The 72,089-nt window shown below is 43.5% G+C and overlaps 1 protein-coding gene across 1 annotated transcript; it reads right to left on the minus strand.

Moving 5' to 3' along the window:
* Positions 1-11,672: 11,672 nt before the first annotated feature.
* LOC120931238 (protein shisa-like-1a) lies at positions 11,673-52,419 on the minus strand. The gene is made up of 4 exons (XM_040342481.1): positions 52,212-52,419; positions 32,139-32,310; positions 18,036-18,249; positions 11,673-12,598 (listed from the first exon to the last, which is right to left on the minus strand). The coding sequence occupies exons 2-4, from the start codon at positions 32,305-32,307 to the stop codon at positions 12,334-12,336; spliced, it is 648 nt and encodes a 215-aa protein (XP_040198415.1). The 5' UTR covers positions 32,308-32,310; positions 52,212-52,419; the 3' UTR covers positions 11,673-12,333.
* Between the last annotated feature and the right edge of the window lie 19,670 nt (positions 52,420-72,089).

The following is a 72,089-nucleotide window of genomic DNA, read 5'->3' on the forward strand; positions in this document are numbered from 1 at the left end:
CGCCGGCCTATTTACGCTACGCCGCCGCAACTTTGCTTTGAGAATACTGCACTTGCCTGTCAAAGTAGCGGCGGCGTAGCGTAACTACGATACGCCTGCTTAAAATTTCGCCGTTCTACGTGGATCTGGCCCAGTAAAATTACACAAGCTAATAGAAGTCTGTGGGACTGCAGCTAAAAATGCAAATAAAATGCAGAAAAACTGCTTATACCCCAGCACTGCAACAAACTCCAGGACACACGTGTAAACCCAAAGGCTTCAGGGTGCTGTGTAATGTAAAAGGGTCCAGAGGTGCAGTTGTGGAGAGGGGTACACAGTTGTGACATTGAAAGATGCAGGGGCCAAAGTCAGGTGTTTTTACACTTTTCACATATTTAATTGTAAAAAATGTATAAAACCATTTATCATTTTCCTTCCACTTCACAATTATGTGCCACTTTGTGTCGGTCTATCACATAAAATCCCAATAAAATACATTTACGTTTTTGGTTGTAACATGACAAAATGTCGAAAATTTCAAGGGGTGTGAATACTTTTTCAAGGATCTGTATATTACATATTTACATGTTTAATACTGCTTGAAGTTGCGGTTTGCATATAGTTACATAGTCAGGTTGAAAAAAGACACAAGTCCATCCAGTTCAACCACAAAAAAATAAACAAACAAAATAAAAAAACACAATACAATCCCATACACCCAACTCCATACCCACAGTTGATCCAGAGGAAGGCAAAAAACCCCAGCAGAGTATGATCCAATTTGCTACAGCAGGGGAAAAAATTCCTTCCTGATCCCCCGAGAGGCAATCAGATTTACCCTGGATCAACTTTACCTACAAATCTTAGTACTCAGTTATTTTATGTACATTTAGGAAAGAATCCAGGCCTTTCTTAAAGCAATCTACTGAGCTGGCCAGAACCACCTCTGGAGGGAGTCTATTCCACATTTTCACAGCTCTTACTGTGAAAAAACCTTTCCGTATTTGGAGGTGAAATCTCTTTTCCTCTAGACGTAAAAAGTGCCCCCTTGTCCTCAGTGTTGACCGTAAAGTGAATAACTCAACACCAAGTTCACTGTATGGACCTCTTATATATTTGTACATGTTGATCATATCCCCCCTTATTCTCCTCTTCTCAAGAGTGAATAAATTCAGTTCCTCTAATCTTTCCTCATAGCTGAGCTCCTCCATGCCTCTTATCAGTTTGGTTGCCCTTCTCTGCACTTTCTCCAGTTCTCCGATGTCCTTTTTGAGAACTGGTGCCCAAAACTGAACTGCATATTCCAGATGAGGTCTTACTAATGATTTGTACAGGGGCAAAATTATATCTTTGTCTCTGGAGTCCATACCTCTCTTAATACAAGAAAGGACTTTGCTCGCTTTGAAAACCGCAGCTTGGCATTGCATGCCATTATTGAGCTTATAATCAACTAAAACCCCCAGATCCTTCTCCACTACAGATCCCCCCAGTTGTACTCCCCCTAGTATGTATGATGCATGCATATTCTTAGCCCCCCAAGTGCATAACTTTACATTTATCAACATTAAACCTCATCTGCCAAGCAGTCGCCCAATTAGACAGAGCATTGAGGATGGCGTGTAAATTGGCGACATCCTGCAAGGACGTTATTCCACTGCATACCTTGGTGTCATCTGCAAAGACAGAAATTTTACTTTTGATCTCAGACCCAATATCATTTATAAATATATTGAAAAGTAAGGGTCCCAGCACTGAACCTTGGGGTACACCACTGATAACATAATATGTAATGAGATCCCACACTCCATTTTTTGTTCCTTAGTGGCATTTTCTATGGTGGTACCGGACACAAAGGTAGCAGATGACTGCAATCTGTCCACAAAATATTATGTCACATTTGGTGATACGTGCCTAAAAGCAACAGGGATCCCTACAAAAAATAAATAAAAACTGGGTCCATATTTTATATAATGTATTTTTTATTCAGTAAAGTAAAACACTATAATTTCAGCAATTAATTATTCATAGATCAAATATTCTGTCTGGCAGCACTATGCACATACCATAAGGTATGGGAACTGCCACTGTAAGCACAGTAAAGGGGAAAATAGTGATCTAACCCAAACCTAAAAAAAAATAGAAAATCAGCACCAAGACTTGGCTGCCTTAATGAAAACTCATTTATCAAGTCCAGATCTCTTCTGCCAGCAGTCAAGATAGCCAGATGGTAAGTTGAGGACTTTTAAGGTAATGCTTCTCAAAACCATACTAAATAAATACATACTTTAATTAATACACAACACATTATCGGCAGGAAATTCGTTTTTATGGTACATATCTGAAATGCACACTTCCAATTTAATTTACAATAATTATTATTAAGAGTTATTAACCAACAAATATTATATAAAAAAAAATCACAAATCTATTGTTTACAGTTTAGGTCTAAAATCATTATCAGTATCACTGTAATCAAGGCACCAGGCTTTAAGGAATGTCTTTTCGCTATTTCGGCAAACATTGGGGTAGATGTAAAGCAAACAGGCTGTTCACTTTGCAAGAGAATTTTCACTTTGCCAAGGAATTTTCCCTTAGCTTGGTGATTGAGGTGAAACTCCGCTGACTCATCCAATCATGTGCATAAATCAGTTTTTTCTCCATGCACGCGTTAAAATAACGTTATAAAAACGCCAGTAGCTTTGCATTGAGTCTTTCAACGTTTTTGCAACAGCATTTATTAGCTTTTATTTTTTAAGCTTTTTTTTCCCAATGAATCAAAAACATGAATCAACGTTGAGCGTTGATCAACGTTTATAGATTTTTAAGTGTTGTTTGTGCTCTGAAAAACATCTCCTGAATGCGATTTTAGGACGTTCAGACAACAGCCCACAAACTCCACTGCTGATAAACGTCCAAAAAACTTCCATGTGTGCATGGACACATAGGATAACATAGAGGGGAGATTATTTGCTGTCAAAAAAACGCCCAAACTCCCAAAAACTGTGTTTGAGCTTCAGTGTGCATGGAGTCTTAAGCCTCGTACACACGATCGGACTTCCATCTGGGAAATCCGTGGATTTTTGTACGAATGGCGTTGGCCGTGAACTTGTTCTGCATACAGACGGCAGAAGATTTTCTGCCAACATACATCAAACCACGTGTTTTTTCAGCTCTTTACCGCAACCCTTTGAGCCTGATGTTTAGCATTGGTTTGGAGCATGCGTGTTTGTACTTTGGATTTTAGTCCGAAGGATTTTGTACACCCGATTGGATAATCCGACGGAACACATTTGTTGTCGGACAATTTGAGCGCATGCACAGCCAACATTTGTTGTCGGAAATTCCGACAAAGATTGGCCGATGGAGCACACAGATGGTCGGATTATCTGACGAAACACGTATTGGGTATTCGTTGCAAAGTGATTTTTCACCACATTCACCAAGCTAAAGGAAAAATCCATTGCAAAGTACAAAAATCCCTTGCAAAGTGTACAGCCTATTTACATTTAGTAAATCAACCCTTTTGTGTCATATAAATGTAATAATTAGTAAAAATGTGCAGGAAGTAATCATTCATTCCTTTAAATCAATCACCTCTTTAGACATATTTTGTCAAAATGAAATAATGCTTAAATAATAAAAATAAATTGAAAGCAGCATGGTAGTTATGTGATTTTTTTTTCTTGCCACCAAGAACACCGTGTTTAATAAAGCTCAACTCCGGGCAGAAAAAAAAAAGATCCCTTACAGCGGGGTTGTGTACAGGGGAGAAGAAAAACAGTTTTCCCTACCTGATCCTCTGCTTCCCCAGCAGATAGCGCCCCCCATGGTCCAGTGGGGCACTGCCACTTGGCATCCTCGTGTCCAGAGCATGGGTTAGGATCCTACAGTGCAAACCCCTAGACATAAATGAGCAATTAACAGCTGCAGTGCGGGCACAGCCTCACTGCCAGGAATAATTTTTTATTTGCTCGTAGTAGGGTTTTAGTTTTCTCTGTATTTCTGTCTAGTTGTTCTAGGTGTTCCATTTTTCTCTCACAAATGTCCTTGTGTAATTGTCTTCCAATTCCACCCATTTTATCCCTGTGTTAATGACGCAGGTAGGGACATTAGTTTGTTAATTTCTGCTGGGACAGGGACTAATAGGGCAAGGTTCCAAAATCGCTCTGCACTGAGATGCATTGATGTGAATGGACAGCATTGAAAACAATGTGGTTTTCTTTTGTCATGTGATCCTGTGCGACTCAAGTCGCATGTGAAATCACACTAGTGTGAACCAGACCTCAGTGAAATACAAGTGAGCAAAACAAATAAATAAAAAATTAGTAGCGCAGTGGTATTATTACACCACTGCCCATTCGCTCCTTAGGAGCTAATAACGTTTTTTTCTTATATCAGGTTGGGGTAATGGAATGGGATTGGGGTGCCTCCCTGACTTTTCCTTGCCTCCAATTATTTCTGAAAGCAGCAGAAGGCCAGTGTAGGGGGTTTGAGGTTCCAATATATGCTCTCTGTATATGCAAAAGAGCTTGCATCTTGTCCCTTCTAATTTCATATAGCGTGGTCATGCAATATCCATATCTGGGTATATCCATGCATATCCATAAAGGCTTCTTGAGTACATAAATGATTACTTGGATACATTCCTCTTTGCCATTAATGTATATCCCAAAGATTATTGGAAGGATGAAAATCATCTATACTAATGTAGTATAGCGGTATAGCAACCATAACAATCTGGTCTTAAAGGCATCAAAACAGTTATCCGATGATTGTTGTATGATACAAGCAACTTCAAAAACATTGTTCCGAGTGCTGTGTCTCTATTTGAGAATCTAGAGCTGCTTCGGTTGAGACTTGACAGTAGTTTACCATCGCCAATACACAACATGAAAAGGGAAATGCAAAGTGATTTCAGCTCAACAGATGTACTGATGTTGCCCCTAATGACACCATGAAGCATGCTTAGGAAAATTAGCTTGAAAAAAGTTTTAACTTAAAAACAAAAAACCTTCTCACATTGCTTAACAAGCCCAATGACTTTAACCCTATCAACCAATTAGTAAATGGCATCCCACAATGGGTTAAAGGGTCTAACAGCACGTGGTAGCAACAAACCCCAAAAAATAATAGGCAATAATGGGGATACAAAGGCAACAAATGGGCAGCTGTGACAATACACGGGCAACAAAAAAAAATGGGCAGCAATGACAATACACAGGCAACAAATAAAAATGGGCAGCTGTGACAATATACGGGGAATCAAACAAAAATGGGCAGCTGTGACAATATATGGGCAATAAAAAAAATGGACAGCTGTGACTATACACAGGCAACAAACAAAAATGGGCAGCTGTGACAATATACGGGCAACAAATAAAATGGGCAGCTGTGACAATATACGGGCAACAAACAAAAATGGGCAGCTGTGACAATATATGGGCAACAAACAAAAATGGGCAGCTGTGACAATACACGGGCAACAAAAATGGGCAGCTGTGACAATATACTGGCAACAAAAATGGGCAGCTGTGACAATATACTGGCAACAAAAATGGGCAGCTGTGACAATATACGGGCAACAAACAAAAATGGGCAGCTGTGACAATATACAGGCAACAAACAAAAATGGGCAGTTGTGACAATACACAGGCAGCAAACAAAAATGGGCAGCTGTGACAATACACGGGCATTAAACAAAAATGGGTAGCTGTGACAATACACGGGCAACAAACAAAAATGGGCAGCTCTGACAATATACAGGCAACAAACAAAAACTTGCAGTAAGGAGAATACACAGGGAATAAATGGGCAACTGTGACAACAGACAGGCAACAAATAAGAAATTGTTACAATACATTAGCAACATATAGGCAATTGTTACAATGTGCGGGCAACAAATAGGCAATGATGATAACACTTGTGAAACAAGCCGACATCCGAAACAATATGTGGGAAAGGAAATTCTAAATTCTAAAAATACAAGGGCAACATATGAACAGTTATAGACAGTTTTTAGAGAAGGCAGTTAACAAAATCTTGATAATATATGGACAAGAAATGTCCAATGGTGACAATATGCCGGGAGCAAACTGGCAATTGTTACAATGAGTGGGCAGCAAAAGGGCAATTGAGATAAACATGAAAAATGATAGGCATCATAAAATTATACAGGGAAAGAAAGGACAATTGTGACAATACATTGGCAACAAATGAGCAGTCATTACAATGGTCAGGCAAAATATAATTAATCATGACAATATTTCAACAACCTACAGGCAATGGTTACAATACACACAAAACAGCCAATTGTGACAATGTATATGCAAGAAATGGGCAGTTGTGATGATACTTGGGCAGCAAATGGCAATCATGACAATATTTAGCCAACAAATGGGCAATCATAATATGTGGTAAACAAAGGAGCCATCATTACAACTCTTTGTCAAGAAATGAGCCATCATGACAACATACTGGCAAGAAATTGACAATAAGTGGCAACAAATGGGCAATCATGACAATGCTCAACCAAGAAAAAGGCCAGTGTGACAATACACATCAATACAATATGCAGGCAATAAAATGGCAATTATACATCATATTACTTTCAACAAAGTATCCAATGTCAGGTTTCCAGGTAATCAGGGGTAAATTCTGGTTTGGGATTGATGAAGGAGCTTTTGTAAACTTTAGGAGCCTTTCAAACGTATAGGGACCACTACAGAACACTTTAGAGCCGTATTAAAGAGGTTGTAAACCCTGCTTAGTTATTTTTACCTACAGGTAAGCCTATAATAATAAGGCTTACCTGTAGGTAAAATAAATATCTCCTAAACCTGCACGGTTTAGGAGACACTTACCCTGCCATGCAGCCAATGACATCACTGGCGCATGAGCTCTGAAGGTCCGGCATACCTTGCTTGAACTTCAGAGTGTCGTGCCGAGGACTCCTAACGCATGCGTGGGAGTGAGGTCATCACGGCTCCGGTAATTCATATAGCCGGAGCGTGCGAACTGGAAGAAAGACCGGGGAACATGTCAGCCCTCTCAGCAGTGACATTAGGAGGGCTTTGTTTCAAGGTGAGTATTTCATAATCTGCTAGTAGGCAATGCCTACTAGCAGATTATGCCATTGCCTTGCAGGTTTTTCCCCCACAACCACTTTAAAGGGGTTGTAAATAGCTTCCTTTACCTTAGTGCAGTCCTCCTTCACTTACCTCATCCTTCCATTTTGCTGATAAATGTCCTTATTTCTCCTGAGAAATCCTCACTTCCTGTTCTTCTGTCTGTAACTCCACACAGTAATGCAAGGCTTTCTCCCTGGTGTGGAGTGTCGTGCTCGACCCTCCCTTGGACTACTGGAGAGTCAGGACGCTCTCTACGTTGCAGACAGAGAAAGGAACGGTGTGTTAGTGGGAGTCCTGACTCTCCTGTAGTCCAAGGGAGGGGGCGAACACGACACTCCACACCAGGGAGAAAGCCTTGCATTACTGTGTGAAGTTACAGACAGAAGAACAGGAAGTGAGGATTTCTCAGAAGAAATAAGGACATTTAAAAGCAAAATGGAAGGATGAGGTAAGTGAAGGAGGACGCACGAAGGTAAAGGAAGCTATTTAGGATTTTTATTTTTTTTACCTTTGCAACCCCTTTAAACTCAAAAGCAAACACTTATTATATTGCAGATTACCAATTCTTAGATAGATGCACGTCTGTTTGTGCAATAGATACAGTGGAAGAGGAGCCGATGCACGTGACCGGTACCCACGATGTCCGCCGGCCACCAGCAATCACTCCACAGAGAGCCAGAATGGGGATCTGTCAATGTAAACAAACAGATCCCCGTTCTGACATTGGCGTAGAGAGTGAACGTCTGTTCCTAGTGATCAGGAACAGCGATCTCTCTCCTCCTCCAGTTAGTACACTTCCCCCCACAGTCAGAAACACCTCACAGGAAACACATTTAACCCTTTGATCACCACTAGTGTTAACCCCTTCCCTGCCAGTGACATTTACAGTGCATTTTTATAGCATTCGATCTGTCCGCCGCAATTTCGCAGTCCCGCTAAAAATCACTGATCACATTACTAATAAAAATAGAAATGCCATAAATATGTCCCCTATTTTGTAGATGCTATAACTTTTGCGCATTTACCAACAATATGTAGAAGAATACATATTGGCCTAAACTGGTGAAGAAAATACAATTTTTGGGGATATTTATTATATAGCAAAAAGTCAAAAATGTTGCTTTTTTTTGTCGCTATTTTTTTTGTTTATAGCGCAAAAAAAAACAAAAGAACGCAGAGGTGATCAAATACCACCAAAAGAAAGCTCTGTCTGTGGGGAAGAAAGGACATCAATTTTATTTTGGGTACAACATCGCACGACTGCGTAATTGTCAGTTAAAGCGTTGCAGTGGCCCGGTCATTAAGGGGGCAGTCCTTAAAGTGGAGGTAAACCCTTTACTACTACTTTTACCTACAGGTAAGCCCATAATAAAGCTTACGTGTAGGTACCATGAATATCTCCTAAACTTACACAGTTTAGGAGATATTCACTATATCCGCATGTGCCAACATCATCGGCACATGCCCACTGAAGAAACGGCTCGCTCGTGCCGTTTTTCTTCAGTAGCTGTGCCGTGACCGGCGGCACCCGCGGGAGTGACGTCATCGCGGCCCCGGCCAATCACAGCGCCAGGGCCACAAAACCCGGCAGTAACTCTAATGGAAGATGTCCGCACTGTACTCAGAGGGCAGACGCCGATCCAAAGTATCGTTCTAAGGCAGTGATGGTGAACCTTGGCACCCCCAGATGTTTTGGAACTACATTTCCCATGATGCTCAACTACACTGCAGAGTGCATGAGCATCATGGGAAGTAGTTCCAAAACATCTGGGAGTGCCAAGGTTTGCGATCACTGTTCTAAGGTAAGTATGTCATAATGAGCTAGTATGCAATGCATTATGCCTTTGTTTTGCAGGGCTTTTTTTCAAGGTTTACAACCTCTTTAACCACTTAAGCCCCAAACCTTTAGGCAGCTAAATGCCCAGGCCAGGTTTTGCGATTCGGCACAGCGTCGCTTTAACAGACAATTGCACGGTCGTGCGACGTGGCTTCCAAACAAAATTGGTGTCCTTTTTTTCCCACAAATAGAGCTTTCTTTTGGTGGTATTTGATCACCTCTGCGGTTTTTATTTTTTGCGCTATAAACAAAAATAGAGCATCAATTTTGAAAAAAATGCAATATTTTTTACTTTTTGCTATAATAAATATCCCCCAAAAACATATATAAAAATTTTTACCCTCAGTTTAGGTCGATACGTATTCTTCTACCGATTTTTGGTAAAAAAAATCGCAATAAGCGTTTATCGATTGGTTTGCGCAAAATTTATAGCGTTTACAAAATAGGGGATAGTTTTAATGCATTTTTTTTTTTTACTACTAATGGCGGCGATTAGCGATTTTTTTCGTGACTGCGACATTATGGCGGACACTTCTGACACATTTTTGGGACCATTGTAATTTTCACAGCAAAAAATGCATTTAAATTGCATTGTTTATTGTGAAAATGACAGTTGCAGTTTGGGAGTCAACCACAGGGGGCGCTGAAGGAGTTATGCTTCACCTAGTGTGTGTTTACAACTGTAGGGGGGTGTGGCTGTAGGTCTGACGTCATCGATTGTGTCTCCCTATAAAAGGGATGACACGATCGATGCAGCCGCCACAGTGAAGCACGGGGAAGCCGTGTTTACATACGGCTCTCCTCGTTCTTCAGCTCCGGGGAGCGATCGTGAGGGGGCGGCTAGAAACGAATAGCCGCCCCCTCATGCCGGATCGCTCCCCGACGATTTCCGACCGCCGCATGTAGCGGGGGGGGGGTTCCCGATCGGACCCCCGACCCGCGGAAAGGCAGGGACGTACGGGTACGCCCATCTGCCTGTACGTGCCATTCTGTGGACGTACATATACATGCGGTGGTCGTTAAGTGGTTAATAACGCTTTAATTTTGCCTTCCCCATTGACTCCAATGCAAATTTAGAAACATTTTTGAATTGTCTAGATATTTCCCAAAGTAAAAACTTTCAGTTTTGCTCATTCCTAAATATAAAACATAATTGCTGTACTAATATATCACCTCCAGGTCTCGCTTGTGCCGTTTTTCTTCAGTAGCTGTGCCATGACTGGCGGCACTCGTGCGAGTGACGTCATCGTGGCCCTGGCCAATCACAGCGCCGGAGCCGCGAAACCCAGAAGATGTCGGCGCTGTACTCGGAGGGCAGACGCCGATCCAAAGCATCGTTCTAAGGCAGTGATGGTGAACCTTGGCACCCCAGATATTTGAAACTACATTTCCCATGATACTCAACTACACTGCAGAGTGAAAGAAAGAAAGTTACCGCTCCGGGAGGATTGTGTTAGGATGATCAGTATGGTCTCAGGAGATCAAGGGTGCTGGCAATGCACAAGGCAACAAATGAAAAAAGAAAATATGGACAGCCGCACTACAAAAAAATCTTGATTGTTGTCTATTTAAAAAAGGAAAAGTGCACTACAAGTCACAGCACACTACACGGGAGTAAAACCACTGACGTGTTTCGCACTTTAAATTAGTGCTTAACCCCTTCCCGACCGCCGCATGTATATATACGTCGGCAGAATGGCACCTACAGGCACATTGGCGTACCTGCCTAGACGTGGGTGGGGGGTCCGATCGGGACCCCCCCCCGCGACTTGCGGCGGTCGGGTCCCCTCGGGGAGCGATCCGGGACGACGGCGCGGCTATTTGTTTATAGCCGCTCCGTCGCGATCGCTCCCCGGAGCTGAAGAACGGGGAGAGCTGTATGTAAACACGGCTTCCCCGTGCTTCACTATGGCGCTGCATCGATCGAGTGATCCCCTTTATAGGGGAGACTCGATCGATGATGTCAGTCCTACAGCCACATCCCCCTACAGTTGTAAACACACACTAAGGGAACACTAACTCCTACAGCGCCCCCCTGTGGTTAACTCCCTAACTGCAACTGTCATTTTCACAGTAAACAATGCAATTTAAATGCATTTTTTGCTGTGAAAATGACAATGGTCCCAAAAATGTGTCAAAATTGTCCGAAGTGTCCGCCATAATGTCGCAGTCACGAAAAAAATCGCTGATCACCGCCATTAGTAGTAAAAAAAAAAAAATTAATAAAAATGCAATAAAACTATCCCCTATTTTGTAAACGCTATAAATTTTGCGCAAACCAATCGATAAACGCTTATTGCGTTTTTTTTTACCAAAAATAGGTAGAAGAATACGTATCGGCCTAAACTGAGGAAAACATTTTTTTTTATATGTTTTTGGGGGATATTTATTATAGCAAAAAGTAAAAAATATTGTATTTTTTTCCAAATTGTCGCTCTATTTTTTTTTATAGCGCAAAAAATAAAAACCGCAGAGGTGATCAAATACCACCAAAAGAAAGCTCTATTTGTGGGGAAAAAAGGACGCCAATTTTGTTTGGGAGCCACGTCGCACGACCGCGCAATTGTCTGTTAAAGCGACGCAGTCCAGAACTGTAAAAACACCTTGGGTCTTTAGGCAGCATTATGGTCCGGTCCTTAAGTGGTTAATCATAGCTATGATTAAGCACTAATTTATAGTGCGCAACGCGTCAGCAGTTTTACTCCCATGTAGTGTGCTGTGACTTGTCGTGCATTTTTCCTTTTTTAAATAAAGACAACCATCAAGGTATTTTTGGAGTGCGGCTGTCCATATTTTGTTTCTCCATTTGTTACACTGCAGAGTTCATGATCATGGGAAATGTAGTTCCAAAACATCTGGGGGTGCCAAGGTTCCCCATCACTGTTCTAAGGTAAGTATTTCATAATGAGCTAGTATGCGATGCTTACTAGCTCGTTATGCCTTTGTCTTGTAGGGTGTTAATACCGCTTTAATTTTGCCGTCCCCATGGGCTCCAATGCAAAATTGAAAAACGTTACTGGATTGTCTAGATTTTTCCCAAATTTTGGCAAAGTGAAAACTTTCAGGTTTGCTCATTCCTAAATATGAAACATAATTGCCGTACTAATATATCACCTCCAATCCTGGCATTTACCTTCAGACGCCAGGAAAAGGAACGTTCGATGTCATAATACATGGTATGTATGTGTAAGGCAGGCAGGGGTTAACACAACCTCTATTAGTATTCATATCTTGAAAGCTGGTCCTCTGCATATCTCCTGGAACAGCGAGAATGAATGATTACTTCCCTCTTACCAAGTCACGATTGTTGTGTTGTCAAAGCGTATAAATATTACTATTGTCTCTTAATATTTATCAGCTCTCTATTGTTCTTCCACCTCCGCAGCATCTTCACACTCTGCCATCTAAAGGCTTGTGCCCGCCCTGTCTGCCATCCGCCGCCATTCTATCCGCTACACCTTTGTTCCACGGCTCAACGCCTTTATTTGGGTTTCTATGGAAAATTGGAAGGACGAGGTGCTTGACAATCCAAGTATGACTTAGCATGCTGCAGAAAGCTTTCTTATTGAGTTTGTAGTAATAGAGGAAATCTACAATCATCAGAGAAAGAATCACAAGTCCGTAGAAGCCGATGCCAAGCAGAGGAAGCGGGCTCCTTATAAAAATACACCAAAGAGAAAAAATAATTACTCTCACATTTCCATTGACACACAAAGACACAAAATGTAAACTGATGTCGGCATCGGGGCTAATATGCCTCTAATGAAGAGATCTGCTTTTCAGTCCTGCTGACATCTGTTCTGGGGTCATCTGAGGATGAAATTATGAATTTGATGAAAATGATGATAATAATTACTCTTTTTTTTTGCAAGATTTCTTTTATAATAAGGCCCTGTTTACACCCGTTTGTAAAGGTAATCAGGGCCGTGACAAGGGGGTGGGTAGAAGGAACGGCTGCCCTGGGCACAGCCTGTATTGTAGGGATGCAGTATGGAAGCAGCAAGAAGAGGGGCGGAGAGTCAGAAGAGGTGCAAGCTGTACTCTCTCTCCCCCTCCTCCTCACAAACTCTCACATAATAGACAATGCAGTTCATTTCATTTTCAGCCCTAAATTGGGTACTATTGTAGTTTTTCGGCATGTAGAAAAAACAAAGGGCCAGATTCATAGCGGAGATACGACGGAGTATCTCAGATACTCCGTCGTATCTCTCAGAGTATCTATGCGACTGATTCATAGAATCAGTTACGCATAGATATCCCTAAGATCCGACAGGTGTAATTGTTTTACACTGTCGGATCTTAGGATGCAGTACCGCGGCCGCCGCTGGGGGGAGTTTGCGTCGTAAACCAGCGTCGGGTATGCAAATTAGGAGTTACGGCGATTCACAACGGATTTTCGCGTTCGCTACGTCGCCGCTAGTCTTGTTTCCCGTCGCAAAGTTAGTCGTCGTTTTTGATGCCTTAACTTTACACAGCAAACGTATTGCTGTATAAAGTATGGTCGTCGTTCCCGTGTCGAAATGTAAAAAAAAAAGTCGTTTGCGTAAGTTGTCCGGGAATACGGAATTACGCTACGCGCGTCGCCGTTCGAAAAAATGACGTCACGGCACGCAAAGCACGGCGGGAATTTCGAAAACGGCGCATGCGCAGTAGGTCCGGCGCGGGAGCGCGCCTAATTTAAATGGCACACGCCCATTTAAATTACGCGGGCTTACGCCGGAGGCCGCCGGCGTAGGTTTTCATTGCAAGTGCTCTGTGAATCAGGCACTTGCGATGAAAACTTGCGGCGGTGTAACGTATCTAAGATACGTTACGCCGCCGCTAGTCTACGTGAATCTGGCCCAAAGTTTTTCCAACTTCATCATTAAAACAACGTTGCCCACACACCAGTTTTTAAAAAATGCTCTAGCAAAGCGCAGTGATGTACAACACGTATGACGGCACTATAAAGGGGAAGTTCCATGCGGATGACGCCACCATTGGGGCTGCTTTAGCTGATTCCGTGTTAGTAAAAGACGATTTGCGCTTTTCTGTCTGTTACAGCGTGATGAATGTGCTTATTCCATTATGAATGGTAGCTTTACCAGCACGAGCGCTCCCGTCTCATAACTTGCTTCTGAGCATGCGCGGGTTTTTTATGTCGTTTTAGCCCATGCACCATCATTTTTTACAACCCGAAAAACGACATTGTTTAAAACGTCGTTAAAAAATGCAGTATGTTCAAATTTTTTTTTTGTCGTTTTTCAGAACCCGAAAAATGATGTGAAGCCCACACACGATCATTTAAAATGACATTTGTAAAAAACAATGCTTTTTTCATGCCGAAAAATGATCGTGTGTACGCGGCATTAGAATTTCCAAATTACAATAGTACTGAATTTAAACAAATCTAAAATAATGAAAACAAATTTGAATAGTTTTCAAATCAATTTTGAAAAGATTTATTTTCTGTTATATTCTTTTCTATTCTTTTTTATTATATTCATTTATTTTCTATTCTATTTTATTCTATTTGGAAATTGGAAAACTATTTGAATTGGAAAACTATTTGAATTGGAAAACTATTTGAATTCATCCAAATCATTTTTTTCGTTATTTCAAATTCTAAAAGTTTTCGAATTCAAATTCTAAAAGTTTTCGAATTCAAATTCTAAAAGTTTTCGAATTCTAAAAGTTTTTGAATTCAAATAGTTTTCCAATTTCCAAAGAGAATAAAATAGAATAGAAAATAAATGAATATAATAAAAAAAGATAGAATAGAAAAGAATATAATGATTTGAAAACTATTCAAATTTATTTTCATTATTTTAGGATTTGTTTAAATCCATTACTATTGTAATTTCATTGAAATTTGGACGGGTTTTCGTTTTTGAAAACTTTTCGAATTCGGAAACTATTCGAAAACTTTTCTAAATTGATTTGAAAACTTTTCAAAATGATTTGAAAACGATTGAAATTTGTTTTCATTATTTTAGATTTGTTTGAATTCAGTACTATTGTAATTTGGAAATTCTAATACATCCGAATTTCCAAATTACAATAGTACAGAATTTAGGGTTGAAAATATATTTATGGGTAGCTTAACCACTTAGGGCCGCCTCCTGCACATTTACGTTGGCAGAATGGCACGGCTGGGCACATGCACGTACAGGTACGTGCTGTGCTAGTACGCGGGCCCGTGACACGGTCCGAAGCTCAGGGAGCGCGGGACCCGATCGCCGCTGGAGTCCCGCGATCGGTCCCCGGAGCTGAAGAACGGGGAGAGCTGTATGTAAACACAGCTTCCCCGTTCTTCACTGTGGCGGCGTCATCGATCGTGTGATCCCTTTTATAGGAATACACAATCGTTGACATCAAACCTACAGCCACACCCCCCTACAGTTGTAAACACACTTGAGGTCACACATAACCCCATCAGCGCCCCCTGTGGTTAACTCCCAAACTGCAATTGTCATTTTCACAGTAAACAATGTATTTTAAATGCATTTTTTGCTGTGAAAATGACAATGGTCCCAAAAATGTGTAAAAATTGTCCGAAGTGTCCGCTATAATGTCGCAGTCACGAAAAAAAAAAAAAATAAGAGTGAGAAAGTTGTAGAAGAGCTTAAGGGCTGCTGAGGAGACAAAGAAAGGAGTAACTAGGGGGCAGTGTGTGTGAGGATCTGTGGGTACAATAGTACTGAATTTAAACAAATCTGAAATATAAAAAAAATTAGTCCAAATTTTTGTTATTTCGGATTCGTTTAAATTCGGTACTATTGTAATTCAGAAATTCTAATACATTCGAAATTTTCGAATTACAATAGTACACAATTTAAACTAATCCAAAACAACGAAAAAAATTATGTGGATGAAATTCGAATTTGAATCGATTCAAACTGTTTTCAAATCGGATTCTTAAAGTTTTCAAATTCTAAAAGTTTTTGAATTCAAATAGTTTTCCAATTTCCAAAGAGAATAAAATAGAATAGAAAATAAAGGCATATAATAAAAAAAGATAGAATAGAAAATAAAATAACATATTATAGAGTAAAACAGAACAAAATAGAAAATAAAAGAATAGAATAGAAACGAATAGACTAGTATAAAATGAAAAAATAATAGAATAAAATTGAACATAACCATCTTCTGAAATTCAAGTTTTAATTAGAATACATTTGAATTTGAATACATAAAAAAAGAACAGAATAGGAAAAAAATAATAGAATAGGACTATAATAGAATAGAAAAGAAAAAAACAATAGGATAGAAAGAATAGAACCATTTCCCAAAATTTGAATAGAATCAATTTGAATATTGTTTTTTTTAATTATATTCTTTTCTATTCTATTATAGTCCTATTCTATTATTTTTTATTTTATTTTCTACGATTTTTTTTCAGTTTTTTTTCTATTCTCTTTGGAAATTGGAAAACTATTCGAATTTGAAAACTATGTGAATTTGAAAACTTTTCGTATTAGAATTTAAAACGTTTTTTGAATTCGAAAACTATTCGAAAAGTTTTTAAATTTAAATTACAAAACTATTCGAAACTGATTAGAAAACTATTAGAATTGATTTGAATTCAAATTTTGAACATTTGAATAGTTTAGAATATGAATAAATTAAACTAATTCCGAAAACAAATCTAACTGAAAGAATTTATGTAAATAATGAATCGATTCGAAACAAAACCCAATTTTTTTTTTAGTTCTGCACATGTCTAGCACATAAAAAAGGGGGGGGGAGGGGTGCAATTTGGCATTTTTACCCTGGGCACTGATGATCTTATCCTGGCACTGATGGTAACCTGTGGTTGAATGCACAGATTTCTGCAAAGCACCTCTCTATGTGTGGTGTAATATCATTCATTGTGCATAGCATTCCAACATACTGTACTGGAAAGGGAAATGCGCCTCAGTACCTCAAGTACTGCATGTTGTGGGGCACTGCAGTGCAAAAAAAAAGGAGATGTTTACGTGTTTTTTTTGGTCCATTGTGGTATGTTGGCAACCCATATAAAAATTAAGGCTGTCTTAACTGCTTGCAGATATATGTCTGCAGCATGGCACAGACAGGCAAAAGCACGTATATATACATCCCCTTTAAGAAGCGGCATTGTGGACACGCGCGCCCGCCCGACCGCTGGTCCCGTGGACACAATCGTCTCATTGTGAGGAAAAACGGGGAGATACTGATGTAAACAAGCATTTCCCCATTCTTCCTAATGACAGGACAGTGATCACAGCTTCCTGTAATCGGGAGCAGTGATCAGTGTCGTGTCACACACAGCCCATCCCCCCCCCTACAGATAGAAGCACTCCCTAGGGCACACCTAACCCCTTCAGCGCCACCTAGTGGTTACCCCTTCACTGCCAGTGTCATTTTCACAGTAAGCAGTGCATTTTTATAGCACTGATCGCTGTAAAAATGAAAATGGTCCCAAAAATGTGTCAAAAGTGTCCGATGTGTCCGCCATAATGTCGCAGTCACGATAAAAATTGCAGATCACCGCCATTACTAATGAAAAAAATAATAATAAAAATGCCATAATTCTATCCCCTATTTTGTGGACGTTATAACTTTTGTGTAAACCAATCAATATACGCTTATTGCATTTTTTTTTACTAAAAATATGTAGAATACGTATCGGCCTAAACTGAGGGAAAAAAATAATTTTTATATATTTTTTGGGGATATTTATTACAGCAAAATGTAAAAAATATTGGTTTTTTTTCACAATTGTCGCTCTATTTTTTTTTATTCGAGCAAAAAATAAAAAACGCAGAGGTGATCAAATACAACCAAAAGAAAGCTCTATATGTGGGAAAAAAAAGGACGCCAATTTTGTTTGGGAGCCACGTTGCACGACCATGCAATTGTCAATTAAATCGACGCAGTGCCGAATCGCAAAAAGTGGCCTGGTCTTTGGCCAGCAAAATGGTCCGGGGCTTAAGTGGTTAAACCTACTAAACCATACTGTGCAACATAACATGTATTAGTATTTTTTTCTTTTCTTTTTTAGGATTACAACCCTACAAGATATTGCAGCAAAAACTACCAGTGCATAGCTCCCAATACTAAAAGCCAAAATGTAAATAGTATAGACTTACTTATAAATGTAGGTAGCAATTTTTTCAGACAGATTCACTTTCATTAGAGTTTCAAACTCATCTTGTTTGCAGCAATATTTCAGAGAGTTGTTTCCTGTATAGCAGCAATACATATGCTCATGAGAGTCACTTAAACGCGGGCAGTGAAATCCTGTATGGTACACATCTCCTTGCCCCGGGTATCCTTCACATGTCCGCACGTTGAGAGAGGAAGCTTCAAAACAGATAAACAACTAACATAACTAAGGAGTAAAAGTTTTTCACTTATCATCTAAAAGTTATATATACCAACCTCTATGGTTGCACCATATGATCCATCTCTGGGGGTTCCTTTTGACGTCCTGGCCTTAATTACAGCTTGCATTTTGATCAGTCCATCATTACATACAGGTACCATATATATTAGTATAAGCTGAGTTTTTCAGCCGTTTTTTAGGGCTGAAAATACCCCCCTCAGCTTATACTTGAGTCAGTGTACCTGAATTCTTGACAGGCGTCCATTTTTTTTCAAAGTCGCGGCTTCCTCTAGGCGTTCCGTTCCGGGATAGGCATTTGAAACTGTTTTCCACCTATCACGGAGGTCCTCTCATCCTCGGACAGTTTCCAAGCAGACACTGGCCCAGATTCTCAAAGGACTTACGACGGCGTAGCGGCATGTACGCCGTCGTAAGTCCGAATGAGAGCCGTCGTATCTATGCGGCTGGTTCTTAGAATCCGTTACGCATAAATTCGGCTAGGATACGAGCGGCTTAAGTCTCTTACACTGTCATATCTTAGGGTGCATATTTACGCTGGCCGCTAGGTAGTGCTTCCGAAGATTTCCGCATCAAATATGCTAGTGAGCTAGATACGCCGATTCACGAACGTACGTGCGCCCGGCGTAGCAAGATACGTTGTTTATGTAAGACATACGTCGGCGTAAAGTGACCCCTCATAAAGCAGGGGTAAGTCATGTTGGGTATGGACGTCGGAAACGTACAAACAGCGTCGGATTTTACGTTGTTTGCGTAAGTCGTCCGTGAATGGGGCTGGACGTAAGTTACGTTCACGTCGTCTAGGCATTGAGCGGGCGTAATTTAATTTGAAAATTCGACGTGACACTGAGCATGCGTGCGCATGCGCCATTCGAAAAAAAGTAATTTACGTGGGGTCATGCTTAGTTTACATAAAACACGCCCCCCTGTTCCTCATTTGATTTAGGCGCGCTTACGCCGGCACATTTACGCTACGCCACCGTAACTTTAGACGCAAGTGCTTTGTGAATACAACACTTGCCTCTCTAAGCTGCGGCGGCGTAGCGTAACTACGATACGCTACGCCCGCCTACATTTACGCCGCTGACTGTGAATCTGGCCCACTGTGTTCAGTGTTCCGCCAATCACGTACGTCCTCTGAGGATGAAAGAATGTCCGTGATTGGTGGAAAACACTGAACACAGTGTCTGCTGGGAAACTGAGTCCGGGGATGAGAGGACCTCCGTGATAGGCGGAACACTGTGTCAAATGGCCATCACAGAACGGAATGCCAGGAGGAAGCCGCGACTTTTAAAAAAATGGACGTCAATACGTTTTCCCATTTTTTTGTGGTAAAACTAGGTCCTCGGCTTATATTCGTGTCGGCTTATACTCGAGTATATACGGTAATCCTTGCTCATATTTTGGTTTGTCATTGCGGTCCCATCCAACTTGGGATAAAACATTGAATTTGTATTCTGTTTAGAATTTGTGTATTTTTGTATCGTTTTGTAATTTTTTTGTATTGTTCTTTCTCTATTTCCAGTAGATAGTGCCTAATAAATAAATTCTCCTGAGGAAGCTACCAATTGTGGCAAAACATGTAGAGAAATTTTCAGCTTGCACATCATTGAAACTGTATTGTATAATTGGATGGATTTTATATACTCTGTCATTTTAACCTTTATAAATAAATATTTTCACAAAAATTTTGTTGTAATTTTGCACCTCAAAAATCCCAAACCCTCTTCTTTTCCAAAAATAACATAACTAATTGACAAGACTAACATTGTATCAATATATAACAAAGCAAAAAACAATGGTACACTCAAACCATGCACATCTTTATTTGGCAACCATTGTTTGGGTAATTTTTTTTGGATACCGTATATACTTGAGTACAAGCCAAGTTTTTCAGCCCTTTTTTTAGGGCTGAAAATACCCCCGTCTGCTTATACTCGAGTCAGTGTACCTGAAGGGCTGCGAGTGTCCATTGTTTAAAAGTCACGGCTTCCCCCTGGTCCCTTCCCTTCCCAGCAGACACTGTCTTCAGTGTTCCGCCTATCACGGATGTCCTCTTATCCTAGAACTCGGTTTCCCAGCAGACAGTGTTCAGTGTTCCGCCAATCACGGGCATCTTTTCATCCTCAGACAAGAGAACATCTGTGATAGGCGGGACACTGAACAAACTGCTGGGAAACCGAGTCCGAGGATGAAAAGACGTCCCCGATAGGCTGCTGGGAAATGTCTATCACGGAACGGGACCAGGAGGAGACCACGACTTTGAAACAATGAATGGACACCCGCAGCCTGTAAAAGTTTCAGGTACACTGACTCGGGCACAGGGAGGCTGCAATGGGCACAGTGAGGTGGCAATAGGCACAGTGAGGTGGCAATAGGCACACTGAGGTGGCAATAGGCACAGTGAGGTGGCAATAGGCACAGTGAGGTGGCAATGGGCACAGTGAGGTGGCAATGGGCACAGTGAGGTGGCAATGGGCACAGTGAGGTGGCAATGGGCACAGTGATGTTGGGCACAGTGAGGTTGCAATGGGCACTGTGAGGTTGGGCATAGTGAGGTTGCGATGGGCACAGTGAGGTTGGGCACAGTGAGGCGTGCAAATGGGCACAGTGAGGCGTACAAATGGGCACAGTGAGGCATGCAAATGGGCATTGTTGACCCTCTTTTCCACTTACAGTGGCTGCTGTATTCTCACCCTGGCTTAAGCTTGAGTCAATAAGTTTTCCCATTTTTTGGGGGGTAAAATTAGGGATATACTCGGGTCGGCTTATTCTCGAGTATATACGGTAATCACTTTTTATTGAATGTTTTGAATAATTCAGTAATAAAGGATATAACAAAAAAAAAAGAAAAGCGCTTGTGTCAATTATTCCAACACACAATCATGAATGTAAGTACAAAGCATATTGATGCGTTCAACACTGAAGGGTTATCAATAACCCTGGATAGAATGATACATAATAAGATGGAGAATAATGGAGAAAATAAGGTATTTATCTCTCAGGATTGTACAATATCAACAGTGCTAGGATTTAAAATCGACACCCATAGAGAGGAAAAACAAAAACAGTAATAATAGTAACAATATACAAGTATCAGAATATTTAACAAGGGTCAAGTTGATAAAGTTGAGCACATTCCGTATTTTCCGACGTATAAGATGACTTTTTACCCAGAAATTAAACGGCCAAAAATCGGGTGTCGTCTTATATGCCGGTATATGGATGTCAGGCTTGTCAGCATTAATGTCCTCTGAGCCAATCACAGCGAGCGATATATTCTATTAATGAATACAAAGCCTGCTTGGATTGGCAGAGGTTGTAATATCATCAGCACGCACCTCTCTGAATCTCAAAGCCAATCCGAGCAGGATTTGTATTCATTAATAGAATACATCGCTTTCCGTGATTGGCTCAGTGCTGAATACTGTAATACTGTATACCGCACAGAAATATGTTACCGAATGCGGCTACCCCTCGGCTCCTCTGCCTTCCATGGCCACCTCGCCATCCACCACCGGACCTTGGTCCGAAGCACTGGTTTGAAGCACTGGACCCTCCATCTGGCACTGGACCCTTCATTTGGATACTGACCCTCCATCTGGCACCAGACCCTCCATCTGGCACCTGACTTTCCACCTGGCACCAGACCCTCCATCTGGCACCTGACCCTCCATCAGGCACCTGACTTTCCATCAGGCACCTGACTTTCCATCAGGCACCTGACTTTCCATCTGGCACCTGACTTTCCATCTGGCACCTGACTTTCCATCTGGCACCTGACTTTCCATCTGGCACCTGACTTTCCATCTGGCACCTGACTTTCCATCTGGCACCTGACTTTCCATCTGGCACCAGACTTTCCATCTGGCACCAGACTTTCCATCTGGCACCAGACTTTCCATCTGGCACCAGACTTTCCATCTGGCACCAGACCCTCCCCATCTGGCAACAGACCCTCCCCATCTGGCACCAGACCCTCCATCTGGCACCAGACCCTCCATCTGGCACCAGACCCTCCATCTGGCACCAGACCCTCCATCTGGCACCAGACCCTCCACCTGGCACCAGACCCTCCACCTGGCACCAGACTTTCCATCTGGCACCAGACTTTCCATCAGGCACCTGACTTTCCATCAGGCACCAGACCCTCCATCTGGCACCGGACCCTCCATCTGGCACCGGACCCTCCATCTGGCACCGGACCCTCCATCTGAAGCACCTGAAGGGGGTCATCTTATAAGGTAAGTATATCTCAAATCACAAATTTTAGCTGCAAAATTAGTGGGTCGTCTTATACGCCCAGTCGCCTTATACGCCGGCAAATACGGTATGTAATGAAAAGAGGTGCTGTGGTGTGCTGGAGAATCTATTGATGCTGGCTGCTGGGGGATATATAGTTGCTGGAGGGGATCTATTTTTACGAAGGTAGGGGGTTTATTGTTGCTGGGGAGTTCTTCTGTTGCTTGTGGTGGATCTATTGTTGCCGGGTGGTCAGTCGTTGCTAGGAGGTATGCACTGTTGAGGGAGGGGTCTTTGTTGCTGGCTGCTGTAGGGTCTATTGATGATGGCTACTGGGGAATCAATTGTTGCTGGATGGGATCTATTTTTGCAGGGGGTTCTATTGTTGCTCGGAGGTGGGTAGGGGGCGGAGTATAGTGTGGCTTGGAAGGGAGAAGTTCTTGCACCTATTAAAAAGCCCTGTATATTTTTACTGTTAAAAAAAAAAGCCCTGTATATAGCTATATCTATATAGATATATATGCTATATTACACAGTATAATATATGTCATACAAATCAGCTATTCACATAATAGATTGATGTAAAGGAGTGACCTGTTACTACATCTATATTGGCCTTTTGTGATGTAAAGTTATAAATCTCTGATCCCTAAGCAGTAGTGTGGCCAGCATTGTCAGTCATCCATTTACAATAAGAAAAATGAATAACTAGAGAAAGCAAAATACCATAAAGGCCTTTTATTAACTGAAGGAGTAATAGACATGCGGGTCGCATGAGTAATCTACAAAATGCTGAAAGCATCCAGCTTGTGAACACTAAAACGCTCTGACATTTGAACAAATATCACACTGAAAGCTGCAAAAGTTCCAGTTATTAGTGGCTCATGCTGATCCAGGTTTATTGTCTATTATGACAAGGCTAGGACAAAGTGGATGGAATTAGCCATTTTAAAGTAAGCTCACATTATATACTTAGGGGCTGCTCAATCAGACCCTTTCTTTAAACACCACGGGCAGAACTCAGCCAAATATTACAGCCAAATCTCAAGCAGAAATTTAGAACCTGCGCTTAGTTTACAAATTATGCAGAGAAGCAAAAGTACATGATGACTACAGGTCTAGGCTGATGTACTGAAACGCCGCTTGCCCACCGCTCAGTACAGCATTTTTCTTCTTTACTGATCTAAAATGCAGCCCCCACGCAAACAAGTGCTACACATTTTTTAATAAAAAAATAAAAATCTGTGTTTCCGTTCAGCATATTTTGCGCTGATTGTGCATATATTTTTTTATTAACCGCATGCAAACTGCCTGACCAGGGCTTTTTTTCAGTAGGAACGCGGGGGAACGCAGCTCCGGCACCTCTAGCTTTGAATGTATGTAGTGGCAAGGGGTGCTGGAGTGTACTGGAGGGTCTATTGATGCTGGCTGCTGGGGGATCTACTGTTACTGGAGGGGTTCTATTTTTCAGTGGAAGGGTCTATTGTTGCTGGGAAGTCAGTTGTCGCTGGTCGGGGATCTATTGTTGCTGGGAGGCTCCTTTACTACTGTGAGACAATTGTTGCTGGGAGACATCTACTGTGAAGGGAGGGGCCAGGTCCTTAACCTGCCTAAAGGTCCAGGTCTTAAGTGGTTAAGGACCGCCACATGACGCACGCCGCTTTTCCATTAGCTTACTTTTTTTTTATTATTATTATTCTTTTATTAAAAACATTTTTTCGTTAGGGTAAGGGGTTAGAGTGAAAGTTAGGATTATTATTTTATGTTTTATTTTAATATATTAATATTAAATACAACGTAAACTAAATACACAAATACAAATCATGAATTAAATACTAAGTGACAAATAATTAATTAACCCTTGCCCCTTAAGAAAAATAAGATAGATAGATAAATATTAACTAAACACCCTAACCAAAATAAATACATCATCATCAACATGTATTTTTATTTCTTTAGAGTGTTGGGTGTTTATTGTAATATATTAATAATAATAATAATAACAATAAATTACAATAAACACCCAACACTCTAAAGAAATAAAAATACATGTTGATGATGTATTTATTTTGGTTAGGGTGTTTAGTTAATATTGATCTATATTATAAAAAAAATATATAAAATAATAATAATAATAATAATAATAATAATAATAATATTATTATTATTTGTTTCTAGCAGTTCAGTCTATTGTTGCTGGGAGACATCTACTGTGAAGGGAGGGGTCTATTGTTGCTAGCAGTTCAGTCTATTGTTGCTGGGGGTGCTCCATTGTTGCTGGCTACAGGGTATCTATTTGACTTTCTATCATTAACAAATTAAATACAAATTACTTAGCACCACAAATGGATACTTGGTTCTGTATCCATTACTGAGAGGTGGGTAGTCGGTGAAACTAAGCAATGGTCCTCGGAGGTGGGTAGGGGGTGGACACAAGAGGTGACTCGGAAGGAGGGACTTCCTGCACCTATTGTCTGAAAGAAAAAGCCCTGCTAACGATGATATTCGTCGGCAGAATGGCACGTTTGCGCAAAGCAACATACATGCGCACCCGCCACCTGCCCCGCGGACTCGATGTCCACCGGTGTCCCGCGATCATGTCACGGAGCTTCAGAACAGGGGGATGCCACTGTAAACAAGACATTTCCCTGTTCTGCCTAGTGACAGGACAGTGATCTACTGCTCCCTATGATCGGGAGCAGTGATCACTGTCATGTCACTTGTAGCCCAGCCCCCCCCCCACAGTTAGAATATCTCCCTAGGACACACTTAACCCCTTCATCACCCCCTAGTGTTTAACCCCTTCCCTGCCAGTGTTATTTACACAGTAATCAGTGCATTTTTATTACACTGATCGCTGTATAAATGACAATGGTCTCAAAATAGTGTCAAAAGTGTCCGATGTGTCCGCCATAATGTCGCAGTCACGATAAAAATCGCTGATTGCTGCCACTACTAATGAAAAATCTTAATAAAAATGCCATAAAACTATCCCCTATTTTGTAGAAGCTACAACTTTTGCCAAATCAATCAATATATGCTTATTGCGTTTTTTTTTACCAAACATATGTAAAAGAATACGTATCGTCCTAAACTGAGAAAGAAATTATTTGTTTTATATGTTTTTTGGGGATATTTATTATAGCAAAAAGTAAAAAATTTAGGGCCAGATCCACAGTGAGAGTACGCCGGCGTATCTACTGAAACGGAGCATGCGCAGTTCATTCGGCGCAGGGACGCGCTTCATTTAAATTAATCACGCCCCCTAATTGCCGATTTGAATTCCGCCGCCAAAGATACACTACGCTGCCGTAACTTATGGTGCAAATTCGTTGTGGATTTGAAACAAAGCCAAGTAAGTTACAGCGGCGTAGCGTATCTTAGATACGCTGCGCCGGTGCCGATCTATGTGGATCTGGCCCATAGCCTTTTTTTCTAAATTGTCGCTTTTTTTTGTTTATAGTGCAAAAAAAAAAAAAAACGCAAGGGTGATCAAATACCACCAAAAGAAAGCTCTATTTGTGGGGAAAAAAAAATTTTTTGTTTGGGTGCAACATTGCACGACCGCGCAATTGTGAGTTAAATCGACACAGTGCCGAATTCGAAAAAAGTGCTCTGGTCAGGAAGGGGCTAAATTATTCCAGGGCTGAAGTTGTTATACAAGATTTATATATTGCCAACGGTATGTTCAGCGCTTTACAACACGAGGGCAGACAGTACAGTTACAATACAATTCAATACAGGAGGAATCAGAGAGCCCTGCTCGTTGGAGCTTACAATCTGAGCATAAATATTACAGTCAGGGCTGCTGATAGAAATCATGGGGCCCCGTACAGCCTACCCGACGGGGCCCCCTTCAGCTCCACGCCTGGTCCAGCCCCTGGCCCCTCCTTCGGCCCCTCCTTAAGCCCCACCCCTGGCCCCGCCCCAGGGCCCAGCGACTTGACAGCGGGACATGCCAATGCCATAATGTACTGCAGAGACAGTGCCACATATGCCACCAATGCCATAATGTACTGCAGACAGTGCCACCCATGCCATATTGTGCTGCCAATGGCATAATGACATTGGCAGCATGGGTGGCACTGTCTGCAGCACCATACAGCATTGGCGGCATGGGTGGCACTGTCTGCAGCACATTACGGCATTGGCAGCATGGGTGGCACTGTCTCTGCAGGCAGCACATGTGTTATGGGTCATAATGCATGTGCTACCTACAGACAGTGCCACCCATGCCGCCAATGCCATACTGTGCTGCAGACAGTGCCATCCATGACGCTAATGCCATAATGCATGTGCTACCTGCTGACAGTGCCACCCATGTCGCCAATGCCATATTGTGCTGCAGACACTGTCACCCAGGCACCGTCTCTGCAGGCAGCACATGCGTTATGGCATTAGCATCAATGGGTGGCACTGTCTGCAGCACAACATTACGGCATTGCATGGGTGGCACTGTCTCTGCAGGCAGCACATGCGTTATGGGCAGACAGAGCCACCCATGCCGATGCCATAATGTATACACGCTGCTGCTGCAGTAGTAGAAGGAGATCTTGAATCCCCCTCCCCCCCCCAGCACACACCCGTGTCATTTTTAGGTGCCTGGGTCCGAGTCACTTCTTTCCTGACTTGAAGGTCAGTTAGATGGGAACCTCTGTCGCCGCTCCTCGCCTGATCTCACTGCTACTTCACACGCAGAGAGACTCACTCCGTCCGAAGGAATCACTCCGCGGCGCCAGGAGGACGGCACTACGTGCTGGCCGGGACTTGAGCCAGCACAAGGAGCGGGCGCGGAAGAGGTATTCTTACGCGCCCGAAATACAGAAAAAAGTCCCTTCCCTGCCGCCACCGAATAGTTCAATTAGCGAGCATAAAGGAAAAACAAAAACCGTAAAATCTAAACGTGGCGGGTTGGGGGGGCTTGGGCGTACGGGGGGTTGATGTTGGGATATTTTTTTTATATTTAATTATTCATCTGATCAGGTTGCCGGGCCCCCCTGCTGGCCGGGCCCGGTACAACAGGGCCAGCTGTACTGGCCTATCAGTGGCCCTGATTACAGTAATGCTTCAGATTGCGAGTAACGCGATTAACAAGCGTTTCCCAAACGGGAGGTGGTACTTGTGAACATTTTTTTTTTTTATTGCCATCAATTTTTTGGTAAGCATTTCACACAGATGTATTTGATGTTTGTTTTTAACATATTTGTTGGATTTGACTATTTAACTAAAATCTCTCCTACAATTTAGAAGCTCCTGAGGAAGCGATCCTACATATCGCGAAACATGTAGAGCTTGATTTTGTTCTTTCTGGGGATCCCGTGGAATGTATACCAAGGAGATTTTCTACTTCGCATGGGCATCTATTTTATAAACACCATCGTAGCAAGTTGATTACAAATGTTGAATTTGTCTCCTTGGGAGTCACCACGTGACCAGTTTATTGTATTGTGTATGTTCTACCTCTTTGTAGTCTATTTTTAGATACATTTGTTTATTTAAATATCACAATTCTGAAATATAAAAAATATTGTTATATTTTATATATGTGCATACAAAGTAAATTTTTTCCATAATTCGTTCTCAATCTACGTTTCCCAATACAAGCTATTTTTTTTTAAATCCCGACTCTGTTTGCGGAGTGCAGTACCACATTTTGCCAGAGGTACGGGGGTGCCTGTGGCACTCTGAGCCACTCGGATGCTCTCGAAGCCACTCAAGAACACCGTTCCTGAGTGTTTTCGAGTGCATCCGAGTGGTTTCTGAGAGTCTCCGGCGCCCCCCCACCTCTGGCCACATGCGGTACTGCATACAATAGAAGTTAATGTGGAACAAATTATCTGAGTTTCCATTGACTTCTATGGGGAAACTCGCTTTGATTCACTAGTGCTTGGATTCCAAGTTCTTCTGGAACTAATTATGCTTGTAATCCAAGGTACCACGGTAATTAATTTTGTCTAGGAATGTATTGTAAGTGCAAATGTGCACATATGCGCAAAACAAACAAAAACGTTTAGAAATGCTGATGCTTAAACATCAATACCGTATAAATGTAAGACACCTATCAAAAAAAGTATGCAGGCATAGGACACGCCCCTTGCCACGCCCCTAAAGGAGAATTATACCAAAACAAGATTGGCTACATCCAAAATTGCTTTTTTTCCCATTCTGTTCCTTTATATTGACTATTGGAATTTACAAATGCAGCAAATTATAAATCAGATGAAAGGTTTAGCACTGGGAAACACTTTTTGATTGATACAAAGTGCATTTTATATACAACTACAGTGGGGATCGAAAGTTTGGGCACCCCAGGTAAAAATGTATATTAATGTGCATAACGAAGCCAAGGAAAGATGGAAAAATCTCCGAAAGGCATCACATTACAGATTAGACATTCTTATAATTAGGGTTGTCCTGATACCGATACTAGTATCGGTATCGGGACCGATACCAAGCATTTGCCCGAGTACTTGTACTCGGGCAAATGCTCCCGATGCTTCACCCGATACTTGTACTGTCGGCGGTGATCAGTGCGTGGGAAAGTTACAAGCACCGATCACTGCTTAAAAGTAATTTCTCCGCTTCTCTCTACACCTCCTCCCGCAACGTGGCTTTCAGCTGCTTTAAAATCAGCGGTGATCGGTGCTTGTAATTCCCCCACACATGATCACCGCTGACTGTCCCATGTCCTCCTCCAGCCCCCCTCCGTTTTGCTGCAGTCTGTCTCCCTCCCTCCATTTCCCCCACCGTGTGTTTTTCTCTCTCCCTCCGTGTCCTCCCGTTTCTCTCTCTCCCTCCGTGTATCCCTTCGTTTTTCCCTCTCCCTCCGTGTATCCCTCCGTGTTTCTCTCTCCCTCCGTGTATCCCGCCGTGTATCCTACCGTGTTTATCTCCCCTTCCGTGCTCCTCCACCCCCTGGAATTGTCAGGATGGAGAGCGAGGTAGGAGCCGGTAAATCCGGCTTCTTACTGCTCCGAATGGATAACTGACTCTGTCCATTCACATAACTGAAACATCGTAACCTGTGTTTACAATGTTTCAGTTTATGAATGAAGAGAAGACGCTGTCTTCTCTCCTTTAATTTTCAGTCTGTTAAGACCCCTGATATCCCACCAAAGCCACCCAACAGGGCTGAAAAAATAAATAAAAAAAATAAAGAATAAAAAAACAAAAGAATAAAGAATAAAAAAAAATATTGTAGAAAAGAAAAAAAGAAAAGAAAAAACACACTGACACGGTCCACACCCCCCCCCCCCTTAAAAAAAAGAAAGCATTATAAATAAAAAAAATTGTAAAAAAAAAAAAAAAATGAAATTTTTTTTTTAAAACAAATTGTTAAAGATAAAAAAAAAACCTACTGACACATGTGCCGCTGTCACATGAGATTAAAAAAAAGTATCGGTATTCGGTATCGGCGAGTACTTGAAAAAAAGTATCGGTACTTGTACTCTGTCTTAAAAAAGCGGTATCAGGACAACCCTACTTATAATATGTCAAAAAAAGTTCGATTTTATTTCCATCATTTACACTTTCAAAATTACAGAAAACAAAAAAATGGCGTCTGCAAAAGTTTGGGCACCCTGCAGAGTTAATATCTTGTACTGCCCCCTTTGGCAAGTATCACAGCTTGTAAACGCTTTTTGTAGCCAGCCAACAGTCTTTCAATTCTTGTATGAGGTATCTTTGCCCATTCTTCCTTACAAAAGTCTTCCAGTTATTTGAGATTTCTGGGCTGTCTGTCACGCACTGCTCTTTTAAGGTCTGTCCATAGATTTTCAATTATGTTGGGGTCAGGAGATTGTGAAGGCCATGACAAAACTTTTAGTTTACACCTCTTGATGTAATCCCCCATGAATTTTGAGGTGTGTTTAGGATCATTATCCATTTGTAGAAGCCATCCTCTCTTTAACTTCAGCTTTTTCACAGATGGCATCAAGTTACCATCCAAAATTAGCTGACATTTTATTGAATCCATTTTTCCTTCTACTCGTGAAATGTTCCCTGTGCCACTGGCTGCAATACAACCCCAAAGCATGATTGATCCACCCCCATGCTTCACAGTTGGACAGAGGTTCTTTTCATTAAATTCTGTGCCCTTTCTTCTCCAAACGTACCTTTGCTCATTCCGGCCAAAAAGTTCTATTTTAACCTCATCGGTCCACAGAACTTGTTTCCAAAATGCATCAGGCTTGTCTATATGTTCATTTGCAAAGTTCAAACGCTGATTTTTGTGGTGAGGACGTAGAAGAGGTTTTCTTCTGATGACTCTTCCATGAAGACCATATTTGTACAAGTATCTCTTTATAGTGGAATAGTGTACCACAACTCCAGTGTCTGCCAGATCTTTCTGGAGGGATCGTGCAGTCACACGTGGGTTTGGAATTGCTTTTCTCACAATCCTGCAAGCTGTTCTGTCTGATATTTTTCTTGGTCTTCCAGATCTTGCTTTAACTTCCACTGTTCCTGATGACTGCCATTTCTTAAATACATTCCGAACAGAGGATATTGACATCTGAAAACGCTTTGCTATCTTCTTATAGCCTTCTCCAGCTTTGTAAGCGTCAACTATTTTCAGTTTCAGTTTTCTAGACAACTGCTTAGAAGAACCCATGGTGCTGATTGTTGGGGCAAGGTCAGATGAGTCTGGGCATTTAAAACCTTTGAGATTGACATCACCTGGTCTTCCCAGACGATGATTGAGAACAATCCATGACACTGGCAGGTCTCAGCTTTGCAAAGGGGGGCAGTGCAAGATATTAACTCTGCAGGGTGCCCAAACTTTTGCAGGCGCCATTTTTTTGTTTTCTGTAATTTTGAAAGTGTAAATGATGGAAATAAAATCTAACTTTTTTTGACATATTATAAAAATGTCTAATCTGTAATTTGATGCCTTTTGGAGATTTTTCCATCTTTCCTTGGCTTCGTTATGCACATTAAAGTTGGAGTTCACCCATAAAATTTTTTTTACCCTTAGATTGATGCTCATTTTGTCTAGGGGAATTGGCTTGTTTTAAAATCGAAGCTGTACTTACCGTTTTAGAGAGCGATCTTCTCCGCCGCTTCCGGGTATGGTCTTCGGGACTGGGCGTTCCTATTTTGATTGACAGTCTTCCGACAGGCTTCCGACGGTCGCATCCATCGCGTCACGAGTAGCCGAAAGAAGCCGAACGTCGGTGCGGCTCTATACTGCGCCTGCGCACCGACGTTCGGCTACTTTCGGAAAATCGTGACGCGATGGATGCGACCGTCGGAAGACTGTCAATCAAAATAGGAACGCCCAGTCCCGCAGCCCATACCCGGAAGCGGCGGAGAAGATGCATCTCTAAAACGGTAAGTACAGCTTCGATTTAAAAAAAACTAGCCGATTCCCCTTGACAAAATGAGCAGGAATCTAAGGTTAAAAAATCGTATTTCCGGGTGAACCTCCACTTTAATACAATACGGCACCCAGCTCTGTAGCTAACAACAAAAAAATATGTTGAGGTAAATATACACAGAGCTACCCTGTTACTAGGAATCACGGGTAAAGAAATCAAATAACACTTTAGTAATAAAAGTCAGAAGAGCAGAACGTGCATTTGCCGGTTACAGCACACGAGGAGGATACCTTTCCAGAGATAATTGAGGAGCAGCACAGTCCAGCGAAGCAGGTTTGCTGAATTCAGCCGCTTCATCTTCTCAGGGGTTGCCGCGTTCTGTGGACATTGTTTGCCGGAGCGGTGGGTTGGGAAGAAAGATACAAAGAAACCGCGAGCGCCATTATCTTTTGCATCCATTACCTGTGACAATAAACAGAGAACAAATTCCATTAAGGCTTGCCACATGAGCAAATACATGTTATTGTTCCATTCCAATTAGTTCCTCTTATAAAAGCAATAGTCTGCTCCCAACTCTTCTAGGTGCCTATTATTCCAGCCGCGTCGGTTACCTGGCAGTTCTGCCTTCGGAGATTACAGTACATTCCATTCTGACACATGAGTGATCGACCACTGGGCACAATGAGCCGTACTCTGCAAATCACACACACGTATACATGTAATTATATCGAGCTCTAAGGATTTAATGCACATTGTGCTTAATATAGGTAATTGAAGGGCTGTCTACCACCATTTTTTTTATTATTTTTATATTTTATTTAATAAATGGCAGTTGCTGCACATGGGTCCTCAGGTCTACCCCCCCCCCCCAACCACACAAACACACAAACATTCACGGTTTGAGTGCTGATCGCACAGACTGGTTACCAAGTCACTTAAAGTGAAGTTCCACTTTTTTTTAATAAAAAAAATCTGGAAAAAAATAAAAATAAATTAAAAATGTATACTCACCAGAAAGGGCGGTTGCTATGCGGAAGTAGCTGTTCTGCCTCTTCCTCCACCGCGGTCCTCTTCTTCTTCGTCCTCCGTCGCCTTGTCTTCTGGTGAATGGGGCGGGCTGCCTTCTGGGAACTGTGTGCATCCCAGGAGGCAGCCGCCCATTCACAAAGCGCTGTGCGAGTCGCGCATGCGCAGTAGGCCTGCCTGTTTCCCTTAGTCAGGATGGAGGCGCCAGGACAGACTAATCGCCGTCGGGGGCCCATCATGGCGGGCGCCTAGCACAGGTAAGTGTCCTTATTAAAAGTCAGCAGCTATACTGTTAGTAGCTGCTGACTTTAAAAAAAAAAATTGCGGGTGGAATCTCTGCTTTAAGTGGCCCTTGGCCTTCAAAAGTTTGGGCACCCCTGGTGTACACAGTGCCATGAGTAGAATGCATGGGCATGTGGCTTTCTTTACCCTTACCCAGGGCCGGATTCCCGACAAGGCCACCGAGGCCAGGCCTTGGGGCGACAGTGGGTGCAGGGGCGGCGCCACCAGGGCCGCTGATGGGGAGGCAGATTGGTGTGCATTGACAGTTACAGAACCGATGCTGTGCATCTCTCCCTCCTGTCGGCATAATTTCTGTAACTGTCACAGCGCACCGATCTGCCTCCCTGTTCTAGCCACACCGGCTATGATGGGAGGTTGGAACTCTTTTTTTGTCCTCAGAGGTGGGAGGAGTCTTTCCAGCTTTCTTTAGGCTTTCTCTGCTGGAGAAATGAGAACTCTTCCCACCAGTGAGGTCCTTCATGGAGAAGTCCAAGGCCTCACTCACACAGGGTGTATGAATCTGTACCCTGTGCGGGGGCTGCGTTAACCCCAAGGACATCCATGTGGGTGCAGTTGCGCGGACGCACACTGGGTGCGCTCGGGGCCGTGCACCGGCACTCACAGAGATGTCACATTGGGTACAGCCGCTGCACCCCAGATGACAGCAATGGGACTGCCTACACGGGATTCTGGGAACACCTGTGCATCCCCATTCTAATTTGGGGACCACTGTACCCCTCTTTGTTATTTGGGTGTGTCTTATTATAGGAGTGTCATATATTGTAGGTTAGGATTAGTTTGGATTTCTTCTGGAGGTGTGTTGAGTGGACATAACTGATGTATCCTGCTCAGCGGGGGCGGGCCTTAGAGAACAGAGGCCCGCATATGGGCAGCACAGAGGCTTAGTGGTGAGCCTTGCAGCACTGGGGTCCTTGGTTCAAATCCTGACCAGGACACTATCTGCATGGGAGTTTGCATGTTCTCCCTGTGCTTGCGTGGGTTTCCTCCGGGTACTCCGGTTTCCTCCCACACTACATGCTACCTTTGCGTTGGTGGTGCAGTGGTGAGCATAGCCGCTTTCTAAGCAGCTGACCCAGGTTCGATTCCCGGCCAACGCAAACTCCAATACTTGGAGTCCTCATAGAGAAAAGCATTATACAAGGTCAATTCTGAGTATAGATTAGCGGTGGAATAAAGAATGAAATGAATGTGTGGAGTTTCTGAATCACCAACTATCAATGTAAATGGACAAACAAGACGATTGGCTGTTCCTAGAAGACGACGACTCAACAAAAAGTCAGAGGAACCCTCCCAGGGACCAGGTACGGCTGTACCAACACAGGTCACTACACTAGTGGCGGCTGCCACTCCAGTAACCGGAGGGTCTTCCCATACCCCTCTATTTTAGTTTTTGGAGCTTCTAAATCACCAACTATCAATGTAGTTGCATAAACAAGACAATTGACATTACTGATATACCCTACACAGCAGGGGCGGGCCTTAGAGAACAGAGGCCCCATATGGGCAACATAGAGGCTTAGTGGTGAACCTTGCAGAACTGGGGTCCATGGTTCAAATCCTGACCAGGACACTAGTAGCATGGAGTTTGCATGCTCTCCCTGTGCTTGCATGGGTTTCCTCCGGGTACTCTGGTTTCCTCCTACACTCCAAAGACATGCTACCTCACATTGGTGGTGCAGTGGGGAGCATAGCTGCTAACTGAGCAGCTGACCCTGCCAATGCAATCTCACAAGAGGGATGCCTCATCTGGTAAAGTGTCACCCCATCCCATCATATTTGTATATACAATGTTCTCTCTACAGTACTGTGCAAATATTTTGGCCAGGTGTGAACAAATGCTGTAACTATAGGGGCCATGTGATCCCTTCCTGGCCATGTCCTGGCCGGAGAGCCCTTTGAACCTACCATAGGGGCCATGTGATCTTTTCCTGGCCATTTCCTGTCAGAGAGCACTATGAACCTACCATAGGGGCCATGTGATCCCTTCCTGGCCATGTCCTGGTTGGAGATCACTATGAACCTACCATGGGGGCAATGTGATCCCTTCCTGGCCATGTCCTGGTCGGAGATCACTATGAACCTACCATAGAGGCCATTTGATCCCTTCCTGGCCATGTCCTGGTCAGAGATCACTATGAACCTATCATAGGGGCCATGTGATCCCTTCCTGGCCATGTCCTGTCAGAGAGCACTATGAATCTACCATAGGGGCCATGTGATCCCTTCCTGGTCAGAGAGCACTATGAACCTACCATAGGGGCTATGTGATCCTTTCCTGGCCATGTCCTGGTTGGAGATCACTATGAACCTACCATAGGGGCCATGTGATCCCTTCCTGGCCATGTCCTGGTCAGAGATTACTATGAACCTACCATAGAGGCCATTTGAACCCTTCCTGGCCATGTCCTGGTCGGAGATCACTATGAACCTACCATAGAGGCCATTTGATCCCTTCCTGGCCATGTCCTGGTCGGAGATCACTATGAACCTACCATAGAGGCCATATGATCCCTTCCTGGTCGGAGAGCACTATGAACCTACCATAGGGGCCATGTGATCCCTTCCTGGCCATGTCCTGGTTGGAGATCACTATGAACATAGAGGCCATGTGATCCCTTCCTGGTTGGAGATCACTATGAACCTACCATAGGGGCCATGTGATCCCTTCCTGGCCATGTCCTGGTCGGAGATCACTATGAACCTACCATAACGGCCATGTGACCCCTTCCTGGCCATTTCCTGGTTGGAGATCACTATGAACCTAACATAGGGGCCATGTGATCCCTTTCTGGCCATATCCTGGTTGGAGATCACTATGAACCTACCATAGAGGCCATTTGATCCCTTCCTGGCCATGTCCTGGTCGGAGATCCCTATACGGACGCACTATTAACCACCAGCATTGGTGTCAGCGGACGCACTAATAACCCCCAGCATTGGTGTCAGCGGACGCACTAATAACCCCCAGCATTGGTGTCAGCGGACGCACTAATAACCCCCAGCATTGGTGTCAGCGGACGCACTAATAACCCCCAGCATTGGTGTCAGCGGACGCACTAATAACCCCCAGCATTGGTGTCAGCGGACGCACTAATAACCCCCAGCATTGGTGTCAGCGGACGCACTAATAACCCCCAGCATTGGTGTCAGCGGACGCACTAATAACCCCCAGCATTGGTGTTAGCGGACGCACTAATAACCCCCCAGCATTGGTGTCGGCGGACGCACTAATAACCCCCCAGCATTGGTGTCGGTGGACGCACTAATAACCCCCAGCATTGGTGTCAGCGGACGCACTAATAACCCCCAGCATTGGTGTCAGCGGACGCACTAATAACCCCCAGCACTGGTGTCAGTGGACGCACTAATAACCCCCTGCATTGGTGTCAGCGGACGCACTAATAATCCCCAGCATTGGTGTCAGCGGACGCACTAATAATCCCCAGCATTGGTGTCAGCGGACGCACTAATAACCCCCAGCATTGGTGTCAGCGGACGCACTATTGCCGGGACAGGGAAGCTGGTCAGAGGTGATGGGAAGATGGATCAAGCAGCACAAGGACTATAGATGTTCACCTTCTAGTTGAGGATCTCCAAACTATGGCCCTCCAACTGTTGTGGAACTACACGTTCCATGAGGCATTGTAATACTCTGACATTCACAGACATGACTAGACACACACTCACACACAGGTATCTTTTTTGTCCATTACTAATTGCTTGGTCGGCTTTGTCAAATAAATAGATTGCCTCAACACTGTGCACATTCCTCAGTAAGTTGCAATAATGTAGGAGGAGGCTGCAGGTGTGATGGGGCCCCAATAAAGACAGGCTCTTTACCGAAATCGGTGTAGCGGTGTATCAGACTGACACACCGCACCACCGATCGCCGCGATGCGCGCCCCTACGGGCGGCTGTTATCCTGCTAGGCATCATATGATGTCCAGTCAGGATAACTGAACCACTGCCCCCCCCCCCCCCCCTGTCATTTTGCTATAGGGCGGGCGGGAAGGGGTTAAAGTGGAGGTTCACCCTATAAAAATGTTTTAACACTGCATCTAGCCCAGTTGTGCATATAAAATAACACTGACCTTTTTTTTTTTTTTTCGTAGATAGCGTGTAGCCGTGGAATTCACAGCGGCTTCCGGGTAGGTTATCCCGCGGGAGTGGGCGTTCCTAAAGACATGCCAATTGATCAACATGCTAAACGACGGCGCACACAGCGCGTCACGACTTCCTGAAGGAAGCTCGGCTCGGCTCTATTCGGCGCCTGCGCGAATAGAGCCGAGCCGACCCGAGCTTCCTTCGGGAAGTCGTGACGCGCTGTGTGCGCCGTCATTTAGCATGTCAATCAATTGTGGCAGTGATCGTCTGTTCCCTGTCATAGGGAACGACGATCAGTGATGTGCCACGCCCCCTACAGTAAGAATCACACACTAGGGCACACTTAACCCCTACAGCGCCCCTTCTGGTTAACCCCTTCACTGCCAGTGTCATTTTCACAGTAATCAGTGCATTTTTATAGCACTGTTCGCTGTAAAAAGGACCATGGTCCCAAAATGGTGTCAAAAGTGTGCAATGTGTCCACCATAATGTCGCAGTCACGATAAAGAAAAAAGTCGCTGATCGCCGCCCTTACTAGTAAAAAAAAAAATATTAATAAAAAATGCCATAAAACTATCCCCTATTTTGTAGACACTATAACTTTTGCACAAACCGATCAATAAACGCTTATTGCGATTTTTTTTACCAAAAAATATGTAGAAGAATACTTATCGAACTAAACTGAGGGAATTTTTTTATTTTTTTTATATATATTTTTTGGGGATATTTATTATAGCAAAAAGTAAAAAATATTGAATTTTTTTCAAAATTGTCGCTCTGTTTTTGTTTATAGCGCAAAAAATAAAAACCGCAGAGGTGATCAAATGCCACCAAAAGAAAGCTCTATTTGTGGGGGAAAAAAGAACATCAATTTTGTTTGGGAGCCACGTCGCACGACCGCGCAATTGTCAGTTAAAGCGACGCAGTGCCGAATCGCAAAAAGTGGCCTGGTCCTTTAGCTAAAAAATAGTCCGGGGCTGAAGTGGTTATGCCACGGCCTACCTGAGTATTTTTGCTGACCATGTCCATCCCTTTAATACTACAGTGCCCCCCCATCTTCTGATGGCTCCTTCCAGCAGGATAATGTCACCATGTCACAAAACTCCAATCATCTCACCACTGGACAATGAGGTCCCTGTCCTCCAATGGCCTCCAGTCACCAGATCTCATCCAATAGAGTAGCGCTGGTATGTGGCGGCCACTATGGACCCAAATCTATGAAGAATGTTTTCAACACCTTGTTGAATCTTTGCCACGAAGAATGAAGGCAAATGGTGGCCCAACCCGGTACTAGGAAGGTGTACCTAATAAAGTGGCCAGTGAGTGTGTGTGAGATAAATATATATACAGTGGGGATCGAAATTTTGGGCACCCCAGGTAAAAATTTGTATTAATGTGCATAACGAAGCCAAGGAAAGATGGAAAAATCTCCAAAAAGGCATCAAATTACAGATTAGACATTCTTTTAATATGTCAAAAAAAGTTAGATTTTATTTCCATCATTTACACTTTCAAGATTACAGAAAACAAAAAAATGGCGTCTGCAAAAGTTTGGGCACCCTGCAGAATTTATAGAATGCACTGCCCCCTTTGTAAAGCTGAGACCTGCCAGTGTCATGGATTGTTCTCAATCATCGTCTGGGAAGACCAGGTGATGTCAATCTCAAAGGTTTTAAATGCCCAGACTCATCTGACCTTGCCCCAACAATCAGCACCATGGGTTCTTCTAAGGAGTTGTCTAGAAAACTATAACTGAAAATAGTTGACGCTCACAAAGCTGGAGAAGGCTATAAGAAGATAGCAAAGCGTTTTCAGATGTCAATATCCTCTGTTCGGAATGTAATTAAGAAATGGCAGTCATCAGGAACAGTGGAAGTTAAAGCAAGATCTGGAAGACCAAGAAAAATATCAGACAGAAGAGCTCGCAGGATTGTGAGAAAAGCAATTCAAAACCCACGTTTGACTGCACAATCCCTCCAGAAAGATCTGGCAGACACTGGAGTTGTGGTACACTATTCCACTATAAAGAGATACTTGTACAAATATGGTCTTCATGGAAGAGTCATCAGAAGAAAACCTCTTCTACGTCCTCACCACAAAAATCAGCGTTTGAACTATGCAAATGAACATATAGACAAGCCTGATGCATTTTGGAAACAAGTTCTGTGGACCGATGAGGTTAAAATAGAACTTTTTGGCTGCTGAGCAAAGGTACGTTTGGAGAAGAAAGGGCACAGAATTTAATGAAAAGAACCTCTGTCCAACTGTTAAGCATGGGGGTGGATCAATCATGCTTTGGGGTTGTATTGCAGCCAGTGGCACAGGCAACATTTCACGAGTAGAAGGAAAAATGGATTCAATAAAATTTCAGCAAATTTTGGATGGTAACTTGATGCCATCTGTGAAAAAGCTGAAGTTAAAGAGAGGATGGCTTCTACAAATGGATAATGATCCTAAACACACCTCAAAATCCACGGGGGATTACATCAAGAGGCGTAAACTGAAGGTTTTGCCATGGCCTTCACAATCTCCTGACCTCAACATATTTGAAAATCTATGGATAGACCTTAAAAGAGCAGTGCGTGACAGACAGCCCAGAAATCTCAAAGAACTGGAAGACTTTTGTAAGGAAGAATGGGCAAAGATACCTCAAACAAGAATTAAAAGACTCTTGGCTGGCTACAAAAAGCATTTACAAGCTGTGATACTTGCCAAAGGGGGCAGTACAAGATATTAACTCTGCAGGGTGCCCAAACTTTTGCAGACGCCATTTTTTTGTTTTCTGTAATTTTGAAAGTGTAAATGATGGAAATAAAATCTAACTTTTTTTGACATATTATAAGAATGTCTAATCTGTAATTTGATGCCTTTTGGAGATTTTTCCATCTTTCCTTGGCTTCGTTATGCACATTTATACAAATTTTTACCTGGGGTGCCCAAACTTTCGATCCCCACTGTATACCACAGGAGGCCTGGACCGACGTCCCCCCCAAAACCATAAGGGAGAAATCGGCCGGGTGCAAAGTCTAGCTTGCTTTACGAAGGGACAGTGTACAACCGACCTTCTTCCCTGCTGGGGGAAAAGTTCAGTGAAGCCAGGTGTGCTTTTGCAATAAGGAGGAGATTACTGGCAGTCTGTTGGGGACTTGATTACTCCTGTGGGAGTTTAGTCCAGGATCTATTCTGAAAGTTGGGAGTAGTTCAAGTTGTCCTCAGGATTCTTCTGTAAATACAGTTCTAGGCACCCCATATCACCCAAATCATCATCTGAAATCGCACAATTTCAAACAGGCCTGGATTTCCCACAAGGCCACTGAGGCCAGGCCTTGGGGCGGCAGGGCACCAAGGGGCGGCAGCGGCATGGAGTCCCCTGACGCCCAAAACATACAGTTAAGGGTGGTAAATTGTGGGGGAATCCACTCGCTCGTTAACAAGTGATTGTGGCAATGTCGCAATAATCACTTATAAAATGTGTGCTCCCGTCCGTCCTCCCCTCTCCCCCCCCCCCCCCCCACATACCTCTCTCTGCTGGCTCTGTCTTTGGGACTCCGTCCTCCCCCCGGCCACCGAGTGTTTCCTGTCCCTGCCGCCGATGTACACAGTGAGAGGGGAGAGCTGTGCTCTTCCCATCTCAGCTGTAACAGGAGTTCAGAACAGTGCTAGGACTCCTATTTTGGAGGTCACAGGATCAATAAAGAGAACCTGTCACCTCCAATTGCTATCACACATGGAATTGTTTTCGCCTGTGTGATAGCAATTAAGTTAAGTGAAAAAAATAGAAAATAAATACATAAATAAAGAAGAAGAAATAATAATTAAAGTAATAAATTAAAAAGTTAAGGATAATAAAAATAATATAAAAAATAATAAGAAAATTATACAAAAATAAAAAAAAGTAAACGACAAGCTACAAATAAATAAAAAAGAAAAAAAGTGATAAAAAAAATAAAAAGAAAAAAAAGAAACAAAAAACTAACCATGTTCCATTCCCTGTTTAATTTTTTTTTTGTTGGGCTGGGGGGGGGGGGGGGGGGGGGGGGGGTTTGTTGGCAGGGAGGGGGTGCATTGCGGAACCTGGCCTTGGGGCGGCAGGGAGAGCAAATCCGGCCCTGATTTCAAAGCCATATGTCAGTGCGACTTCAGTGGCTTCATGCACAGATGTCTACGCAAGTCACACCCGAAATCGGCAAACGTAGTGCAGGAACTTCTTTTTCAAGTCGATGTGGCACCGCAGTCGGCATCGCATCGATTTGAACATGGCCATTGTCGACGATAGGGTGCGACTTGTCATGCGATTTAACCTGTCAAATAGCACGACAAGTAGCACCAATGTGAATGAGGGTTTACCAGCTGCTTTCTCGTTAAAGTATACTCAAACCCAGAGATGTAAAATTCTCCTAGTGCTGCACACCTCAGAGCTTATTGCCTTAACGGTGTATTGATTTTGTTTTAAACCTTTGTTTGCTTTGCGTTCATCTCTTGCAAAAACCTCTCTTCCTGGGTCCTGTTTTCGGGTGGCTCCATTCTTTAGACTCATCACACACTTTACAATCTGATTGTCCTTTAGATCTACCTACAAGTATAGAGTTTAAGGTTCTGCCTGATTGGATACAGATTGATTGAATAGTTTAGGTAGGTCCTCATATTATATTTTTGGTAAATCTAAAGTTGATTGTACAAAGATTGTATAGTCATATTTTAATGTGCATGGTGAACTTTACAGGGTATCATCAGGGCACCTTTGCGTGCACGCTCCAAGTAGGGTTGCCACCTTTACATCAAGCCAAACCCCAAGAAAATTTGTATTGCAGCGCATGTAGCGTCCCTTGATGAACAGTGGGTGTGGCCAAATTGTGGTTAAAAATGGGAGGAGCTTCAGGAGTGTAGTTAAACCAAACAATATATGTCCCCCAGTACAGGCCCCCCCCCCCCCCCGAGTCAGTCTGTCCTCCAGTATACTCCCTCCCTGGTCAGTCAGTCCCCCTGTATAATTCCCCCAGGTCAGTCTGTCCATCAGTATAATCCCCCCAGGTCAGTCTGTCCATCGGTATAATCCCCCCAGGTCAGTCTGTCCATCGGTATAATCCCCCCAGGTCAGTCTGTCCCCCAGTATAATCCCTCCCTGGTCAGTCTGTCCATCGGTATAATCCCCCCAGGTCAGTCTGTCCCCCAGTATAATCCCTCCCTGGTCAGTCTGTCCATCGGTATAATCCCCCCAGGTCAGTCTGTCCCCCAGTATAATCCCCGCAGGTCAGGCTGTCCCCCAGTATAACCCCCCCTCCAGGCGCCAGTCTGTGCCCCCACACCATAGATTCTAAAACCTGAACTGTCCGGGTGAATCCTGTACAGGTGGCAACCCTAGCTCCTGACTGACACTTGCATGCATCCACAGAAACAGCTAGTAGGGGGTCACTTCCCTGATCCCCCATTCTCTGTACAGTGTAAAGCTAGTAAGGGACACCCATACCATGCCAGATATGTACTTGGTAATGATGAACAGGTTATTAAAAATGTATTTCTTCAAAAACAACTGTGAGCCCCTCCCTCCACCCCAATGTTGAAGGCATGTGGTCTGGTATGATTTTGGGGAAAATCCAAGCTACATGCTTAGGAAAGGGTCTGGTATTGATTTTTTTTGGGGGGGGGGGGGGGGGCTGTGCATTTTTTCTTTCTTGTGTTTTACATGGGGTTTCTCTAAAATCAATAAAAAATAAAACAAATCGCACACCATTTATCCCCGCTCCTTTGTTTTTGCATTCTCCTATCATGTGATGTTGGTGGGATTTCCCCTCACTTCCTGTTGTGGCCGTGAGCTAAAGAACTAAAAGCATGATAGGGACAGGACACATGGGGGGGTAGAGATGAAAGAGCTGCTCGCCCCAAAGTTACATGGAAGAAACGAGTTCCCGGGTAGGGCTTTTAGGCAGCGGGGTCAAAAAGTAAGTTAAGTAGTTCCAGTAAAAAATGACATTTATTTGCCGATGAAATCGGATATCACAGTGAATAATGATGGAAAATATACAAATATAAAAAAAAAAGAGTACAAAAGTAAATATCACAATCCTGATTGCAGTAGACATGAATGCATATACATCTCAAAGTACTATGGGTTATTGTACAATGTAGATCCCCAATGTAGGTCCCCGACGACCGTTTCGACCGTTTGTTCTGTCTCTTCAGAGGGACAAGGGTTCTAAAACTTTAATTAGAAAATTTTAAATTAAAAAAAGGGAGAACATGTCAATATACATCACATAGAATATACCATGGTGATATATTTACCGCTAAAACAAGAAATCCGGGATAATGGGAGCCGCTATACAGTCAGGGAGGGGTTATGGCCCCAAATACAAAAGGAGCAAAAGGCCCGTCCAGAAGGGCTTGCAAAGAGCCAAAGTGTGGATGGACGCCCTCTCGGCGGTGGAGGAGCAGGCACCTGCAAAGAACACCCACAATGTTGTAGTTGGTTGGGGAGAATTAAATAAATAATTCAACGCAAAGCTGCCAAGATGACAGTTAAAGTCTGGGTATAGAGGTATGGGGGCTGAAGGCAGGTACTAATTGCCAATAAGTAATGAATGGCAGGGCAACTTTAGGGGTCCTAGGGTTAGTAGGTAAGTAGGGGATATAAATAAATAATTAAAGTAAGGTAATGATAATAGTGAATTGGTGGGTGGTGTGAGTGATTGAAGAACAAATAGGTGACTGCCAGATAGGTAGTCCAGTGATGGAAGTGTGAGAGTGTGATAGTAATTCAGTTAAAAGAAAAAAGTGAAAAGAAAAATCAGGGAATACCTAGTGTGTCCCACTTATTGTGGGGGTAGTGAAATGGGTGGAAGGGTAATAATGAATAAAATGGTGAAATAGTACGTGGGTGGTGAATAGGGGTGCAACGGATCGTCACCGATCCGTGATCCGAACGGGTCACCCCGTTTGGATCGGCACACCCCGCGATCCGCGGAGCGCTCCGGAGCCTAGGCCTAGGAAAGTCCCCGGCTTCGGCCTAGCTGACACGGGGAGGCGTGTCACGCTGTGTACTGGGCTCTGGCAAGCAGACTTGGAGAGGGAATGTTAGTGAAGCACTGGTTGAGAGGAGGGGGAAAAAGAAAAAGAAAAAAAGAGCACAGTAGCTATTCACAAGGGTGGATTAAAGAGGCTGTTTGGACAGGACTTGTTAAAAGTACAATCTTGCTGTTTTTACAGCAAGATTATTTACTACTACTGCATGTTATTTCCCCCCCAGTTCTGACAATGACTATAAAGTGTGTGTGTGAAAAAATATATATATATATATAATTTTTTTTTTTTTGGACCGATGAAAAGGGACTTTTTTTTTTGCTGATCCGAAAATGATCCGATCCGTGACTCCTGATCCGAGGATCGATCCGATCCGTGAGTTTTTTGATCTGTTGCACCCCTAGTGGTGAAGTAGTTACCTGGTGCGATAATTGTTAAGAAGTTCTTTGTTGTGTATGGTAGAAACCTGATTGCAGATGTGCATGGCAGGTAAGGACAAGAAGCCGAGAGACCATGTAACATCCAGCCTGGCCTTTGTGGAATCAGATAAGGACTCCACACAGACCCATCATTAATTATAGCCCTGTGGGTGTGGCGATTAGGATGATCGCACGCAGGTGCCTGGGTAATCCCCATTCCACCAGGGGATGGGCGTCCCAGCCGCCATGGAAACGGCTGACACGTGGCTCCCTCGGCGTCCCAGAGGGCTGTGCAGCCCCGACAATAGTCGTCCTCTTCCACCGCAAATCGCGTGACGTTATGACCCCTGTGCGCAAGCACACTGTGTCAGGACAGTCCGGAGAGGATTGGAGGGACGCCGCCGGCAGGGTGGAGCTCGCAGGGGTGTCCAAGGAGGTCCCCCAGGGCACCATGCGACCAAATTAAGGGGGACATGAAAAGAAAACACATCCCCCCCACCCTGCCGGGAAGCACTAAAGGACAGGTCCCGCCCCCCAGGGGAAGGGACAGGCCCAGCCAAACTCCACCGGAATCCCCAAACAGCCACGAAGCATGACAGGCATGCAGGGCAGATACCATCCTAAACATGTAAATCAATGTGAAACATAAATATCATCACAGAAACTGGTTGTATTAAAAATTGTATTTACACGTGAGCCGTGTGTAAATTCCATGGTTTAAAACTCATAGCATGGATAGTATATGGTTGAATTGGAACATATATTCAGTAGAGTATCTGAGCACATGCACAGCAGGGATCTATAGTAAGTTAACCCTGATTGTATTGGGGGGTGGGGGGTGGGGGCAGCCATAACCCCTCCCGGACTGTCCAGCGGCTCCCATTATCCCGGATTCCTTGTTTTAGCGGTAAATATATCACCATGGTATATTCTACGTGATGTATGTTGACATGTTCTCCCTTTTTTTAATTTAACATTTTCTAATTAACGTTTTAGAACCCTTGTCCCCCTGAAGAGACCGAACAAACGGTCGAAACGGTCGTCGGGGACCTACATTGGGGATCTACATTGTACAATAACCCATAGTACTTTGAGATGTATATGCATTCATGTCTACTGCAATCAGGATTGTGATATTTACTTTTGTACTCTTTTTTATATTTGTATATTTTCCATCATTATTCACTATGATATCCGATTTCATCGGCAAATAAATGTCATTTTTTACTGAAACTACTTAACTTACTTTTTGACCCCGCTGCCTAAAAGCCCTACCCGGGAACTCCTTTCTTCCAAAGAACTAAAAGCAGACCTTTTTTTTTACTTTTGGATGGAGTGGAGATGGATTAGTACCCCTGTCACTTTTTTTATTGTTGTCTGTGCCCCCATTAGTTTCTAGTTTTGGCGACAACCAGGGCTTCCCTCACACTTCCTGTCGTGGCCATTGGACAGGAAGTGAAGGGAAATCTCCCCAATGGGACACAGTTGGCAAAAAAAAAAACTGACAGGGGGTTATAACCCTCCCTTACAAAATGTTTTGTCTTTAGTTCTACTTTAATTAAATGCATTGAGAACAAGGGGTACAGTAAAATATTCCATATGAGGTGACATCATGTGGACATGTACTGTCTGATATACAAGGGGTCTGACATAAGGGCCTTCATCCGCATTCCACCCTGTTGTTTTTTTACAAAGCCGAGTCTACGAGACACTTCATCTTCTACCTCTCGGCATGTCAGATGACCATAGAGAGACATTTTATGGCTGGTTTCATAAGCGCACAAGTTACCGTCCAGCTCTATATATAGACAGGTATTCAATTCTTGGCAGACACATAGACACAAACCAGCAGTAATATAAACGACTCTAAACAGAGAAAAATACCACAAAACACAGCGACTGAAAACACCTAACAGACCAGGAAGATACATTGTACTTCCAAAGGATACTCTGTTACCTGTCAATGAAAATCGCTGCCAAAAGCGATCAATTCAAGTGCGTGGGGCGCATCGGAACCGCTCTGCGACTGTGTAAAGCATGCAGTAGTCAATATACAGGTGAAACTCGAAAAATTTGAATATCGTGCAAAAGTTCATTTATTTCACTAATGCAACTTAAAAGGTGAAACTAATATATGAGAGAGACTCATTACATGCAAAGCAAGATACCGTATTTATCGCGGTATAGCGCGCTCCCGCGTATACCGCGCACCCCTAAAGTTGCCCCGAATCCTGTGGAAAAAAAAGTTTTTTTTTGTACTTACAGTTTTGGTGTCTTGCGCGGCGTCCATCGGCGGCCTCGTCGGGTCCGGCGTCCGTCTGCGGCTTCGGGTGTCCTCTTCGTCGGGTCCGGCGTCCTTCTGCGGCGTCCTCCCCGCTTGTTTCCCGCGCCGAGTTTGAATACTGCGCCGACATATACAGAGCGCAGTACACTCGTGTATTGTCGGCAATGCTCGGCTACTCTCGCGCTGACGTCCTGTACGTCCAGGACGTCAGCGCGGGAGGAGCTGAGACTGCCCGACAATACACGAGTGTACTGTGCTCGGTATATGTCGGCGCAGTATTCAAACTCGGCACGGGAAAGCGGGTATCGGCGTATACCGCGCACCCACGATTTTGCCCTGATTTTCAGGGCAAAAAATGTGCGCGGTATAAGCCGATAAATACAGTAGTTCAAGCCGTGATTTGTCATAATTGTGATGATTATGGCTTACAGCTCATGAAAACCCCAAATCCACAATCTCAGAAATTTGGAATATTACATGCAATCAATAAAACAAGGATTGTACATGAATGAATGAATGAATGACTTGTATAGCGCAACGCATGCGAACTGAATCGCCTCTGGGCGCTTTTTCCAGCCAGTATCTGCTTGGCTGGTGCGGTCATTTTTACCCCGTAGGATCATGACACGCTAGGGACACACAGTCATACACACATATATACATATATACTGGGCCAATTTGGACGAGATCCAAGTCTTTGGAGTGTGGGAGGAAACCGGAGTACCCGGAGGAAACCCACGCAGACACAGGGAGAACATGCAAACTCCAGGCAGATGGTGTCGTGGTTGGGATACGAACCAGCAAACCTTTTGCTGCTAGGCGAAAGTGCTACTCACTGCACCACTGTGCTGCCCTACATAGAACAATATCGGACCTCTGAAAAGTATAAGCGTGCATATGTACTCAGTTCTTGGTTTGGACCCCTTTTGCAGCAATTACTGCCTCAATGCGGCGTGACATGGAAGGGATCAGCCTGTGGCACTGCTGAGGTGTCATGTAGAACCAGGAAGCTTCAATAGCGGCCTTCAGCTCTTCTTCATTGTTGGGTCTCATGTCTCATCTTTCTCTTGGCAATGCCCCATAGATTCTCTATGAGGTTCCGGTCAGGCGAGTTTGCTGGCCAATCAAGCACAGTAATCCCACGGTCATTGAACCAGGTTTTGGTGCTTTTGGCAGTGTGGGGAGGTGCCAAGTCCTGCTGGAAAATGAAGTCAGCATCACCATAGAGCTCGTCTGCGGAAGGAAGCATGAAGTGCTCCAAAATCTCCTGGTAGACGGCTGCGGTGACCCTTTATGAAGCACAGAAAGTCCCCAAAACTTTTAAATGGCCTTTTCCTGACAATCCTCTCCAGGCTGTGCTCATCCCTGCTGCTTGTGCACCTTTTTATTCCACATAACTTTCTATTAATGTGCTTTGATACAGCACTTTGGGAACATCCAACTTCTTTTGCAATTACCTTTTGAGGCTTTCCCTCCTTATGGAGGGTGTCAATGATGATTTTCTGCACAACTGTCAGGTCAGCAGTCTTTCCCATGATTGTGATTCCTACTGAACCAGACTGAGAGACCATTTAAAGGCTCAGGAACTCTTTGCAGGTGTTATGGCTTAATTAGCTGATTAGAGTGGGACACTTTGAGCCTAGAATATTGTGCCTTGTCACAGTATTCTATTTTCTGAGATTGTGGATTTGGGGTTTTCATGAGCTGTAAGCCATAATCATCACAATTATGACAAATCACGGCTTGAACTATCCTGCTTTGCATGTATTGAGTCTATCTCATATATTAGTTTCACCTTTTAAGTTGCATTAGTGAAATAAATGAACTTTTGTACGATATTCTAATTTTTAGAGTTTCACCTGTACATATTTACCAGCACACCGTGGATCTTCAGATAATTTTTTATTGAATGTGTTCCCAGAATGGGATTAAAGTGTTACTAAACCCACAACAGTAAAATCAATCTGTTTATGTAGTAAAGCATGCTTGTTATATTCACGGTGGAACCTAAAGGGTTAATCCTCTGCATTGTGTAAAAAGGCTGTTTGATCCTGTCTTCTCTGATCCCCACCTTCTTCCACTGTCCCCATTATCGCCTCAAGAGTATAGTGGCTAGGGGAGAAGCTGCACATGCTCATTTTGGTGTGTATTGCCAGAGAGTTTTTTTTTTCTTGGGAGGGTACATGTGATCAGCACAGGGCCAATCAGCACTGCCCAGACAGAGGGTCAGGGGTCCTGCATCCTCATTGGACAATAAAGGTAGAATGAGAATGAAAACTCCTCCTACAAGCTTTACCCAGACACTGATAGACGTCTCAAGACTGCTACATACTGCTGATGAGAAAAGGTATTTAGCAGTTTATATTTACTAAAACTTTTGTAGTTCCATGTTCTGTGTACTGTGGGAGACCAGATATAGTGAATGCAGGGTCCTGGGTTTAGTAAACCTCTGACCCGGGCATGTATTATTTTTACTCTTCAGTACAAGTGAGTTGCTCTGCTTGCATACTCTTGTTGATACATGCCTGAGTCAGAGGCCCCTCCCCTCTCCACTGTATACACTCGGGAAGAGAACTACTAGCCCCAGGGAGATCCCGCCGCCCATGGAAACCAGAGAGCTGTCGATCACACCCTCCCACCTCCCCCAGGTAGGGGCTACAGAGATGTGCTGGGGATAGGAGGTGCACAGCGGAGACCAGCCAGGTACAGAGGAACCTCTGGAAGGGGGGAGGCTGTCTGGGGACCCTAAAGAATAGGGGGGCTCTAGCCCGATATCTTTTGTAGACCTAGCAATGCCCCTGGTGGGAACCCCTCATGGTTTCTTGCACCGGGACCCTGAAGACTCTAATTACTCCTCTGGTACCTTTGTAAACAATGCACACCACTGATCTGTCAGTGCAGAAACGAGAGATCTCTGTTTTTCTCCAGTGTAACACTCCCCCCCCCCCAGTTAGAAAGCACCTCCCTAGGACACACCAAACCCCTTGATTGTCCCCTAGTGTTAACCCCTTCCCTACCAGTGTTATTTATACAGTAATCAATGCATCTTTTTAGCACTGATCACTGTATTGTCACTGGTCTCCAAAATGTATCACTCAGGGCCAGATTTGTCCGCCACAATGTCACAGTCCCGTTAAAAGTTACTGCTCGCCGCCATTACTGGTAAAAAAAAAAAGAACAAATGCCATAAATATATCCCCTATTTTGTAGACACGATAACTTTTGCACAAAGCAATCAATAAACGCTTATTGGGATTTTTTTGTTACCAAAAATATGTAGCAAAATACATATTGGCCTAAATTGATAAATAAATTAGATTTTTTTACTTTTTTTATTGGGAATGTTTTATAGCAGAAAGTAAGGAATATTGTTTTTTTTATTCTAAATTGGTGCTCTTTTTATTACATTTTTTTTTTTATTGGATATGTTTTATTACAAAAAGTAAAACATTTGGTTTCTTTTTCAAAATATATTTTTTTTTGGTTTACAGTGCAAAAAATAAAAAACGCAGAGGTGATAAAATACCACCAAAAGGAAGCTCTATATGTGGGGGGAAAAAACGGACCTCAATTTTGTTTGGGTACCAACATTCCACGACCGCCAAATTCAAACAGGTGTTGAGGAGACAACAGTTGCTTGTCAACTGCACTCTGCAAAGTGATCCCCTGCAGATCACTTTCAGAGGGGTGGTGGACACCTCTGAAGATGTAAATGAGCCTTAAAAGTCTGGTTGTTGTGGGTGTCTTGTCACATTCGGCTCCCCATCGCAGATTGCTCCGGAAGTGACACTCTGTCGCCGCCATCTTGCTACACCCCACACCATTGCACAGTAATGATAGTGAGAAGGGGGCAAGCGGACATCTTGTTACACCCACTGGAGTTTTAGATTTCACAGTTATTTACAACACAAAACGGAGCTTATATGCTTAACCACTTAAGGACCACCTCCTGCACATTTACGTCGGCAGAATGGCACATGCACGTACAGGTACGTCCTGTGCTATTGTCCAGCCGTGGGTCGCGGGCCCGCGACCCGGTCCGAAGCTCTGGGACCCGATCGCCGCTGGAGTCCCGCGATCGGTCCCCGGAGCTGAAGAACGGGGACAGCTGTGTGTAAACACGGCTTCTCCGTGCTTCACTGTGGCGGCTGCATCGATCGTGTCATCCCTTTTATAGGGGGAGACAATCGATGACGTCACACCTACAGCCACACCCCCCTACAGTTGTAAACACACTTTAGGTCACACATAACCCCATCAGCGCCCCCTTGTGGTTAACTCCCAAACTGCAATTGTGATTTTCACAGTAAACAATGCGTTTTAAATGCATTTTTTGCTGTGAAAATGACAATGGTCCCAAAAATGTGTCAAAATTGTCCGATGTGTCCGCCATAATGTCGCAGTCACGAAAAAAATCGCTGATCGCCGCCATTAGTAGTAAAAAAAAAAAAAAAAAATTCTAAAAATGCAATAAAACTATCCCCTATTTTGTAAACGCTATACATTGTACGCAAACCAACCGATAAACGCTTATTGCAATATTTTTTTTACCAAAAATAGGTAGAAGAATATGTATCGGCCTAAACTGAGGACATTTTTTTTTTATATATATATTTTTGGGGGATATTTATTATAGCAAAAAGTAAAAAATATTGTTTTTTTTTTCAAAATTGTCGCTCTATTTTTGTTTATAGCGCAAAAAATAAAAACCGCAGAGGTGATCAAATACCACCAAAAGAAAGCTATATATGTGGGAAAAAAAGGACGCCAATTTTGTTTGGGAGCCACGTCGCACGACAGCGCAATTGTCTGTTAAAGCGACGCAGTGCCAAATCGCAAAACCTGGCCTGGGCATTTAGCAACAAAATGGTCCGGGGCTTAAGTGGTTAAGATGCCTTCATTGAAGTCATATAAAACCCAAATAGTCACAAACTATTAGATTGTACGCTCCTTGAGGACATGCACTGGATGTACAGTATGTAAAGCGCTGTGTAAATCGTTGGCGCGGTGTAAACTCCTTTCATAAATCACAAGCATTATACAATTTCTAGCATAGATCTACTTTAACCAGTTCACTGCTAAACTCAATGGCTCTGCATTTCCCAATCAATACCCAAATAAAGAATTGGCCAGAAATGTAACGTTTCCTACAAACAGCAATGAGAGGCAGCAGTGGAAGCAGAGCTCTGTGCACGAGGAGTGAGACTTACGTGCGGCGGTGATGGATGGGTGTAGCTCCATTCTGCTGGACAGCTCCTTTGTTTCAGCAGTGCAGTGCCAGGAGTCCTCCTTCCACTCTCCAACCCACAGGGGTGTTCTGCCGGCTTCACGCCCGACCTTTGCCCCGTCTTCTCCAACACAAAAAAAAAAAGTCTGGAGCTCCCCGAGGTAATTTATTAAAATCTATTCAGCGGCTAAACGCTTTAATTAAACCGGTGGACGGGGGGGGGGGGGGGGGGGGGGGGGGGGGGCGAAGACTTGAGCAGCCGATCACACCGAATGACACCGCCGGTCGTCCTGATGGATGGGAGGATGGAGACTTTTCATTAGTTTTTGCTGTTCAGCAATCCAGTAGCTTCTATTTCCAGAAAAGTGATGGAAAAGTTGCCTGGTCGGAGGCAGCTGACGTCACTTCGGTCCCGACGGTGCAGTTGCCGAGGCTCATCTGTCAAGAGGTTGGGTGGAGGTGGCACAGGTGTGTGGGTGGAGGCTTCATGGTAAACATTCTCACTAGCTCCGGCTTTGTTTCAGTGACCTTTGGCTAATCACCGTATTCTCCTGCTTCGTACCCGAGGGTGGCTTAAGAAAAAAAAAAAAAAAAAAGTTAGATTGTAAGCTCTTAAGAGCAGAGCCCCTCCTATTCCTTTTGTATTAAATTGTATTTTATCTGTACCAGGGCTCCCTTTATATTGCACAAACTGCTGGCGTTATTTAAATCCTGAATAATAATAATTCAACCTCGCTTCTTAAATTTCACGGTTACTACATTTTGTATGGTATGCAAAAGAAAATTGCGCTAATGCCGCGTACACACGATCGGACATTCCGACATCAAAACCGTGGATTTTTTTTTCCGACGGATGTTGGCTCAAACTTGTCTTGCATACACACGGTCACACCAATGTTGTCGGAAATTGAGAACGTCAAGAACGCGGTGACGTACAAAACACTACGACGGGCTGAGAAAAATAAAGTTCAATGATTCCGAGCATGCGTAGAACTTTTGTGAGTTGAATTGGATTGTTGGAAATTGCCGACGAGAACTTTTGTTGTTGGAAAATTTGAGAACCAGCTCTCAAACCTTTGTTGTCGGAAATTCCGACAGCCAATGTCCGATGGAGCCTACACACGGTCGGATATTCTGACAACAAGCTCACATCGAACATTTGTTGTCGTAAATTCCGACCGTGTGTACGCGGCATTAGTGTAAATAACTAACAAAACTCACTTAATTGATTGGTGACAAGAAACAGCAGCACTCAAACATGTACACACCAAATCCAACAAATGATATATCAATGTGTTGCGCCCTTATGTATATGTGATGAAACGCCTTAAAGTGGAGTTCCACCCAAAAATTTAACTTTTGCTTTTCGGAATCCTCCCCCCCTCCGGTGTCACATTTGCCACCTTTCAGGGGGGAGGAGGGAGCAGATACCTGTGTAATCCAGGTATTTGCTCCCACTTCCGGGCATAGGTCGCCGCGGCAGCAACCTACGCCACTTCCGGCGCCTCCTCTGTCCCCCCCGCTGTCTTCTGGGAGACACACAGGTCCCAGAAGACAGCAGGAACCAGTGGGATCGCGCAGCGTGACTCGTGCAGTAAGGAACCAGAAAGTGAAGCCACGAGGTGAGAAGAAAGAAAGTGTCCTTCCAATTTCAATCGGTGCAAACATCCAGTGCTCTCCACGTGATAAATAAGGCAAATATATCTTCTTACCAGATATTAAGAACTTCCAAGGTCTATATGCACATCAGTGAGCAATCACCCCTCACTTTGGGTATAAACCGCCTCAGCTGTTCAGCCTACTGAATGGACTCCAATGATGCAACTCCCCACAGCAGTTATCCTTTCTGTTTCAAATATTTCATTGAATTTTATAATTATCAACAAAATTCCAATAACAGAGCATATACAAAAATACAATAGAAATAGATATTCCATTAACAGAACATGTACAATAGCATAGTAGAAAATGGCGCAATCATTCAGGAAAGTAACTCTTACAAATGTGAATGAAAATAGATAACCTAGCGGATTGTAGGATAAGATTATGGAACATGTGTCATAATCATAGCTTCATGGCAGCTATTTGACGACAAGTAATTGAGAAATTAAGTTGATTGAAAAAATATAATATAATTATGTCATCTATGAAAAGAATAGAATTTAATGAACCTATAAAGAAATATAAAGTTAATGGGCCAGATTCAGAAAGATACGATGGCCTATCTCCTGATACACCGTCGTATCTCTGAGTTCTGCCGGTCGTATCTATGCGCCTGATTCATAGAATCAGGTTCCACATAGATCTCCCTAAGATCCGACAGATCTTAGGCTGCAATTCCAGGCTGGCCGCTAGGTGGCGCTTCCGTATTATTACGCGAGGAATATGCAAATGAGGAGTTACGCCGATTCAGAAACGAACGACCGCCCGGCGCTTTTTTTTTTACGTCGTTTGCGTTCGGCTTTTTCCGGCGTATAGTTACCCCTGGGTCTATGAGGCGCAGCCAATGTTAAAGTGGAGGTTCACCCTATAAAAAATTTCTAACACTACATCCAGCCCAGTTCTGCAAATAAAATGACACTGACGTTTTTTTTTTTTTTGTAGATAGCGTTTTTTCCTTGTGGAATTCACCGCGGCTTCCGGGTAGGGAATCCCGCGGGAGTGGGCGTTCCTATTGTCATGCCAATTGATTGACATGCTAAACGACGGCGCACACAGCGCGTCACGACTTCCCGAAAGAAGCTCGGGTCGGCTCGCCTCTATTCGGCGCCGGAGCGCAGGCGCCGAATAGAGCCGAGCTTCCTTTATAGCTGCCATGAAGCTGTGATTATGACACATGTTCCATAATCTTATCCTACAATCCGCTAGGTTATCTATTTTCATTTACATTTGTAAGAGTTACTTTCCTGAATGATTACGCCTTTTTCTACTGTGGTCGCATATCAGAGCGAGTTTCCCCACAGAAGTCAATGGAAACGAAAATAATTTGACCACTATGGCATGTAATACTGTATGTGGCCAGAGGTGGGGGGGTGCCAGAGAGCCCCCCACCCCCCGGAAATATTCGGAAAGGCTCGGGCACAGCTCGGCTGAACTCAGAAAGGCTCGGGAATAGAGTATTTCTGAATGGCTCCGATCGGCTACAGCACCCCCCCACCTCTGGCCAAATGTGGTACTGCACACCGCTGTGGCTTGAATCAGGATTTTAAAAAAATGCTCGTATTGTGAAACACTCGTTATTCGCAATCGCAATCCGAGGTTTCACTGTATATTGAAAAGCGTTGTACAAACTGTTGTCACTATATAAATCCTGCATAATAATAATAATAATAATAATAATAATAATAATAATTTAAAAGACGTATTTAAACTTCCCCATCAGAAAGGAGGGTTTTGTGTGGGCAGAATACTCATAAAACAATTATCAGCTCACTGAAAGGTGATGAAATCACTGAACCCAGACGGACTTCTGTAATAGCAATGTAAAGTGCTGTTTTGTGCACCAGCCAATCAGAAATCAGTTCTGAGGCCCCCAAGGGCTGCTGCATACCTTTATTTATTTTTAATTTTTTCTGCAAACGAATGGTTCTGAAAGGCAGCAAATGCATATTATCATCACAAGTGCTCATTAGCAGCTACAGAGATTTCCTGCCACGTTGAAAATTGCTTTTACTATATTTAAAGCTGAATTCCAGGCAGGCATAAAAACGCCAATTACTGCACTTATATATTCTTTCAACAATAGAAGAGCCGGAAATCAACTCCCAAGCAAGCAGAATTGCTGGAATTTTTGGGGATCTTTGTTTTTTTCTTCTATTTTTAAAAACTAGTAAGCCCCGCCCTCACCGCCATTCTGTATAGGCCAGAATGATGAATGCCTGGTCCTTCAGCCCCCTGGGATACGAACATCATAGAAGGCCACAGGAACCGCGTGGGGGGCGGGCTTCGGCAGATCTGGTGCGTCACTGGAGCTGGCTGCCTACACTAATGCCCCGTACACACGGTCGTGATTTCCGGCGGGAAAAAGTCCATCGGGAATCCCGACGGGAAAAAAAGAGGACCAGCTCTCTATCTTTTGTCTGTTTTGGGCCGTTTTCCTGTTGGAAAAAGTCAGATGGCGCGTACACACGGCCGGGATTCCTGACCAAAAGCTCTCATCTGACTCTTTCCGGCAGGAAAACCGTACGGGGTATTAGAAGATGTAGCCAACTGAAGAGCACCAAGATGCTGGCTCAGGACGCGCTGTATGTAGGGTTGTCACCTCTCATGGGATTCACCCGGACAGTCCAGGTTTTGGATGTGTCCAGGTTTCAGACCACCTGAAACCCGGACACATTATTCAGACTGGACTATGGCTTCCCAGCAGGGTTGCTGGCTGCAGTTGTCTAAATCGAGAGTTTCTATTAAGCCCCATACACACTATCAGTTTTCCTGATGGTTTTCTCTTCAGGTTTACCAAAACCATCTAATATGAGGTCAAACCTTAAGCGTTTCAATTTGAATGCAATCAGGTAGGTCCTTGTACTACATGGTTTTGGTAAACCTGAAGAGAAAACCATCAGGAAAACTGATAGTGTGTATGGGGCTTTACACTCTCTTTCACACTGTGCAAAGCAAACAACACACAAGCAACACACACTCACGGGCAGAAGAGGAGAGACCTGCTTTTCTCCCTCCTGCCTCTACCCCTCTGTGTCTGCCTATACTCCAATCCCCGGCACTGTGCCTCAAAAAAGGAAATTCGATTTTTTTTTTAAATTTGAAGCCCAGGGTTGGTGAGTGAGCTCACCATCCATATCCGTGTCATGTGACTAAACTTTCCCCTCTCCCCCCTTTTATCTTCTGCCTCTGAGTGAGTACAATAAGGTAAATCAGGGTTCTCATGGTGCCCCTTACATCAGAGTTCCCCTTTACACCAGAGACCACAGTGTTGCCCCTTACATCAGGGTTCCCCCGAGCATCCCTTATGTCAGAGTCCCCAGAGTTCTCCTTTACATCAGAGTCTGTAGGAGTCCCCCCTTACAGTGTAAGGGAACTCTGCAAGTTCAGATGTAAAAGAGGAACTCTGTGGACTCTGATGTAAGGGAGGACTCCAGGGACCCTGATATAAGGGATGCTCTGGGAACCCTGATTTAAGGGGGAACACTGTGGACTCCGATGTAAAGCGGGACTCTTCTGATTAACTTCATATGATTAGAAATGTTATTTAAATGCAAAATATAATCCTGTTATTTTGCTAATGCTACAGAGAAGAAACGAGGGGTGGCGCTCTCTGTCCAGACGGCTTTCATTTACCGAATCTAAAATATTACGGGACAAGGAGGGGAGGTACTTGTTAGTGAAAGGGCACTTGGGGGGAAATTTCGTGACGATCCTGGTATATTATGCCCCTAACACGAACCAGGTCGCCTTTTTCCAATCTTTGTTTCATTCTTTGGCATCTGAACTTGAGGGTGATGTCATTATAGCTGGTGATTCTAACTTGGCGCTAGATCACATATTGGATAAGTCGCATCATTCTCACCTTCAATCCCCTTCTAAACAAAGCCGTAAATTTGCTCAGCTGTTACACCATTATGATTTTATTGATGCTTGGAGGGAGGCCAATCCTACCACTCGAGACTATTCCCACTTTTCCAGGGCCCATAACCGCTATTCACGTATCGATCATGTGTTTCTCCCCTCGGGTTTATTGCCCAAATTGGTCTCGGCTAAGATAATTGCGACGCCTTTGTCTGATCACGGCCCTATAGTTTTGGTGTTCACCAATTTATCTGTCAGATTAGCTAAATCCCATTGGAGATTGAATGAATCAATACTTATTGATGAGTCTTATTGTTTAGATATTCTTTCTCATTTGAAAATGTACTTTGGTATCAATAGGGCGGAGGATACCACTCCTGCCATTAATTGGGCGGCCCATAAGGCTTCCATACGGGTTTTTTTTATCCAGTTAGCATCTAGACTTAAAAAGGCTTGTGATGAGGTAATCCGTATCAAGACTAAGGAATACGAAGAGCTAGCGACTCAACACAAACGCTCCCCACACCCTGACCTATTGGTTAGACTTGAACAGGCACGTACGGAACTTAGGCCCAGATTCACAAAGGAGATACGACGGAGTATCTCAGATACTCCATCGTATCTCTCAGAGTATCTATGCGACTGATTCATAGAATCAGATACGCATAGATATCCCTAAGATACAACAGGTGTAATTGTTTTACACTGTCGGATCTTAGGATGCAGTACCGCGGCCGCCGCTGGGGGGAGTTCGCGTCATAAACCAGCGTCGGGTATGCAAATTAGGAGTTACGGCGATCCACGACGGTTTTTCGCGTTCGCTACGTTGCCGCTAGTCTAGTTTCCCGTCGCAAAGTTAGTCGTCGTTTTGGGTGCCTTAACTTTAGACAGCAAACGTATTGCTGTCTAAAGTATGGCCGTCGTTCCCGCGTCGAAATTTAAAATTTCACGTCGTTTGCGTAACACGTCCGGGAATACGGAAGTACGATCGCAAAAATTACGTCAGTTCGCGCAAAGCACGGTGGGAATTTCGAAACGGAGCATGCGCAGTAGGTCCGGTGCGGGAGCGCGCCTAATTTAAATGTTACCCGCCCATTCGATTTGGACCGCCTTGCGCCGGACGTATTTACGATACACCGCCGCAAGTTTCCAGGTAAGTGCTTTGTGGATCGGGCACTAAAACTGAAAACTTGCGGCGGTGTAACGTAAACGGCTTACGTTACATGGGCGCAATTGTACCTGAATCTGGCCCTTAATGTTTGTCTCACCACTAAGGCAGAAAAACATTTACGATGGACTAATCATAAGTTTTTCACTTGGCGGGATCGACAGGGTTCGTTGCTGGCGCGTAAACTTTCCCCTAAACATTCTCACGTAGCTTTTCCAAAGATTAGACTCTCAAATGGTGATCTCTCCCAACATCCCCATAAAGTCCTTCAGGAATTTCAAGATTTTTACACTAAATTATACAACCCAACCCAGGACCACACCCCTGTCTCCATTTCCGTTTTTTTGCACACCTTATCACTGCCATCTCTCACTGAATCCCATGGACCAACCCATTACCTGTGAGGAAATACAGAATACTATTAAAGTACTATCATTGCATAAATCTCCGGGCCCTGATGGCCTCTCTAATATTTATTATAAGAAATTCTCTGAGCAGTTGGCTCCTCACATGGCTCTTTACTTCAATTTTTTGCGGGATGGCGGAAAAGTTCCTTTAGATGAAAATAGGGCATATATTAGTGTTATCCCCAAACCACATAAAGATTCCACAGACATTCTTAATTATCGGCCTATATCTTATATTATTTGCGATCTTAAAATCCTGACGAAACTTTTAGCTATACGGCTTGGTACTTTTCTAGAGCAATATATTCACAAAGATCAATCTGGATTTATAACCGGACGTCAAACGTTGGATCAGATTCGTCGTTCCATAGCGTTGATCTCTGCAGTGCGCTCTAAGTGGGATGCCCCTGTGTCGAGGGAATTATTACTTCTATCTTTGGACCTTCACAAGGCCTTTGATAGCTTACATTGGGATTACTTATTTGCTACTCTGGAGGCATTTGGATTTGGCTCTACCTTTATCTTATTGCTTAAACAACTTTATAGTAACCCATCGGCCCAGGTTTCCGTTCGGGGTTATAAATCGGCATCTTTTCCTATCCGATGTGGGACGAGACAGGGCTGCCAGCTCTCCCCTTTATTATTTGCCCTAGCTGTTTCAATTCGATCTCATCCCGATATACATGGCATTTGTTGTGGGCAACGGGAGCATAAATGTTCCCTGTTTGCCGATGACATTCTCATGTATGTCACAAATCCTCAATTGACCTTACCCAATCTTTTGACCCTGTTCAATCCTTTTTTTTTGGATCTCAGGGCTCTCTTTAAACACCCAAAAAACGACGGCCCTTAATATTTCTTTACCCACCTCGACAGTTTCGACCTTACGAACTCTCTATAAATTCCAATGGACGCAAAATTCATTGCCATACTTAGGCGTCCATCTGACACCCTCGATGGATACTCTATATCGAGCCAATTATCCCCCACTTTTCAGTCGACTCCGGGAGGATCTTCGGCGATGGGCAGATTATCCCTTGTCCTGGTTTGGTAGAATCAACTCTATTAGGATGACGTTTTTACCTAAGTTACTTTATTATTTTAGGACTTTGCCAATTGCGGTTCCGAGGGGAGATTTACAGCGATTACAATCAGATGTTTTCCGTTTTGTTTGGAACAATAAGAAACCGCGAATGAATAAATTGACACTGTGTCTCGAAACAGTCTGGTGGGCTTGGCCTCCCTAATTTGCAGGCTTATTATCAGGCGGCTTAAATAACTCAGCTTTCTTACACAACAGCTAAAGGCTCTACACCCCTTTGGGTCTCTATTGAGGCCCTTTCGTGCCACCCCTTTGCTATAGGCTCTTTAATGTGGCTTCCTTGTCGTCTTCGCCCTCTGATCTTGTGCCCTACCCTGTCCCATTCACTTGCATTCTGGAACGGAATACGACATCGCAAACCTCTGTCCTCCCCACATACTCCATTAGCTCCCATTTTCTTTAACCCTGAATTTTCTCCTGGAATGACTCCAATGCTGTTCCTGTGGTGGCTAATCAAGGGGCTTCTTAGGATAGGAGACTATCTTGTTGGGGATCAACCGCACTCGTTGCAATATCTTACAGATACATTTCAGATGCCTTCTGGCGAGCTATTTAGATATAATCAGATTATTTCTTTTATACGATCTAAAATTAACCGGTTGGATGGACCCCTGGTTCTTACAAATTTTGAATTATCTTGCCAAACAAAGGGCCTTTTACGGGGAAGGATATCTACAGTATACACTATCCTTACTGACCCGAATGCCAAGCTCCCTTACATGAAACAGTGGGAACGGGATTTGAATACCACGTTGGAATTATCAGACTGGCAAGATGTTGCCTTCGCTTTATCCAAAATATCTATTAATACTACATTAATTGAAGCAAATTATAAAACATTTCTACGATGGTATTTGGTCCCGACCAGAGTGGCTAGGATGCACCCGTCCGCATCGCCCAATTGCTTCAGACGTTGTGGACAGATGGGTACAATGCTTCATGTTTGGTGGCAGTGCCCCGTGGTCACTAGATTTTGGATTTGTATATTTAATCTAATTTACTCGGTAACGGGGGTTAATATACGTCGATCCCCGCAATCAGCGCTTTTTCATAAGTTGCCCGATGAGGTTCCCAAGAAATCAATGAAACTAATCACATATATGTTTTTGGCGGCAAGAATAACTATTGCTAGATATTGGAAGCAGTCGATGGTTCCCCTTGATTACGTGAAGAATAAACTTAATTGGATCATGGTTAACGACAGACTCACCTGTATCCTTCGCAATTCTACTAAGAAATTCGATATAACGTGGGATCCGTGGATACGTTACCTATCTCCACCTTAAAGTGCTTCCGGCTGACCCTCTTCTCTTCTTTTCTTTCCTTTTCTCTTAAAATATTTAATGTTGAATTGGCCATTGTTGTTATTGTTGCCAACTATGGGATGCTTTGACGGAATTTCTATCTCTACGTTGACATGGTGCTGGTAAAAGTATACAGAGGGGTTCCCTTTTCTCTCCCCTTCCCTACCCTTCCCAATCCCCCACCTCCTCCTTCTTCCCTTCTTTCTTCCTCTCTTCCTCCCCTGTTCTTTATAATATACATCTTTCTCCCTGTGAGAATCATTCTTAAGATTATGGGTTAATGTGGCCTCCTGGGACAACCACCAGTTGGACCCTAGGGAGTCAAGAATATATCTCATTAGCTTTACTCTTATTTTGTTTTTTATTTCTATTTTTTTACCATTCAATGGATAATTTAACAACTGAAGAGGGGAAGGATACGGTAAAAAGGGGACATTGTGTTTTTCCTTGATTATTCTTATGTCATATGGCTATGTTAACGGGCTTTTCCGCTAATTGCATTTTGTGTTGAGTCTCTTTTTTATCTATAGGTTTTATGTTTACGATTATTTGTATGAGTAATATAATCTGACAGAGCTCGATTGTTATTTCAGTCTTTGTCACTTGTGCCTTATACAACATTGCTTATTTTCAATAAAAATATTGAAATATAAATGCAAAATATATATATACTTTATACTATAATTTTTTTTGCTGTGCACTGCTAAAGTGTTCGGGTTTGACTTGAAGAAAAGGTGGCAACCCTACCTGTATGGCACCCAAACGGGATTGCAGTTATATTACACTGGACTCTCTGTGTGGGGGAGTATGTGCTTTGAAGAACACTAGAGGTAAATGGAGAAAAAAAAACACAGAAGGGGGATTGAGTACCACTTTAAAGTGGAGTTCCACCCATAAATATAACATTACATCAGTAGTTTTAAAAAAAATGTCATTAGTCCTTTACGAATTTTTTTTTTAGATGCCTTCAAAGTGTTGTTGCTAGGCAGAATAGTTAATCTTCCCACTTCCTGCACCTAGGTGCTTAATGCTTCCTAACCTACACCGCACAGACTCCTGGGAATGTAGTGGGTGTAACTTTCCAGGAGTCTGTGCACTCCCCAGTCTCAAAGAATCATGTGACTTGGACAGCACAGGTGCTGAAACCTGATCTGAAACCTATTGCTTGTGCAGCACTGAGCATGTTCGAGATCTGCAAGGCTGAAATCCAGGAAGTCATACAGTCTGGCTTCATGATGCCCACACTTAAGATGGCCCCAGTCAATTTCTATTTTATAAAGTGTCTAAATGCTGTAACAACCTAACAAAACGGACCTTAGTTTACAGACTAACTTTACTAGAATACATTAAGCTTGTGTATTACAGGGGTATTTATATTTAAAAAGTGAAATTGTGGCCGGAACTCCGCTTTAAGGCCCCTTTCAGACGAACGGCAGTTTTGTCGCAATTAAAAGCATGTACACTTTCAGTGAAATTCAAGGCTCTGCGATTAGCTGCATTTGTACATTGCGATTATGTGCGGTTACATGCGGCCGCGTTTAGCTGCGGTAGTCATTTCCATAGCAACCCTTTTTATTTTTTTTGATTATGATGTGCTTCCTGTTTTTTTTTTCTCCTCACGCTGCTATCCGCAGTTGACACAAAAGACTGCGATTACCTGCGGTTATGTGCATATAGCTGCGCTAAATCGCACCTGAACGCATTCAATTCTATTATTTCTATTCGCACCAAACCGCATGCAACGAAATCGCAGCTAAACGTTGTGTGTGAATGGGGCCATAGGAAAGCATTGTGAGCTTTTAGCTGCGGTAGAAAAACTAGAAAATCCGCAGCCAAAAGCACCATTCTATCCGTCCGTGTGAAAGGGGCCTAGAGGCAGGTTTGTATATAAAAAAAATAAAGGGTATCCTTAAGAATTTATTTTTTTCCGTTTTAAGAATGTTCATGCCGTCTTCAAATTGTTAGGCCGGCCCTACACGGTTCGAATCTGGGCTGGTTCAGCAGGATTCGAACCAATAATGGGCGGGCTGAATGAACCAAGTTGGTCGATCGATCAACTTGGGTACAACCAACAACCAGCCTGCTGGATTCCCTTGCAATTATCGCAAGCAGCTGCTATAGCCACTAGTGATCATTACCGTCTTCTCCCAGCAGGGACAGCTTCCCCCGCCAGGAGAAGACAATGGCCCACAGAAGGGATTCCCCTGTCAGTTCTGTGTTGATGGGGGAATCGTGCACATTTTTTTCCTGCAAGCGGGAAAGAAATTAGCCCCATGGGGGTTATTTACGAAAGGCAAATCCACTTTGCACTACAAGTGCAAAGTACACTTGAAATTGCACTAAAAGTGCACTTGGAAGTGCAGTCGCTGTAAATCTGAGGGGTAGATCTGAAATGAGGGGAAGCTCTGCTGATTTTATTATCCAATCATGCTATTTTCCTTGCATGTCCCCCTCAGATTTACAGCGACTGCACTTCCAAGGGCACTTTTAGTGCAATTTCAAGTGTACTTTGCACTTGTAGTGCAAAGTGGATTTGCCTTTCGTAAATAACCCCCTGTGTATGGCTGCCTTAGTGGGGTCAAATCAACATCAGTTTTCAACCCCAGTGATGAGAAAATTTGAACCCGCAGCGTAGAATTTTTTTCTCAAACTAACAAATTCCTAATGCCGCGTACACACGACCGTTTTTCATAACGAGAAAAATGCAATTTTTTTACTTGGTCATTAAAAACGGACGTGTGTGGGCTCCAGAGCATTTTTCTCGACGTGAAAAATAGCCATTAAAAATGTAGAACATGCTCTATTTTTCTCGTCGTTTTTCACGTTGTGAAAAACGGTCGCGTGTAGGCTTTAACAATGGGGAAAAAAACGCGCATTCTCAGAAGCAAGTTATGAGACGGGAGCACTCGGTCTGGTAAAACTAGCGCTTGTAATGGAGATAGCACATTCGTCACGCTGTAACAGACTGAAAAGCGAAATCAGCAAAAGCAGCCCAAAGGGTGGCGCCATCCGAATGGAACTTCCTCTTTATAGTGCCGTCGTACGCGTTGTACGTCACCGCGCTTTGCTCGAGCATTTTTTATCACGATCGTGTGTATGCAAGGCAGGCTTGACAAGAATCATGTCAAGAAAAACTTAGTTTTTTTCCATGACATTAAAAACGGTGTTGTGTACGTGGCATAACAGTATCTGTGGTTTTTGTTTAGTAAAGTCCATTTGTTCCAAAATCAAATGCTAAAAGCAATTACCGTATTTATCGGGGTATAGCGCGCTCCCGCGTATAGCGCGCACCCCTAAACTTACCCCGAATTCCTGTGGGAAAAAGTTTTTTTGTACTTACAGTTTTGGTGTCTTGCGCGGCGTCCATCGGCGGCCTCGTCGGGTCCGGCTTCCGTCTGCGGCTTCGGGTGTCCTCTTCGTCGGGTCCGGCGTCCTTCTGCGGCGTCCTCGCGTCCTCCCCGCTCGTTTCCCGCGCCGAGTTTGAATACTGCGCCGACATATACAGAGCGCAGTACACTCGTGTATCGTCGGGCAGGCTCGGCAACTCTCGCGCTGACGTCCTGTACGTCCAGAACGTCAGCACGCGAAGAACCCGAGACTGCCCGACAATACACGAGTGTACTGCGCTCGGTGTATGTCGGCGCAGTATTCAAACTTGGCGCAGGAAAGCGGGTATCGGCGTATACCGCGCACCGACGATTTTGCCCTGATTTTCAGGGCAAAAAAGTGCGCGGTATACGCCGATAAATACGGTAACATTTTGACTTTTGAATGACATTCGTTATATTATTGAATGTACTGAGAATTGTTGTTAGAATTTTTGTATGAACATATGTTCGAAAATCTACTAGTGTATGACCAGCTTAAAGTGGATGTAAACCTGAATGTTTTTTTTTTTTTTTTATGTCCCAATGTAGAATATACGATTTCCTATCATCTGTGCCCAGTCTTGCCACACAGAGTTAATCCAACTCTGAGCAATCCTCTTTTTATTGTTCAGTGAAATAAAACGGATTTACAGAGAAAAACCTTGGTCCGTTCCGCCCCCTTGCTGTGAGTGACAGGTTATTTACATATCTCATGCACTAGCCTGGAGACAGATTATTTTTTAATTCCCACCCCCACTCCTTTTCTGAAGTCATGTGGTTACTTTTATGTATTTTGACTGGATGTTAGTGATCATAGCAGAATTTAGTGTAAGGAATACACAGGGAAAAATACATGTTGACAAGGGGAGTGTAGAGAAGGGCGGGGAGTCTACCGATATCACGACTCCTTACATGCAGGAGGCGTCTATATCCTTATAGACATGATCAGACAAATCCGTGGAAGTTTGTGCGAAGGGCGTTGGTAGTGAACTTGTTCTGCATACAGACGGCAGAACTTTTTCAGCCAACATACACAAAACTACATGTTTTTTCTGCTCTTTAACGCCTCCCTTTGGGCAACTTCTACTAATGTTGTCTTATGGTTAGCATTGGTTCGGAGCATGCGTGTTTGTACTTTGGAGTTTTGTCAGATGGATTTGTGTATACACGATCGGATAATCCGACTGACCACATTTGTTGTCGGACAATTTAAGAGCATGTCCATCCAACATTTGTTGTCGGAAATTCCGACAATTGTCCGATGGAGCGTACAGACGATCGGATTATCCGACAAAACACGTCCATCACACAATTGTTGTCGAAATATCCGATTGTGTGTATGGGCCTTAAGTCCGTAAGGTTTAATATTCAGTTCCCCCCCCCCCCCCCCCATTGCAGCTATAATAGCTTCAACTCTTCTGGGAAGACTGTCCACAAGGTTTAGGAGTGTGTCTATGGGAAGGTTTGGCCATACTTCCAGAAGCACATTTATGAGGTCAGGCACTGATGTTGGATGAGAAGCCTGACTCGCAGTATTCGCTCTAATTTATCCCAAAGGTGTTCTATCCGGTTGAGGTCAGGACTCTGTGCAGGTCAGTCAAGTTTCTCCACCCCAAACTCGCTCATCCATGTCTTTATTGACCTTGCTTTGTGCAAGCGTTTTATTTAGACCCCTTTCACACTGAGGAGTTTTTCAGGCGGTACAGTGCTAAAAATAGCGCTGCTATACCGCCTGAAAAACTCCTGACCAGCAACCTCAATGTGAAAGCCGGAGGGCTTTCACACTGAGGCGATGTGCTGGCAGGAGAGAAAAAAATCTCCTGCAAGCAGCATCTTTGGAGCGGCGTGTATACCACTCCTTCCCATTTAAAACAATGGGAAACCGCGGCAATACCGCCCGCAATGCGCCTCTGCAGAGGCGCATTGCAGGCAGTATTAACCCTTTATCGGCCACTAGCGGGGGTTAATACCGCACCGCTATCGGCCGAATCCCGTGGCAATTCCGACGGTATAGCAGCGCTATATCGCCAGCGCGCCACCCGCCCCAGTGTGAAAGGGGCCTTAATCTGTTCGACAAGTGTAAAAAAATATCTGTTCAGCAAGGAATCTTACTGAACAGTCCATAGTCAGAGTACAAGAAGTTATCAATTGTCATTGTTCCCTGCTATCTCCACGGACTACAAAACACCTCCCCCTGTTATAGTATTAACACAGTCCCTGCCTTAGGGTGACAACACTGCTCAGTACAGTTGTAATTCTAGGACAGGAAGTATGTAAATAAATGGCAGGATAGAATAAAGGAAAAAGTGTAAAAAACGGAATGCAGCCTTGATATCTAATTACCGCTAAGCTGCAGCACCATCAGTTTTCCTTCTTGGGTTTAGATACATTTTATCCATCAGTCAGCCTCCCAAAAAATCAGCATTTTTTAAAAACTGTAGAATAAGCCAATAAATAAATGACAAGAGTTGTAAATGATTTGCAGGCGTCAATAAGGATCTAATGTTACACAGAACGTTATTCCTCAAAGGGATTCCTTTATTGCGTCGAGTGAACATTTCCCTGGAGACAAAGTATAAAGACGAGATTTTCCTCGCTCATAATGAGCTCCGCTCTGTAGAGGGACATCTGGCCACATAGCCAGCCATAGCTGGAGGCTTTTATTCATTCATTAGCACACTGGCCATGAATTGAAGGGTTAATCTTCACTTTGCTGGGAGTAAGAAGTCATCAGTAGATCTCTAGTTGTGGAATGACGGATCTGAGCACATCCTGCTGGGCGTGGAAGGTTGGGACTCGTAGGACTCTACTGGTGGCTGTACTCTTATGCCGCGTACACACGATCGGTTAAACCAATGAGAATGGTCTGATGGACCGCTTTCATTAACCATCGGTAAAAAAAAAAAAAAAAAAACTTGCTTTAACCACTTCCAGACCAGCGCACGACGATGTACGTCCTATTTTTAAAGATTGACATCTCGGTAACGGCAGCAGCTGCTGCCACAACCGAGGTATCGATCTTTAGTGTGCGCGGTCCGGTACACGATAACAGAGGTCTCCGCGGCAGATTCGCCGCGAGATCGCCGTTATCGGTGGCGGGAGAGGGGCCCCCCCTCCCGCCGCTCTCCCACGCCCTCCGCCGCTTACCGGAGCCGTCGGTAGCGGCGGAGGAGATCGGGACCGTTCGGCAGCTGAGCGGGGACGAGACTGAAGGAAAAATCTCCTTCGCCCGTCCCCATAGCTCTGCTGGGCGGAAGTGACGTCAAAACGTCAGTCCCGCCCAGCCTCTTAAAGAGACAATTTTTTTTTTGTCATTTGAAAAAATGACAGTTTCAATTTTTTTTTTTGCATTTTAGTCTAATTATGAGATCTGAGGTCTTTTTTACCCCAGATCTCATATTTAAGAGGACCTGTCATGCTTTTTTCTATTACAAGGGATGTTTACATCAGTGTAAAAAGTAATAAAATAAATAAAAATAAATAAGAAAAAAAAAAAATGTTTTAAAGCGCCCCGTCCCGACGAGCTCGCGCGCAGAAGCGAACGCATACGCGAGTAGCGCCCGCATATGAAAACGGTGTTCAAATGACACAAGTGAGGTATCGCCGCGATCGTTAGAGCGAGAGCAATAATTCTAGCCCTAGGCCTACTCTGTAGCTCAAAAAATGCAATCTCTAGAATTTTTTAAACATCGCCTATTGAGATTTTTAAAGGGTAAAAGTTTGACGCCATGCCACAAGCAGGCGCAATTTTTAAGCGTGACATGTTGGGTATCATTTTACTTGGCGTAACATTATCTTTCACAATATATAAAAAAATTGGGCCAAATTTATTGTGGTCTTATTTTTTAATTAAAAAAAGTGAATTTCTTCCAAAAAAAGTGCACTTGTAAGACCGCTGCGCAAATACGGTGTGACAAAAAGTATTGGAATGACCACTATTTTATTCTCTAGGGTGTTAGAAAAAATATATATATAATGTTTGGGGGTTTTAAGTAATTTTCTAGCAGAAAAAACAGTTTTAGTCTTGCAAACACCAAATCTGAAAAACACCTAAGGTCTGGAAATGGTTAAATTTAACCGATGGATTCCTAACCGATAGAACAAGGCACGACCATCGGTTAAAAATCCACGCATGCTTGGAAGCATTGAACTTCATTTTTCTCAGCACGTCGTTGTGTAGGCGCGACGGACCATCAGTCAGCTTCATCGGTTAACCGTTGAAAACGGTACATCGGTCCTTTCTAATCGGATGGACTGATCGTGCGTACGCGGCATTATAATGGCACAGCCATAGAGGATCTCCAATTATCATATGTTGTGGCCGATTAAAGATGTTTTCAGCCAATGTCTGATTGTGTTTGTGGAAAGTCTACATCATAATGATCAGTTAAACAGCTACAACCCAACCAAATTTGTATCCTAACCCAGTGATTACTAAACTGTGGCCTGTGGGGTGGATGTGGCCCTTTGCTTGCCTTTTTCCAGCCCTTGGGGCACTATTCCCCCCACCAACACCAATGATGGAGCACTATTTCTCCCACTGACACCAACAATGGGGCACTATTCCTCCCACTGATACCAAAGTTGGAGCACTATTCCTCCCACTGACACCAACAATCGGCAATATTCTTTCCACTGACACCAACAAAATGTGGTACTATTCCTCCCACTAACCCCAACAATGGGGCATGATTCTTCCCACTGGTACAAATGATGGATCACTATTCCTCCCACTGACACCAATGATGGAACACTATTCCTCCCACTGACACCAATGATGGAACACTATTCCTCCCACTGACACCAATGATGGATCACTATTCCTCCCACTGACAACAATGACAGAGCACTATTCCTCCCACTAACACCAATGACAGAGCACTATTCCTCCCACTGACACCAATGACAGAGCACTATTCCTCCCACTAACACCAATGACAGAGCACTATTCCTCCCACTGACACCAATGACAGAGCACTATTCCTCCCACTGACACCAATGACAGAGCACTATTCCTCCCACTGACACCAATGACAGAGCACTATTCCTCCCACTGACACCAATGACAGAGCACTATTCCTCCCACTGACACCAATGATGGGGCACTATTTCTATCCATTACCATGACCTACCGCTAGAAAAAAAATAAATAAGAAATTCCCACTCCTGACATTCATGGGTAATTCCATATGTGTGTATATTATTTGTTGCATGCACTCGAAGTAGGGCCAAGAAACAATGGTGTACATTTTGCCTTTTTATAACCAACCTAAATATCACACTTAACACCATATTCTTCTCTTCTAGGAATAAGAAAAAGATACAATGCATCTTTTCCTCCTTTCAGAGGAGAAAAAGTACAAGGGTGTTTTTTTTTTTTTTACCTAGTGATCACTGTGATAGCCAATCGCAGGCTGTGAAAGTGTTTATGTGCATCGTTTCCAACTGTCCCTCTTTTGAGACCAAATCCCCCTGTCCCTCTTGCAGCCCCAATTGCCCCATTTTGAATCCGACATGCACATCTCTATACAAATTGTGCTATTTTACTACCAAAAGTGTAATGCTGCTTCAAGCTTTTTATCCAACCTCAGTCTTACTGCATATTCTGAAAAGCCAATATAAAGGAAAAATAGAGGTAAAAAATGCACTTGAATGGTTTAGCCCATTGGTCTCCGGATGTGGCCCTTTGCTTGCCTTTGTCTGGCCTTTGGGGCACTATAACTCCTACTGATACAAAGCACTATTCCTTCCATCAACACCAACATTGGGGTATAGTTCCCCCCATTAACACCAATGATGGGTACTATTCCACCCACTGATACCAATGATGGGGCACTATTCCACCCACTGATACCAATGATGGGGTACTATTCCACCCACTGATACCAATGATGGGGCACTATTCCACCCACTGATACCAATGATGGGGCACTATTCCACCCACTGATACCAATGATGGGGCACTATTCCACCCACTGATACCAATGACAGGCCCCTATTCCGCCCACTAATATCAATGATAAGGCACTATTTTTCTCAATAATATCAATAATGGGCACTATTACACCCACTGATATCAATGATGGGCCCCTATTCCTCCAATTAATACTAATTATGGAGCACTATTCCTCCCACTAATGGGCCCCTGTTCCTCCCACTAATACCAATGATGGGCCCCTATTCCACCCACTAATACCAATGATGGGCCCTATTTCTCCCATTAATACCAATAACGGGGCACTATCCCTTCCACCAATATCAATTATGGGGCACTGTTCCTCCCACTAATACCAATGATGAGCCCCATTCCTCCCATTATTACCAATGATGGTCCCTATTCCGCTCATTAATGCCAATGATCGGGCCTATTCCTCCCATTAATGCCAATGATGGGTCCTAATCCTCTCATTAATGCCAATAATGGGCAATATTCCTTCCATTAATGCCAATGATGGGCCCTATTACTTCCATTAATGCCAATGATCGGACCTATTCCTCCCATTAATGCCAATGATCGGACCTATTCCTCCCATTAATGCCAATGATCGGACCTATTCCTCCCATTAATGCCAATGATCGGGCCTATTCCTCCCATTAATGCCAATGATGGGCCCTATTCCTCCCATTAATGCCAATGATGGGCCCTATTCCTCCCATTAATGCCAATGATGGGCCCTATTCCTCCCATTAATGCCAATGATGGGCCCTATTCCTCCCATTAATGCCAATGATCGGCTCTATTCCTCCCATCAATGCCAATGATCGGACCTATTCCTCCCATTAATGCCAATGATCGGACCTATTCCTCCCATTAATGCCAATGATCGGACCTATTCCTCCCATTAATGATCCCTATTCCTCCCATTAATGCCAATGATGGGCCCTATTCCTCCCATCAATACCAATGATGGGGCACCATTCCTCCTACTAATACCAATGATGGACCCCATGAATACCAATGATGGGCCCCTTTCCTTCAAATACAAAAA

Source organism: Rana temporaria, chromosome 3, assembly GCF_905171775.1.
Source record: "Rana temporaria chromosome 3, aRanTem1.1, whole genome shotgun sequence".
NCBI lineage: Eukaryota > Metazoa > Chordata > Amphibia > Anura > Ranidae > Rana > Rana temporaria.

Bases quoted from the DNA above. Each gene is read 5' to 3' on its own strand.
- LOC120931238 (XM_040342481.1), bottom strand. From the start codon at position 32,307: ATGGATGCAAAAGATAATGGCGCTCGCGGTTTCTTTGTATCTTTCTTC. The intron at 18,250-32,138 runs GTATCCTCCTCG...TCTGTTTTGAAG, and splicing joins CCTCAATTATCTCTGGAAAG to CTTCCTCTCTCAACGTGCGG. The intron at 12,599-18,035 runs GTAAGTCTATAC...TATTTTTATAAG, and splicing joins ATTGCTACCTACATTTATAA to GAGCCCGCTTCCTCTGCTTG.